At 47.6% G+C, this 72089-nt stretch overlaps 1 protein-coding gene across 1 annotated transcript; it reads right to left on the reverse strand.

The window, feature by feature from the left end:
• Window positions 1–670: 670 nt before the first annotated feature.
• On the reverse strand, window positions 671–43304 carry LOC144172788 (cytochrome P450 3A4-like). Its single transcript, XM_077701392.1, has 14 exons — window positions 43055–43304; window positions 39097–39196; window positions 38813–38865; window positions 38298–38394; window positions 24224–24349; window positions 23578–23815; window positions 22251–22381; window positions 19794–19890; window positions 8714–8777; window positions 5986–6094; window positions 2924–3015; window positions 2248–2388; window positions 1237–1399; window positions 671–792 (listed from the first exon to the last, which is right to left on the reverse strand). The coding sequence occupies exons 1-14, from the start codon at window positions 43162–43164 to the stop codon at window positions 703–705; spliced, it is 1611 nt and encodes a 536-aa protein (XP_077557518.1). The 5' UTR covers window positions 43165–43304; the 3' UTR covers window positions 671–702.
• Window positions 43305–72089: the final 28785 nt, after the last annotated feature.

Raw genomic sequence — 72089 nt, forward strand, 5'->3', positions numbered from 1 at the left:
TAATTATACTATTCGTCCAAAGCCTGCCTTTGTCTACGTTTGTGGTCCCAATATTGGCATTTTCCGAGCCGAACTGGTCGACGTGCGATATCCGCGAAGTCCGCGATATTCGCGATAACCCCTTGCTGACGACGGCTCAAGGCCTCTAGTTCCCGCGGAATGCTTAGAGGGTGTGGCCCGGCCTCTCTCTCATTAATGGCCAAGGTAGCACGCACGCGGCGAATCACATGGTCATGCGCGAATCAGCTGTGGAGAGCCCATGTGCCAAGCCGGCAGCGGTGAACGGGGCTGTTGGCGGAGCACGGCCCAGGAAGTCACGTGATGCTTATCTATGGGTACCACGCTGCTGCGGTGAAATGAAGGTCAAATTTATCGCGATGGCGAAACCGCTGGGCGATATTACCGAAGCCTGGCTTTAAAGTTTTGACTAAGTGTGCATGACCCACGGTGAAAATTAGGGAGTATGTTATGGCTGTTTGTGACCTGTAATTTATTGTGGCGTAAATTTAGTCATATGCGCTTCCTCGCAACAGCACCTGTTTATATTATTTACCTGAAAGTTTGTGGTTTTCCTTCTATGGATCACTTGTTCGCTTGAACAAGGTGATAGGTTTGAGAGGTTCTGTCCAGTGAATAGTATAACTCAGACACTCACTCACTCAATCACTCATTTGCAGGAAGAGCAATAAACAAACGACAGATTTATTTCACCGTGTTTAGCTTCTCAACTTTGATCCAGACATCGCCTTTTGGTGCCAGCACTACCGAATATGTGTATAATTCCAGATGGGGCTGCAAAAACATGAAAAATCGTATTGCCATATACAATTCGAAACCACACTTTTCTTGCACCTACTGCTTAGGTCGTCCGATGCGGACGTCCGCGGTCATTTTGTTGTAAGCATGCCAGGAGTAATTTTCGCTATTCACGAATCTTGCAAGAAAATCGCGTACAACGCCAAGCAGAAACTATGGCAAACAGTGCTCCAAGTACAAACAATTTGTGTGTAGGTTGCTCTCGCTTCGTTGACCACCACGTAGTACTTCCTCCAACTACAAAAGAAATACTTCTACATCCGTAGTATACATTCGTGGTCGATGTACAGAAATTAAAATATCCCATAGAAATAAAAATTATCAAAAACGTGGAGGGTCTTCAAATTGAAGGCCACGCACTTTTTTCCGGAAGGCCACGCACTTTCTTTGGGTTTTGTTTAGCTGAAAAGCAGTCATTACCTTCTGGCTAGGGCCCAAAGAAATCCGGAAGTGACGTAGCACATGCGTGGCCGCCGATGCGAGCTCGAGGAGAGCTAGGCGTTGACCAATGCACTCTCGGGGACCGATGCCGAAAGGCTGGTAGACGATGGGGTTAATTAGGTGCTTGTTTTCTGGACTGAACCTGTGCTTGGGAGAAGAATGATATTAAGTCTACTGGGGTAAATAAATAAATAGTACTGTGTTAAATAACTCGGAAGCAACACAAACCATATTGTGTTTCTTATTATCTAAAATGAAAACGAAAGCGTGATAATATTTCCTCTGACGGGTGAACTGGCAGGGTTCGCATCCTTAAGAGGGGTCAACTGTAGACGAGGAAATTTTAAAGCGCGTGCATTACGCAGTGTTTGTTATACTATTGCATGGTGTGTCCTAAACTGTGCCATTGAAACACACACTTACTCTTGCGATTATTATTATGATTAATACGCCAATATTTTGCTGACGGCAGTTCACTTGGTTCTGCGGGTGAGGAGAATAACTGATAGGTTTGTTGCATAGTTTTGAAGACCCCATAAACATGACGGAAGGAGTCATAGAAGGTGTCTGTAAACGCTGTATAAAAATGGGGTCGCTGAAAATCATACGAAAAACGGCACAGTAATTGGTTACTCAACAGCTTGAAAATTCCCTGTTTTCTTCGTGAACCACCTCCATTCTGATCGTGTAACAAGTTCCCTTCAAAATGGTATACGTTAATTAATTTTCTAATAGCTGCCAGTGTCAGGTTCGCTGAAGGACAATTAGAAATGAGTATCCTAGTCCTGGCGTTTTTGAAGTGTTCCCAGTTGAAGGCAAACGTCTGACTAGGCTGTTGTATTTAGACTTCTAAAGGGCCGCATTATAGCTGCGAATTGATTTTCCCTGGCTCGACAACAGACATCAATATAAGACCTATTTTTCATTACCTAGGCTAGGCACAATTTCAACTCCTGCGCCCACAATCAAAACGATGCCAAAAGCACTTGCCTATCGGGGTCAAACTTTTCTGGTTCAACCCAGTATTGTGGGTCGTGGTGCAGCTGGTACACGGGCACCATGACTGAGGTGCCTTTCTTTATGAGATACTTGCCGTACCGCCAGTCTTTCTCGGCACATCGTGTCGTGACTCTGCGGTGAGCGAAGCAGTTCGTGAGATGAAGAAAAAAATTATACGGAGATTTCTACTTGCGAAGAGTAGGTACAGTAAAGATTACAGAGCTTTGGTTTATATTCAGTGAGACGGATTGGTACTCCTTTGCCCATTTACGTAAACCAAAAGTAGCTGCAGGAGGTTTAAAGTGATGCCACCAAAAAGCTTGTTCACGCCCCGGAAGTTGACATTCATGACATGAAATTAAGCAGATACATCACAAACAAGTATTATAAAGATTTAGACAACCCTAACTATAGTTCTTTCATGGCAGCTGGAGTTTTTCTTCAGAGAAGTTTTGTTGTATGGTCTCAAACCTCGAAATTCCGTTAACATTGCGAGTGAAGGGGAATGTTTGGGTCGGTATACAATAAGACACTGCTTTTTTCATGTTAATAAACACTTTCTCTCTCTCTCTGCTTTTGAGACTTCATCACGCGCAAGTTGCACAATAAAACTGTTTTAAAACTGTTGTCATTGCTATCGTCGTAGGAAAATTATTGCATTGCTCACGTGCTGACTGGCGGATACAATCTCATGATCTCCGAAATTACTTGGTTTGTGTAAGGGAGGCTCGTCAGTGTTTCCATAGATAGGTGGTCGCCCTGTAACCAGATGAAATGTCAAAAACGTTTATTGTCGCCACAAAATAAACACATTTTAGCACCTTTTTGATTTCCATACAGCTCGGTAGGTGAATAAAAATGTCTGCACAGGGTACCGTTTATGAAAATTCTAAATATTCGTGTCTAATAAAGAGCATTTCAGAACCTATAAAGAAAAACGAGCAGTGCTAAGAGGATTTTTTTGCGTTATCTTAAGGAAGAGTTTTCAATTCTTGTACTGACTATACGGTGAAAAGTTGCCTTCAAATAAAGGAACGTTTTTCGGGAAGCACCAAAGGCCTCCAAACGAGAAAGAATACCGACAGGCGTCTTGTCTTTGGTAAAAGCAAAATGTCCTGTGAAAGCTGGATACATTTTGTCTGATAAAGGGTTTTTAAATACCTAAAATGCAGCTACGCGCTTCGATTTGTGTAGCAGTTTACTACGCTTAACTGACCGCGTACATGATTGTGGGTACGCGTTATGGCGGTCGGTGATTGTACTCATTGCTATCAGTGATTCGTTGATTCATCATTGCCTAAAGTAGGTTTACCAGCGTTTATAGCAAAGCGCGTAGCTGCAGCTTACATTGGTTTTTATAAATCTTTGTTGCAAACCCTACTGCGCGTTTCCACGAATGTGTGAGCTAGTATCACTTTTATAGTATACAAGAAACAGCATTCATGAATCCGCCGAGGCTTGGGTGCATTGTTTTTCTTTGACTATTACCATGTCTACAGCACCATAGCCTTGGGGTGTGGCGGGGTCAATGACATCTTTTTCGAATAGGTAACGGTACGTTGGAACTCAAGGGCCTAACGGCTTTCGTGTAGTCATACCACATATCAAGAAACCTGATAAGCATAGTATGTCGAACAGCAAGTACCGATGAATGAAGTTAATGCCAATGCTTGACGTTCGGTGAAAACTCCGGCCCCAGCACACCGCTGTTGTCCGGTCCCTGTACGGTGCGTCAGCCTTCGCACAACCGAGTAATAATTCGGAAACATGATTGGCTTATTCAGAGCTTCAGTTTCTACGTTTACGAATCGACCGAGGAACGGTAAAAGTAGTCACGCACAAGAGACACGAAAGGAGGGTGAAGGAAGGGTAGGAAAAAGATCCGTCTTTTTGTTTATGTTACAGACGGACGACGGGAGAAGTACTCCACAAAATAATGCTCCAGTGTATAACAGGTTTCCCAGCAATAAAAAGGAACGGAAACAATGACAGGCCTAAATATAACAGCGTCTGTTGTCAGAAACTCTTCTATAAATTATGTGGCCTTTGCAGCTCTCGAATGCTGCTTGAATTCAGAACGAAATGAAATAAGGCTAGGGTCCATTGGAAGTAACATATTATAACCGATAACCTACATTTTCTCAGCTTTATGCAGTAATACAAGCACTCGATACATTCACCGCCAGCCACCAGAACAGTTGGTCATCTTCACTGATTCGTACTTGGCGCTACAAAGCTTTTTCAGCCTGAATGAGCATTAATCCCGCGACGTCAATTATGTTCACCATCAAGCGTATGACGCCGAGCACCACGTGAAGCTGCAGGGATTCCGGCGCACTGTGGCATGACTGGCATCAAAAATGCTTACGATGCTTCCCGGTGCTGATTGCTGCTACAGAATTTGGGGAAGCGTTTTCCACGAAGCACGATGCATCAGCTGAAGCGAAAGAGCGAATTTTAGGAGAGCGCAACAATTTCTGGCCCCTCGTGAAAACCCGCACCGCTTCCTTGATGATACCGATCCTTCTTTGAAAATCAGACTGCCTGAGCGCAATGAACGTCCTTTGGAGGCTATCACCGCTTGTTGCCCGATTTAGCAGTCACCAATTCAGCCAAGCATGTGGCCGGCATGTGAAGCCGAGTGACCGGCTGACACGACGTGAGGCCGCGTCGCGTTTGCAGGACAAATAAAGATGTTTTCTCTCTCTCTCTCAGCCAAGCATGCACCACATCCTTATTGTGACAGCTATTTACCACGGGGAACAGTTCAGTGCATCTTACAGAAATGTTGTGCACACACCCAAGCAAGAAATGATCTCGCAGAGGAGGTCAAGTGCCTAAGCCGCAGTTTTGAAACACTAAAACACTTTTTGGACCGTGGCCATCTCCCCCGCCACAGTGAAAGGTGGTAGCTCCATTATTTGACAACGTACACGAAGTCGGTGTCGCTGGAACAATATAGGACTAACATATCACCACGTGGAAGCATCTAGCCTTTTTTACGGGACATGCAAACTTGCGGACTAACAATTTATTATTTTATTCATTCCATTATTTTCCCTATTCCGCATTAGTTCCTATAGTACCCTTATTCTCTGTTATCTATCCCTGCAAACTAGTATGTAGACAACAACATGCCGACAGAACTCTCCGATTTTATCTAATAAACAGCCTTCTCTCGTTCTCTTTCAACGATTACCGATCGCTCAAGACTAGAAGGGTTGTCGATTCTCGCAGCTGTAAGTACCGATCAGCAAGTTTAAATGAAGGTTTTGATGTATAAAATGCCTTTGTTGACGCGTGCTAATGAAACAAGAAAGCAGGATAATATTAATTTCCGTGTTGCTGGTTGTAATGCTTAGTAAATTATGGTTACTTAAGACATCCAGAACAGTACGTGTACGCTGCAACAAAATTTCTGTACAGTTCTAGCAACGCACAAAGATTGCGCTTCAATGTTGCCACAGCAGATGTAGTCCCCCGTGGTATTCCTTCCTTCAAAAAACGGAAAGAGAGAAAAAGTTTTTCATCTCCCGAAAAAGTTTCTGTGTCCCAGTCACAATAGATCGGAGATACGCCGACCCTCAGTGGGTAATAGGAAACACCAAATTAGAATTTATAATAGATGAATGTATATTTGAAATTATTTTAATCATGCTATCAACACATTGGGAATTCAAACGAAAAGGAAAGTTGTTTTCATTTTTATATACCATCTTGTGACCTCACCTCTACTTTGTACGCTTGCAAAACTTCCTCTCGCATTCGCTCCTGCACGTTCGGGTGTTTGCCCATCAAATAGAACCAGTACGTCAGGGCCAACTTTGTCGGTTCAAATCTGCATGTTGCAAACCATGTAACAGAAAAATATTTAGCGTATCGTATTCTGCCGTTCATACGTGCCACCATGCAATATATTTTTTAATTTTTTGAAGGATTGAAGCCAAATATTTCTTTGTAAGAATATAGGTTTGTGTTTGTATTCCAGCATCTAAGCACGTATGGTTCATGGAGGCATTACCCTGCAAAATATCCAGTGCTGCAGCCGCAACCTCCCTATATTCTTAACAATTGAAGCCTAGGTACTACTCAGAGCTTCGAATCAAGGAGCTGAGTCCGACCTGTTTTTTGTTCTACGGAGGGAATGTTCCAGACGTGAACAATTCTTGCTTCGAAGATGTTTATGAAGCGGGAAATAATCCCACCTTGTAATTCTGCCTCAGGCTACTGAAAGCGTAAAGGTTTCTACTACTGACGGGTTCGCATAAGCCTCGTTATTCTTGAAATTCTCGAATTTGGTGGGAGATACAGTGCGTGCAGAAAATTTTCAATGAAGATTGGGCGCCATAAATGCTAGGGTGTTAAGAGAGACGCTTATAAAGCAACACGATTGTAAAGTGAATTTTCAAAATGTCGCTGTTACAAATTTGTAAACAGCATATTGAAATGTTCGTTTTTTAGTTTTCATTGAACTCCTGAACATGACGTAAAGAGTACAACCTAGAGCTCAGTAGAACACTGTAATTGAAAATATTTGTAATTCAAAGACGTTCACCTGACAGAAATTTATTGTGAGGAAGCTTATTTACGTGCTGCGGTTTTTTACACACGAGCGTGAAATAGACTACGTTGATAAGTACAGAGATGTTGCGTACATACAAAAATGTACAGATAGCCCTGTTTACAAATGTCCAAAGCACTGCTAACGACAGCCTGTAAACATTACAAATAATAATTGAAAAACAGGCACACCACTCCAAAGTTGGGGTGTCATCTAGTCGAACTAATCTTTATCATGACTCTTTCATTCCACGAACAAAGCTGGGACTGGAACCACCTTCCCGCCGCAATCGCCTCCATCACGCACGTAAATAACTTCAAGGTCATCAGCCAACAAGAAGTGCTTTAATTGTATTGTTTGCGCATTTTTATTTCTTAAACACCTCTCCTTTCTGTAAGGCCCTCGGGCCCTGAAAATAAATAAATGAAATAAAATGAAATAGCCTTTTCATATTACAAAAAAGGACTTCCGGAAGCTTTGGTGCTACTAGGTCACAGAAGAACTACGCTTAAAGGAGCCATGAAGAGAAAACACAAGTTTGGTTCATTCAAAAGATTGTCTTGTTAGAGTTATACTGACACCACTTTTAACGTAAACTTCGCTCAAATAAGCTACATAACTAGGAAAAATGGCAATGGCCATGCGACCCACAAGCTCATTTCCCGCAACAGAACCTGTGATGTCATACAAGCCAGCTCTGCGATTGGCAGAGGCCGGCACAAGCAGACGCAAATTAGGCAGAGCTTATAAACTAGCCGAACGAGCGATTTGCGCCTAAATTTAGGGCACATTCTTCACAAAGCAGTAAGAATGTGGGACAAACAGTGGAAGTTACGAAAGCACATGTAAACATAGAAGTACTGATGCGTACTGCCGTTGCTGCTGCGCGCGCTATGCTTGGTTTAGCTGCACAGCACTGCGGGGCTTTGGGGTTGTCTCAGACGACACTGGCCGATTGACGCAAGCAACGGTGTCTTACGTGACCATATTTGTCGAGCGGGCACTGTTTCAGGGAACGATAATTTTCACCTTGAACAAACACAAGCCAGGTTTAAATACGGTCAAAAACAAACCAAAGGCTTGCCACGGTATGGTGGCGCCATCTAGGTTCAGGTAACGTAAAGACACGTGGGAACGCCACCGTAGGGTACCTGGAGGCCGGCACCGCCGTACAGGGTTGAGACCCCCTTTGAACAATCCCGTGCCACCGCAATTGGGTCAACGTGCTGGTTCTTTTCATTTCCCACGAGACCTAGTAACGCAAAACAGATAAGCTGATTCAAACTTCGCCAGTAGACCGCGTTGCGGCGATAATTTTAGCGCGGTTTTGACACAATGACTTGCTTCGGCAGTGAGCGAGCGACCCAAAATGGCGGCGCCGGCGTATACGCGTCTCTACCCTGTACGGCGGACGCGTGAATTAAGGAACTCTAGGCTGCAGAGCGGTCGGTTCCTGTGATGTCATTGCAGACTCCGAAAACAAACGATTCAGCGGAAAAATCAAAATTTAACTTAAATTGATTATTTCTCAGTGAATAAAGCATCGTTTGTAACCAGAAGCGCTGGAGCACTGTAAAACACAAAAACTTTCGAATAAAACAAACTTGCATTTTCTCTTCAAGGCTCCTTTAAGGAAAGGCAGCCTAAGTACCTGCCAGACAGCGAGAAGAAGAACAACATGCCGGAAGCCCACCAGTCTGCCTAGGTGGGTCTGTCCACCTGTCGTCATTGTGGAAATTAGTGCCCCACCTATGCTGTTTACTGCAAACAGGCGATGTTGTGAGTTTTGACTACCCTTACGGGCGGTCCGGCGCCGTCGCGCAACCCCCGTTACAGAACGTAAGCTCATTTCTGCTGAAAAAAGAAATTCTACAGTACACCCTGAAGGGAACTTACCCTGCGGTGAATATGGACATACAGTTGGCTGCGATTGTGTCCATTGCGGCTGGAGTTAGAGTCCCTAAATAGAAACCAAGAATAGCGAGAATGAGAAACACACACTCTACATACCCACGTAGAGCACATGTGGAAAGTGTTTTGACATCGTCCTTTTGCCTGCTTTAATTTCTAGGAGTGGCAGTAGACATCACAGACAAACTTTGAGGTAGTGGATTTGGGCCCAGCATGTAACCGAGAAAAGGACAACGCGCGGATCGTCCGGGTAAGTGAGTGTTTACACAGAGACGGGAACAGAAGTTGGGAAACACAATGACCTCGCCGTCAGGAGAAGGTAATCGTCGTGTTCCTCATGTCATATTCTTATGTGTTTTTTTTTTGCACTCGCACAATGCGCATTGCATGCGCGGTACCGCTTGAAGACAGCTAGGGCGCATCGGCGGCGTGTACGTCCACGACGCCTGCGCGGGGTTCCTGAAGTCGCGTCGAGGCTCCTGGGAGTAAGTTTTGCGCTAGCTGTGGCGTTGCTGGTTGCTAGGCGACTTGAGGTGCTGCTCGAGCTTTTCACCAGTATTTTTCGCTACAAACTTCGGGCGAGCCTGGGCAGGCCCTCACGACCACTTGGCATATCCTTAGTATCTTTAAATCGCGTGACGAGTTACACGCCGCAAACTACGACCAGCTACAACAGCTCCGCTGTGGAAAGTGAGCTTTAGTAACGCTCAGTCACTCATTATGGCTCTGAAACCTGCAATGCATGCTCAAATAGCCATTATCGATGTGTGCGTCAACATGAATAAGTCTCCGTTCCAGATGACAAGCGCTCCCGTTTCGTCGGGTACGCTGCGGAATCTTGTAGCAGATGGCGACTGCTATCTGAAACGGCGATTGGACGCGTGAAGCACGAGATGGAACTCTTTTGGGAAGGCTCTCTTGAATTTTTCGACAGCACTACTCCCCCTCCGGAACCAGAAGTAGCGGCAGCAGTGTAGGGAGATCAGTGTTGTACGGAACGGCGTTACAAGGAACGGCGTTCCTGGAACTAGTTCCTTTTAAGAGCGAATGCTCTTTATAAGCGACCCCAAACCATCCACCGCCGGCGGCGGCGGCGTCGGCGGCGTTGGCGTCCGCAGTGCTGTTTAAAGAAAAAACAGCATCCGGCGCCAGGTTTCGATCCGAGGACTTTGCGGGCCGCAGCGCGACGCGCTACCGACCAAGCCACAGACGCGACGGTGATATCAGTGTTAGACGCGCCTTATATCTTTAACGCATTCAAACTACGTCGTCAGCGGCGTGCGTTGGCGACTCAGCGGCGTTATAGCGGCTTGATAACTGCGTGGTGTACACGTGATACTACAAACCCGATGGAAGAGATGGAAGAGAAGGCGGCGAGGGGGTGGGCTGCGGGGGCCGAGCGCAAGCGCCGCAAGCGGGCCGACAACCGTGCATTCGCACTTTCACATTCTCCCCCTCGGGGAAATGCGGGGGAATTTTTGGAGGAACGGAGGAACGCCACCGTTCCATTAACGGTCGGTGGAATGGTAACGGTAACTCGTTACGTTTTTGAAGGAACGGAAAGAACAGCGTTCCTGCCGTTACATCGCTACGATTTGGCTGTTTTTGATGCCAAGGCTCGAGTACAAAAATCCACAAGTCGCTACTGCGTTTCTCTTCCTATAAGTTGGTCGATTTGCCCACCCTTCAAACGTTCGTGCGTCCTCGAAGGTCAAAGGCAGAAGGACAACCACGCAGCAGGCCGCAGCTTGGGCTTGCTTTCATGCTGGTTGAACTTACGCGGCGTTCGACTATGGCGTAGCCGCAAGAATGCTTTTCACCTTTCATCGTTTGCCTGGGGAGGCCAGGATGCGCGTCTGGCCGATAGAATTGGTCCCTGGCGGGGAAAGATTGTCTAATACGGGATCCGCACATTTCGGTGTCGGTCATTTAGGTGCAGGACGTTACGGTGCGGACATTTCTGTGCACGGACATTTTGGTGCACGACGTCTTAGCCCGGACATTTGAGTCACGGGATGCCCAGGCATTCTTTGAACATTTTAGATTTAATTTTTTTAATTTCCTGACTTGATATCATTGTATGTTCGAGGCTTATCCTTTCTCCGCCCTGCGTGGAAACGAACGCTAAACCCTGGCGAAGCATTGCCACGTGAAACCCAATTTCTGCAGCAGATGGTAAAAATTAACGTTGTTAATTTGGATCCGTTCAACCTTTTTTTTTATTTTAACATTCATGTGAACAACCCTACTACTTTAAGTGTTACCAAAGGGGTTTGCTTTCACTTCACCCAACGGTGCAAGATGCTGCTGCTTTTAGTCCCCCCCACAGCAAATCCGAAAGAAAAAAAAAACAGAAAAACGATGTAGATTAAGCGCGTGTGCATTCCGTTTTAATTATTTTCTCAATCAATCTCGTATTCGTTGCATTCGGTGTCGGTTCTACTTACAACTAACCAACCAACGATCGCACTTACGGTGGCGTTACTTAGGGGACGTGAAGGCTGAGCACCGCTGGCTACCAGCCTCCTTGGTAGAGAGAGAGGGGTGTCACGTGTGGTTCACCATTGCGTCAACTGGACTTCAAAAACTTGAAGACGACCGCTGCCGCTCTCGTCACACTAGCCTATTCAATTTTTTGCTCTTTATAATGGGAGAAAGCAATGTATGCCCTGGGTGTGAATGATATGCGCAACTTGAAGAGTTAATTCTCGTTGGGGAGACGGAAGGCGAAGACAGAGCGATTCCTGGAGCGTGGGCGCCATTGGTGTCACCGCGACTCGCGGAAGGGCGTAGCCAGCAAACGATAGTAGCCATTGTTTTCTCAGCGGCTTTTTGGGTGGCTTTTTGTTGGACATTAGAGAGGTTTCGTGAGCTCATGGTTAATTTAAAGCTTTTTCCTGTAACACTGCGGTGAGGCTTCGGAGACCATGAACTACGCCACGCCTGTAGGAGTTTCATGGGAAACAGAAAATAATATGACTCAAAAAGAAATCTGGTCGAGATTCGAGCGTGCAAGTGGGGTGGGGGGGGGGGTGGGGGGGGGGGAAGGGCAGGCCGCTAGGACAAAGAATTAAAATGTGGTGGATGTAGGCATGTAAACATAAAGCGAAGGTTGGTTTTCCCGAACAGGATGGGTGAAATTTGTATGCACAACCCGTACGCGCTTAATCGACACTTAGGACATTAGAAGCTGCGGCTGTTTTCAAAAAGGCCCGTTCTTCCTCCACGACAATATCCTAGACCAGTGTTTGCAAATTCATTTTAGCGAGGCAGCCCAGCCTACGTGATACCCTTCATAAGGTTTTCTGCATTCTGGGGGGCTAGTTAATGTTTTTTACGTTTCGGATATTGAGAGTGGGCATGTAATTTGTGTAATTTGAGGGTGTGTAATTAAAAAAAATACAAAAAAGTAGTCGGACAATCGCAAACACCGGTTAATTGTCTTAGCTATCAAAAAGCGAAATTAAATTAACAACCTGTCGTAAATAAAAAAAAACGTGTGCTGAAGAATTCAATCGGCTGCATAAGGTGTCCCCAGGAATAGGTATTAAACAAAAATATATAAGTGTAGAATTTCTAAAAATACGTGGCGAGAATCAAACATGGTCTATCAAAAAAGCAATTCACTGCTACAGATTGTTGTCCATAACCCTCGTTAAGCGGAAATAAGTATATAACGGCTGTCGCAAACAGGCAAGCACCGGATAATTTGGTCGCCGAAAAGTTCGCGCACCGAAATGTCCGTACACCGAAATGTTCGTGCACCGAAACGCCCGTACACCGATATGTCCGTACACTGAAACACCGGAGATCCTGCACGGAAATGTCCTAGAGCCGTGCGGAGTTTTTCCGGTGCTTTCTGAAAAATTCGCCTGGGAGATTTTCCTTTGATTATTTTTATCTCCAGATAATCTGCTTCCGGCGGTGTTAATATTCGTATAATATACGTAGTTAGATGTGAGTTTTAAGTTTCTCACTTAATTTCGCCCCAGGATTATCCGACACTATATTTTAATTTAAAACCCATTTGTATCAGTAATATAACGACACGTCCCAATTTTCGGAGGGGAACTGGAACGCGTTCCTTTCGCAATAAAGGAACTTGTAACGGGAACTCGTTTCTAAATTGGGAAGGAACGAGGAACGAGCTTTTGTTCGTATTTTAGAGGAACGTGTACAACACTGAGGGAGCTAGACTAGTCAGCGAAGGCAATCTCCGATAACAAAGTAATCCTGATGGAGACAACACAGCAGTAAAAACGCTAATTATTAACGCTGGGTAAACGTAAAATTGCGGGACTGGCGTGGCTTTATGCAGGTGTCATGTGCGCCTTTAGTGCAGCTTATTTATTCAAGACGGAATACGTAGCGTCTGCAAGTTTGGGGGGGGGGGGTGTACAATTTCTTGTAAAAGTAGAAATTGCTTGCCAGACGCTAATCGTTTTCTGTGGACTATGTATTCTTATTTCTATTGGCCGCGAGGCCCACCACTGGAGAGGCCGGCGCTGGGATCGTTTTGACGTCACTTGTGGGATCACGGGACCACCGTTCCTATTTTGCGGCGTAGTTGGCTGGCATCGAGTGACACCTCGCTTAGGAAGCGCGTTCTAAATGTATTTTCGTGTTAATTTCCCTTGTTTCAAGTTAATTTTGAGTGCTTCAAGCGCAGTTTGACTTCATTGGAACTTTATAACCGTATCAAATGTGGTACTTCCTCCGCAAACAACTTGAGCCTGGTGGTGTATGACGTATGCGACCGAAGCGTAAGCAGCGGCGTTTCCGCCGATAAACAATGTGGACTACGACGATAAGTTTCTAGATTTCACTTGTTTGCAAGAAATGTAAAAAGCAGGAAATCATGAAGCGTTTACTTAACGCAGAAGCATACGCGCCCGCCGCGCCTCCCCACACGGCAGACGTTGCGGCTCGAACCGACGCAGGTCGCGGGAGCAACAACTTGTCGCCGCTTTTTAAAATCACACAAGTCGTCGAAAAGAAGTTTCAGATCGGGGAAAGTGGATGTTAGTGTGATGAAAAATTGAGCTAGGTAGTGTCACCAGCTGTGGGTTTCAAAGCGATGCTCAACTATCTGCCGTGATTTACGCCGACCGGCCGCGGAGGTCGGTCCCGGCAGCGCCGGCCCGTTCACGCACGGTGTGGCGAGTGGCCGAAGGGTAGCGATACCTGCGCGCAATCATCGGCCGAGGTCGTGACAGGCGTCTTGATCATCGGTCGCTTAAGCGGAAATCACCGCGGTTACAGAGTTACATATAGGAGAAGGTGGGTGACAGTGTTGTGAAAAGTTGTGTTAGGGACAATCATTCGCTACTGTAACGATAGCGGAGATGAAATATCTGCCGCGACGCCAAGCCTAAAGTTCCCAACATTCGATTACGCGCATCCGAAGCCGGCTGCGAGCTGTTGGAGAATACCCTCCCGTCGCACGAGCGCGTGTTGCGTTTAGGTTCCCCTAACGTCTTGGGGGCCCCCCACGCTCGGTTCAAATCTCCCTGTTACCCAAATTACTAACGACGTGTTTCTCTTCGCACACAGCCTCACCTTCAGTGAGCAGTCGAGTCTCGACATTAATGCTTGAGAAAGGCCGGCTCACTGTGAACAGACAAAAGCCCACGTTGCAATTATAAATTCCCACGCCGAGCTCCTAATGAAAACTAAGTACACCGATGTCCAAACCCGCTCGAAGGCGTTGAAAACTCGCGTTCATACCGTTCATACATTGCGGACAAGTTGTCGGGAAAAGTAAACATCGGCCGCGCGGAGTACAGGTTACGGCAGTGATCGTTAATCAAATCCGGGCATAACTATAAAAAATATTGTAGAGAAATAGGCACTGATTAAGCTAAACTGCAGACCATAACAACATTTTTAATCATGTGCGGCGAAGCAATTCGATCACCGTTCTCGCGTAGTCATTCATTTACCAAGCAATGCGAGCAGTTCGCGCGGTGAGGTTACAAGTGAGCGACGCGTTTCCGTCTCTGTTAAAAGGTATTTCCTTGAACACAGTCTCGTACATGTCCCGTCACAAGTATTTCATAATGAATTTATAGCGTACTTTTCTGGGCATCAGTTGCATCGTCCTTGGCGTTAGCTGGCTACGGACGAGCTGTGGGTCGCGATAGTAGCAACCGCATAAACGCTGTCTGGTCGCCGGGAACAAGCCCGTCGTTGATTGCTTGTCCGAATTACTCGGTCTGCAGATAACGTTTTTGGTAATTTGCACCAAATCCACAAGGAGTAGGGAGATGGTGGCCGCCACACAAAAAAAAAAACACACTTCCGCACGCGCACAGGAAATGTGTTGTAGCAGACGACAACACAATCCGGCGTCCTACAAGTGACGTCACTAGTAGGTGGCGCCGCAGTATGTCCTCGAGGCCAATATGTCAAAAAATTCCAAGTTGCCCGCTCTACGCGTTCTAACAAGTGGCCGTGTATCTGCTTCTTCGTTGCAAATTTCGCACAAAGGCGATTATTATCTGTTACCGCTCCCTCTACGTAATGGCCTCCCAATCTCTCCCGCCTACTTTTCACGCTCTTCTCCTCCTGTGTCCGTCCTCCCAGTATAAACACAATGAAGGTTTGGCGAATTCACTTCGAATTTCCTGTTGTCGCACTGCTGCCGGGCCATCTCTTTGGAACTGTTGTTACATTTGCGAGCCACGAGCCCAAGGCTCCAGCGCGAGCACCTATTGTATTTTGTGGTGAAACTACCGTTTTACCGCGCTGTTTCTCGCTTGATTTCGCAAAAATCCCGCCCCCGTCTTTTTACTTTAAATAACATTGCAAGTATCAGTTATGTATTATCGTTTTGCATTCAATATACCTATTGTTTGCTTTTGGTTCAGAGTGTTGAACAGTGTGGCGCAGTGTTCTAGCTTTAGTAGTTAAAATATTGTTTTGCCAACTTTTTCGTCTCGGTCAATAGTGCTTAAACTTTTAGCCGGACGCCTGTATCAATAAGTGCACAGATATACCTACGGATCGAAATTTTGGTGTTCAAGTAGCCCAAGAAAGACTATCGTCTGTAAACTGACTTTATACTAGAATCACCATGCTAGCTGCCTTCGCCGTGAAGACATCTTTTGATATGCCAAAGTTTAAACAAAGAAAGGGATGTGTAGAACGAAATCTACTACCTTTTGGTGTTTTGCTGGTACGATTGCTGACCGCAGCAAAAAAGACGAGAAATTGTTCATCGTACAACTCGGCGTGCAGAAATTTAAATCCACGTAGTAGGTTTCTCGGTTTGGTTTTCCCATTGAACCATAATTCTAAAAAAAATACCGGCGCGTTTGATTCTCCGAGGCTTCTCCAGTGTTCAAAGGAACGCCGTATATTGCAGGCCGGCAGAGCAATTTAGACCAGCCAGGGATATTTAACGTAGCTCGAAATCTCGACCTACAGGAGTCTTCATTTTTTGTCTACGTAATAAAAAACGACAGCCGGGTGAGGGGATCGAACCCACATCCTTGTCGTCAGCAGCCACCAAGCAGGTCTTGAGGGTAGCACTTGTGAACTATTTTGCACTTTCCTGGTGTGAGACCTTTATAAGGGAAATTCAGAAATGCAACAACCGTGCAAATTTCGGGTGTTGGCCTTCACCGTTTTACAGTGCAGCAACCCTCTTAGTAAACCTGGAGGCTCACTAAGAGGGTTCAACTTAAATTGAGAACGACTCAGCGGGCAATGGAGCGGAAAATGATAGGTGTAACATTAAGGGACAAGAAGAGAGCGTAGTGGGTCAGGGAACAAACACGTGTTAAGGACATATTAGTAGAGATTAAGAAAAACAAATGGACGTGGGCAGGACATGTAATGCGAAGGCAAGATAACCGCTGGTCATTAAGGGTAACAGAGTGGATCCCTAGAGAAGGCAAGCGTTGCAGGGGGCGGCAGAAAGTTAGATGGGCAGATGAGATCAAGAAGTTTGCGGGGATAAATTGGTCACAGTTGGCACAGGACCGGGGTAATTGGACAATAAAGGGAGAGGCCTTTTCCCTGCAGTGGGCGTAGATAGGCTGGTGATGTTGATTATTATTATGATGATGAAGCCTGCTGCCCAGTTGTCCGTAAACATGTTGTCGTCACAGTCGCAGTCGCGGTGAGGGAAGGACAAAGCTAATGTTTCATATCGCCTTCAGGCTGCCGAGAGTGATATTTTGTTAGCTCAGCCATGCCCTCTGCTCGCGCCACCAGCAGTAGCATGCCACTAAAACTTTGGTGCACATACCTTTCCTCATCTTGTAGCGGCAAAGAGAGCGGAGATAGTGTTGTGACTGATATGAAGAAGAAAGTGTGTGAAAAGTTACTATGTCCGTGGAGCGTGAAAGAGAAAAGCCCCGAATGGCTTTCCCCGTGAATTACCAACAGCGGATGGTCGAACCGTTTAGTCGTGAACCAGTAACCGTTATTTCTTTTTTTTTTTTTGGTTCAGTTGCTGTTTCGGTTCAGCGTGCTCAAAAATAATGTTTCGGGTTCAAGTTCAGTTCTGTTCAGATGGATTCAGTTCTTTCTAATGCAAGGACACGTTTGGACGCTTTGAACTGGTCGATTAGTTTATTTATCAGCGATGTGAAAAAAAAATTCGTAGTTCAGGCGACCAAAAAAACAAAATAAAAAAATTTAGAATGCCGCCTTTCCCCACCTACATGGTGATATTTCAGACAACTCTACACAATCGGCACAGATATTATGGAAAACAGAAGGAGCAGTGACTATTCATCTGCCCCTTACTCCTTCAGAACTTATTGCGTCCCGGGGACTAGTTCGCAGTGTTTTCACAAAAGATAGGGCCGGAGTGAGCGGTCTATGTTTTAATGTGGGCGAGAAACGTATATGGATCTTTTGTTTCACAAGGTGGTTGATGTGTATGGTTTGTTTGAAGGGAACAAAGTTTCTCTTTCTAAAAAAAGTATCCCAAAACCGTCTTTATGAGAGGGCGTTGGACAAACCAGGGCTGAGCACATAACATATCACACTCTCTGCAGTCTGCTCGCGATAAGAAACATTCACTTTGCCCTGCTCTCGGTGCGACTGCGTATACGAGTAATCAGGTCGAAAGACTACTGACGTACGGGACGGCCAAGGCCCTCACCCGAAACTTTCATACTTGTTGCATTTTATAGTTGGCTTTAAAAAGTCGGGCACCTGGAAATATCTGGCGATTTAATTTTGATTGGAAAGACTTCCCACTGCAAACCCAAACTAACTATGTATACTCATTAAACTATGCGCACTCTCGACAGAAAAAAACATTTGCGCTGATGACTGCAATAGATTGGGTTTTGCAGAGTTTAAAATTTTGATAGCTTTAAGCTCTGCAAAGCCCAAAATATTATAGCGAGCACGAGGTCGCGGGTTCGATTCCCGGCCGCGGCGGCCGCTTTTCTGATGGAGGCGAAAAGCAAAAACGCCCGTGTGTACGAGATTTCGGCGCACGTTAAAGATCCCCAGGTGGTCAAAATTAATCCGAGCCCTCCACTACGGCGCGCCTCATCGCCTGCGTTGCGTCGGCACGTTAAACCCTACAATCAATCAATCAAAATATTATAGCTATTGCCCTAAGTTTTTTTTTCTGTCGAGAGTGCGCATAGTTTTAAATGGGTATACATATTTGTTCTGGATTTGCCAGAGGAAGTCGTTCCAATCAAAATTAAAGCACCAAGTATTTCCACGTGCCCGACCTTTTAAAGCAAATCATGAAATTCAACAAGTATGCACGTTTCGGGTGAAGGCCTTAGCCGTCGCGTACGTCAGTAGCCTTTCGACCCGATCAGTCGTATACGCATTCGCACCGAGAGCAGGGCAAAGTGAACGTTTCATATCGCGAGCAGACTGCCGAGAGTGTGATATTTCGTTTACTCGGCCTTCTGCTCGCGCTACAATAATCAGCATGCCGTTGCGGCAGTGCGCATCTATTTCCTCATGTTGCAAACGCAAAGAGAGCGTTGATAAAGTGCTGCGACTTATCTGAAGGAAGATGTCCGTGAGTGGTTAGGAAGTTGAGGCTTCTTAAAAGAGTAAACCCCTGAATAGGATTGGCACGCATTATCAACAGCGGGTGGTCGAACCGTTTCGTTTTGAACCAGGAGTAGTTATTTCTTTTTTCAAAGCGAAGCTTTTAACCTCTCGCTGATGTCAATGGAGTCCACACAAAATGAACTGCAGGAATGTCAACATCGTCTGACGATTATGATGATCGTGGAAGAAGTGAACAAAAATAACACGCTTTCAGTCGGCAGAATCGAACCTGGGTGCCTCGTATTATGAAGCAAACGCCTATCCGTTTGCGCCACGCCAGCGGCCCCACATCATACCAATTTACCATGCACATAACGTAGGAATGGCGCTACTATCACACTAATCATCTTAAATACATAGGGTTCGCTCGCTTCTTGGTTGGTACGTTCGGCGTTGTAGTTGAACTTAAAAAGCCTCCTGCCCTCCATCGTTCTCGATTCAACGAAGGGGTATTTGGTTTTGCTGTTAAGTCTCAGTAAGGTTAAGCGGGCTCAATCAAACACTAGCGGTTCTGGTTCAATTCCGGGAAAAAGGACGGATATATATATATATAATATATATATATATAACTTTGCCATAGGTCGTTCATATTTTTTTGTTGGCATTGCATTTGTCAACGACTACACCTTGAAAATGTTTGCTCATGTGCTTATCGTAGTTTGGTTCCTTTAGAAAGAAACTGTCACATCTGCAATATTTTCTATCATTTTTGCACGGAGAAGTTATTGATATCAAGCTCAAATGTTTTTGATGCAAACAATATTAATTTCGGTGAGGTGTGATCTCCACTCATGCTCAGGCCAAAAATTTTGAGAAAGGATAATGCGAGAGCAAGCGACAAAAGTTCGAATCATCGGTGCGAAAAATGAAACTGAAATTTTGCTTGGCACCAACTTGAACCATTTCACGCATTGAAAGCAAGGGATATTGAGATATAAATTCATCATGAAGAAGTACAGGGATGAAGGATGTCAAGCGAAATTCGTCCGGAAAGAATCGAGAAAAGAAATTCTCAAAGTACCTCGATCGGTTTGTTCGTTAGCTCCTCCGCGTATGGCCTCCTTACGGCGGCCAAGTTCGTTGTCCAGGAGGATTTGGGCCATGTCGGGCCGGTTGACCTGTAATTATAATTCGAAAATTTTTGTAGAAAAATACATAAAACACCCAGTTTTTTGTCGGTCTCCGGAAACACACAAAAGAATCTCTGTTACCACTTCGCAAAGTAAGCACTTTCTAAGCCCTCTTAAATATGCGGACAAGTATTGAGCACTTTCTGAACGACCCACGGGCAACTGGTACTTTTGTGGTGCTTCAGCGCAGCTGAAATTTCGCCTTGTCGTACTGCAGACGGTTCGTGGCCAGCATTCCGGCAAGGGGTTGTGTCAGCCCTGTGCTGTGTTGCTGTTGATTGTTAATGGTACAACTGTATTCACACAGATAGTTTGCCTCGTTCAAAGCGCTACAGATGTGGCGTTAGCAGCCCGGTTGGTTTCGGAGAATCATTTTTATGCCCGGCACATCATTTGATCTAGGACAGGTAATCTCACGAACACGTCGCTGAAACTGATCGTGTTGTGATGGAGTGTCACTTAAGTTAGATTTGCAAGAGTGTTCTTCTGAGACATGACAAAAGGTTAAAAGTGTCTACCGTATTACCCCGGCATCCTGGTCAGAATCCAATCGAAATTCATTGTACCGTCTCACATCGCCCGTTTACATAAGCTTGATTCCCTGAGAAAGGAAGCTGCGTGAAAAAAATAAGTTGCATTGACAACACGCATGCGCAGCAAAACGTTCATAAATTAGGCTCTCACGCTCCTAAAATAAACTGGTAGATGATAGTTATTGTGTTCACATTTGAACCATGGTCGGAAACATTCCCGGACTGAATTTTACACTATGTAGCAAAAACTATTGTTTGCACTGTTTCGAAATTACAACAGTAACTTAGTGTTATCGTTATGCCTACTGTAGGCCAGAACAATAAAGCAGTTCGGACCAAGGTAATCTGTTGACCAGTAAACTTCATGTTCATTCAAAAACCCGCGTATGCCAGGCGCCATTGCCGTTATTCTTAATCTGCGTAAAATGTATCGGCGCGTAGGTATGTGTTATCAACAAATTTTTTATGTGTCAAAGGGGCTATGAAGACAAATAATAACCTTGTTTAAGTTCGGAGAAACAGCCTTTGGTAAATCAGTCTACTTCATTGGAGCTACGAAAGACGTGCCTTAACCGAAACAACTCTAGAAATATCGAAAAAGCACACGCACCTATCGGGCTACACGACATCAGCAGTGACGCAGTAAAGGGAACAGGGACGGAATAGAGGGAACGCTAAAAGCACTCGTATATGTGTTTTACCTGCACGTTAGCATACACGTCACACGATCAAAGCAAACTCGAGGCCGTACTGGAATCACGGTATTGTTTCTCGGTGGTGGCGTTCGTCAGTGGCTCCCACTCGCACAATCGTGTGACGCCGTAGCGACATTGCCAAAAATGGCAAAGGAGCCCCCACTGCCTTATCCGTTTTCCTTACATCTACTGTACCTCTTTGAAGATTGGTGATAGCATTTTAAATGGGAAAAATTAGTTTTCCAGAGAAAGGAACTTCTATTTGGTCGCCATGGTCCCTTTGAGCTTCGCCACGCAAAACATTCGCCGCGTATCTGCTCTTCTCGTCGTAAATGTCGACAAAAAACGATAGTCTTTGTCGACATTTGCCAAGTAAATGCCTCCCTTCGCTTTTCCGCTCACTCCCATGTTGTCCCTCTTCAGTCGCGCTCCTCCCAAGGTAAACACGCTACCGGTTTTCTCAAGTTAATTTGAATTTACCGCGTTCCACTGCTACAGGCCGGGTTCCTCGATGCCAGCGCTGCCGTACGGCGGAGACGCATGTGAGTCGAGGCGCCCTACTTCAACGTTTATAGAACCGCGTTGCCCTAGTCAACGTGAGTTCCAAGCAGAACGTGAAACCTATCTAGCGGAACCTTTCGTAACTGTTGCCACTTGAATTCTTAAAATGCCGCCAAAAGCTGTAGTATCGCGGGCGACAGGAGGAGACAGTGATAATTTTTTTTCTGCAGTAGATGTAGTAATTTATTTCGCAAAAATCAAGCAGCTATGCATTATTCTATAAAGTAACGCTTCAAATACCCCTTGTGGGTTGATTTTCTTTCTTATAACTGCGTAATGTCTTGTCTTTGTTCAACAATCTTAACAAGTGTGAAAATTGTTAACGGACGTAGACGTTTCAATTTCGCTGTGAGTATATCAGACTATTGCGAAGATTTTGTTTCACTTTGGCCGGGTGGCTGAATCGAGTCACAGACAGACAGACAGACAGCCAGGCAGATATACAGACAGTTTAAAATTTCTGCGTTTAAGTAGCCCAAGAAAGACAATCATCCTTAAAAGTGTACTTCTATCTAATTCCTAAACGAACTAGCAACGTTCGAAGCATATAGCAGCTTACCTCTGGATTCTGTTTCCGGAATTCGATTACGGCCTTCGCTTTGCTGGTCATTTCAGCGAGGGGGTTCGGAATACAAAGATTGATGAGGTTTAGAGGCGTCTTGATTAACCATGGCCAGTGGTACAGGTTCTCTGAAAAAGTGATGTGAGACCACAGTTTTCAAGTAATTGAACAGCTGCTTTGTAGGCATACATCTAAGTGTTTATGAACAATTAGTTTATTTACATTCCACTGTATTTCTTGAAACATGGTGAGGGCCGGGAGACCAAAGGGCGGGATAGAAAAAAGGATACACATTGTTCCCCGATACCTCATCTCGCCAAGTTCATGCAGCGCTGTTTCGAACCACTAGCTGTGCAGCCTAGATTACGTGAAGACTAGAATAGTAGATTGCTAGATTACAAAATAGAATACAAATAGAATTACAAATACAATACTAGAATACTAGATTACGTGAATGTATTGCAGCCCACAATACGTGAAAGAAACCAGTAAAGGGATGCAGTACTGGGCGCACATATTGAAGGGGAGTTTAGGCGCTGAAATTCAGAAACATTCGTACAGTAATTTTTGTCTTTGCTATGCTGACTCTACAAGAACGAATATTTTATGACGCTCTTGCCTCATGTAAAAAGGCTGTTTGAGTTGATACAGTAGAACACGGATATATTGAACACGGATACATAGAACATAGGGTCTATGCTAAACCGCCTGAACATTTCCTCGGAAATCCCATGCAAAACTTTAGCGCTGTTGTACGCGTGTATTGACATCCCGATCACGGGCACATTCCATATGTGGAACGCTACGCCGCAACTGCCCCTGCAAGTGCGCTTCTCCTGATGGCGGCAAATGCGAGGATGATGATTACTTCTCGCGGGCGCTGCCGTGCTCGGTGAGAGGCATGCGTCGCCGCATGGCTTCAATGGTCTTCAACACCTGCTGCTCAGCAGAGTTCGGGTTTGGGGTAGTTGGTGGCGGTAATCCATGACTTCGTGTAGGCCAGTCTACGGACAAGGACGAAGGGAGGCGACGGGTGCAAGCGCTAACTTCAAACTGAGCTTTATTAAGAAATGCGGGAATTTAACGACTGATGTGAATCATCATTGTAAAAACCCTTGTTTGCTTACGATAATGTTTGCGCTACAAGAAATCATGGATTACCTACTGCTCGCACACTACCATAGGACAAGAGCCGTAATTTAAGCCGGGAATCTCTGTGACTCACCGAGACAAATTTGAATATGATTGACATTCCGGTAATTTGAGATTAACATTTGTGAGTACGTAGTCACATACGGTCACATGTCGTCACTGGGCCACTTACGGCTAAGGTGGTACAGGAATCCGTCCATGAAGTTAGGAAAAACCGCACGTGCAACCTGGAAGAGAGTGTTGTGTGGTTTGCGCTGAACATCTGTGTCGATGCCGAAGGCCGTCTTTGAAATGACGTCGAAAGTGAATCGCTCGCAGTAGCTCGTGATCTCCAATTCAGCACCACTTTCAGCGCTGACAGCGAGGTTCTCGATGAACTGGCGCTGGGCGTCCATTAGAGATGGCATCACCTGCGAGAAAGCTGAGTTGACATTGTTGGAAATTGTGAGTTTGTTAGGCATCGCAACAAAACTGAAAGGAATAACAGTTTTCAACTCAGTTGAGTGAAGGCCATTGTTTGGGGAAGGAAACCTCTGACGAAATGAGAACAATTTGTCTACAGTGCATTAAGCTAGGAGCAGAGGTTGCCGTGCAAGATTTAATTTACTCAACATAGGTATTTCTGCGATGTTTTTATATATCTGTGGCCTAGTGGACACTTGCCAACCCCCTGGTTAGAAAAGTTATGATACTCGCCCTCCATCTTATAGAAGTTTGTCAAACAAGTGTCTATGCTGAGAGTCCTTTTAACTCTGGCACGAACGAACCGGAGGTGGAGATGGTGCTTTGTCCCTATACTGTTGAAGGATACCCCATACCATTTTAAGTTTGGCTGGGGTGAAGAATTGGCCCATGCATGTCCTGGTGTCCCTCCATTCTTGTCCCTTGCAGAATAACAGTTGTTTAAAAAACAGGGGCTGTAGCTCGTACATGCGGAGGATGTGCTGAAAAAAATGCAACAAAGAGAGCTTAGTCGATACGGCCATCAAAATTGACAAATGTTTTTAGAGTGCTCAAAAAATTTCAGCAAAAAGAAGTCATTAAACGTATTTGAGGGGAAATAAATGCATAATAATAATAATAATATTAGCATCGTTATTTTTATTAAAAAAGGACGTAGGCGTAGCCTTGGCGATACCAAGTAAAACTGAACGTCTCAGTGTATTTTAAAACAAACAAAAATCCCTCGCGCTTTATCTCGTGGCCCGAACACCAAACCCAAGCGTAACATAAGGTCACAACAGGTTTGGTGCCAGACGTGTGAACGCGGATAAATGAAAGTAAATTCTCACAATATCTACTATGGTTATTATGTGAGGACCAAGACAGGAAGAAAACAACGCGAGAAGTGCGCAGGGGAGATAGGTGAGGGGGCTAGGTGCTAGCGGAGGTAGACTATCGTCTTTGGGCGACAATTTCAGGATAGCAAGCAGGTAGGCTTTAATTTTAAAGCTAAGCATTTTTTGGCTTTGTATCCAGGTTTGGAGTAGGCCACTGCTGATTACTCGCAGCTTACGCTGCTTCGTTTTATCTTACAGCCGGCAATTCTAGCTAGCCTAAGCTTATCGCCCCCGCGACGCTACGTAAGCGACTCGAGGGGGGGGGGGGCAGTGGCTTGGGTAGTTTTACGAGATAAGGCTCGCTTCTGCAGACCGGTCCAGAAGGGTCGGCGGGGGCAGCGACTTGCGGGGGAAGGGCGCCTACAAAAACCCCAGTTTCTGCGTGTACCACGTCTTTTGCGCTTCGAACTGGTGGCGTTTTCACCGAGAACATTGCAACTTGGAGCGTTTCTCCTTACTTCTTGCATTTCTCGATGCAGTCGCCATGGCTCACCACTATAAATAATTGGAAACTGCGCCAAGCCCATTAACTCTCTAAAAAGTGTCACGCGCCAGACCATTTGAAGCCTAGTACATCACAATGGAACCTTCGCCTTCCGTTTATTCCTACCTCTGTATGGGCCCGCCATTTTTTTACTCTCTGGCTATTCAACTGGAGTGTAGTCAGCGACATCTTTGCTTCTCAGCAGAGTTCATTACCTCACATTACTGAGTTTATAGCGAAAGCCATAGGGAAAAGCTGGCGTCTGGCGTCCGTAGCAAAAAACTCAGCTCAGTTAGACCCAATGTGCACTCTGCTGAAACTGGAAGGTCTTGGATGTCTTTACGAGAATTCCATTTAGCGTCGGCTTCTTTCTTCAGTTTGGAAAAGCAGTTGCTACTGTCGATGATATACACTGCTCGGATTGACGGATAGAAATAACACGAGGGGAAAGAACACACTCTTTTACGAACAAGAAAAAAGGAATTGGCGTTGAAAAGTCTGCACTAGAAAGCAAATTTCAGCTAGTTGGTTCGGATTGATGTTTAAAGCGCGCATAGACGATACACAAGAATAGGACAAGACAAGCGCGTTCTATCAACTGTTTATTCAATAAAAACGCCCCCACACATTTATAGTCGATGGTTCATTCACAACACAGGCGCAAAGAACATGAAGTTAAATTTTTGGATGCAACGATTGAGGGTCATGGGGGATGATATAACGAATAAAAACAAAAGTTTACTTCATTCTCCTGTAGTGTTATCGACGGCAGGGCGACGCACGTATCTCCCGATTTCTGTATTTGGTAAGCTTCAACGATGAGTCGGCACATCTCATATTTGTGCGCGTATTCAGCGGTCGAACTCCTAGAAGCTGGTTGGCACCGTTAGCAGGCTTTACAATGTAGTGCAAGATTCGAGTTCGGCGTTTCTTTTCTGGAATCCTCATGCTCGCGCAGTCTCACATTTAAGCAGCCACCCGTTTGGCCGATATAGTGCTTTCCGAAGTCCAACGGAACCTTGGGCACAACACCTTTCTCGCACACTACATACGGGTCCCGGTGATTGACGACGCATTCTTCAGTATCTTTGCACTATCCACCTAATCTACTGGCAACGCTTCCGCAAATCCTCGCAAGCTTGTTCCGAGCCGTAAACACAACGTCGACGCCATAGCCCGCAGCGAAGTTTCTCAGGCGATGCGAAATGTTGCGTATGTGGGGCACCACCGCCATCTTCCTTCTACCCTCCTGCTCCTCCCTGCAGGGCAGCCCCTTACCAGATCGCTTCAATTGCCCTAACAGACATTCTGATATTGAAGCAAACAAGGTCACACGAAAACCCACTAGTGTCAGCCTCCCGACTTCCAATTTGAAGCTTGCTTGCATCATGTGCAAACACGACTTGTTCGTTGAGGCCTTTAGGCACGACATGGCTAAGCCTTGTTTATATAACTTCGAATGGATGGAAGCGAAGCTCAGCAACGGCTTTCTGATCTTTTCTGATCGGCTCTTCTGATCGACTTTTCTGATCGACGTCCTTCTAAGGGACAATCCAGAAATTCTGCGGGACGTCGAAGTGTTCGGCAAGTTTTGGAACAGCGATTATAGGAAGGTTAGGTCAACAAAAGAATGAATCCTATATGGAGAAGAAAAAAACGAGCGAACGACAAAAAAAATGGGTGAGTCAGAGTCAGGATGCCGGAATTCAAAATATCTCTTCAATGGAAACACGCGCTCCTAAGCGAGGAGAACGAGGGTAGTGCATTCTGGGCAATGCACCACCTCACTACGGTGACCTCAGGATCAGCAGCAGCTGTGGGAGAATCAGGGCGGGGGGGGGGGGGGGGGGAACTGGGAAACTCAGAAAACGAAGGAAATAATTGTAGAAACACGAAAGAAAACGAAGGGAATAATTGCGATATGTTTGAACATGAAAGCGTCTAGTACGGGCTATAATCGAATTAGCAGATTTTAAATTGATGAAGACAAGAAACAAGCTATATTCGCAGGTGCAACGTGGTAATGATCAAGAAAACGCAGGAAATATAAACAAGCTGAAGGTAACTAACAGGAAGCTAGTCATTAGCAGACAGAATATATGCACTCAGACGAGCAGGGCAAGATCACGGGCAGCATGGACAAGATGATCAAAGTACCAGAAGGATTTTATACCAGGCTATACGCTAGCGACGTTAGACCAAGGAAAGCCGCTCAGCGTACAAGCTTAGCTTGCGGTGTCCAACTAGTAACTAACGAGGAAGTTGAAAAGGCTTTCTAAGGCACGGAAAGAGGAAAACCTACCGGGGCGGCGGCACGACCGGGCATCTCTTTAACTTGAGGGGAAGATATTGCACTTGAAAAGCTTGCCGCACTATTTTTAGAAAGCCTAGAAGTGCCTATAGCCTGGTGAGGCGCCAACATACTTCTGGTTCACAAGAAGGCAGATACCAAATACCTTAAGAATTACAGACCGATCAGCCTACCCTCAGTTGTGCACAAGCTGTTTTCTAATAGTAAACTGCTGAAATGTCAGCCTATATTCCCAACAACCCAGCGAAAAGGCCGAATTTGCGAAAAAATATCTAACCATGGATACCCTTCTCGTCAATCAAGTAACAGAAAAATCTTCGGAGCAAAATTAAGCCCCTTTACATGACATTTATAGGCTATCAAAAAGTATTCAATTCAGTACACGACGCAGCTGTGCTTGAAGCATTAATGAAGCAGGGGATAGATGAGACGTACATAAGACTCCTAGACAAATAAATATAAGGGATGTACGAGCAGAATAACCCTTAACAAGCAATGCGAAAAACTCTCGATCTGAAACGGAGGACGAGTGGGAGATTCCATCTCGCCAAAAATGGTCACATCATGTCTGGAGGGGTATTCAGAAAGTTTGATTGGGCAAACACTGGTTTCCGGGTAAACGGAGATTACGTGACCACTTGAGGTCTGCAGACGACATATTCTTACTAAGTGAGACTGCAGAATACTTTTAAAAAATGCCTGAGGAACTACAATCAGAAAGCGTGCTAGCGGGCTAAAAGTATATGAAAGATCAGAAGTGATGAGGAATAAACATGTAGCGTTTTGTTGCGTATGTCCAAGAGCATACGTAACGAAATGCTACAAGAGGAAGAATATAACATCCTCGGACAGGTTGTCCGTCCTGACCCCAACCAGGAGAGATAAATCCGGCACAGAATTGGCATGGCTGCGGCGCACTCGGCAAGCACCGCCAAATAATGACTACTATTGACTAGCTACCTCTTTCACTCAAAAGAACAATATTCAAATAATGCATACTCCCAGTGATGACCTGGGGGAGGAAGCTTGGCTCCTTACTAAACAACTGGAAGGGAAAGTTAAGTCGGCTTAACGGGACATGGAACGGAGACTAAGAGGTCTAACACTTAGGTTCAGAATACAAGCTTTCTTGATCAGGAAACTAACTACGGTAGATGATATCACAGCTCAAAGAACAAAAATGAAGGTGGGCTGGCCATTTAGTGAGACGAAGGGACAAGCGGTGGACGACCAGGTTAACCGGCAGATACCACGGCAAAAGAAATATTTGAGGAGGGCAATCTGCCGAGCTGGGACAGCGCGGGCGGGCGGGAGGCGCGTTAATGTCACTGTCTGGCGAGGAGGAAATGCAGCTTGCGGTGCAGAACAACAGATGGCGCCTCAAGCACATTCCTATACGCCTCGAGATTCGCGATCGCTGCGCCGCCTGCCGCCGCTTCTCCGCGGCGTTTGCGGGATTAGCGCTGCGTGGCTGATAGGTGGTCATGCAGTGTTTTGGTTTTCTTTCGCTTCTCTTTGCCTTTTCGCGCTCTAAACAACTTGTTATGGTGACGTCTGTAAGGTAACTGCACGTTTAGGGCACTTAAAAAAAAACAGCTGCGTCTTGGTAGAGCGCTCTAACGCCAACAAGAGCTACCCGGGGAGGCGGTTCTGCGCGCTTCTTGGCCGCTCTTGCGGGCGTCGGCGATGGCAGCAGCATATCACCGCTGTCACCTTCGAACACGTCGGCACAAGTGAATTCTATTTATTGTCGCCTCGTTTAGACCTGATATTGGCACTGTAAAAGGTTGGTTCGTTTTGCAGCGCGGACAACAAATGCGGCTTTGCTTCGAATACGTACGTCGTAGAAAAATATATTTCGGGGATGTGATAACCCAATAGCTGACAAAAACTGACAAAAACAAAAACGAGTGCAGCTTCTGAAATGCTAAAGACGTTTGTTTGAGCAAGGTAGTATTCACCAGACCAACTAGATGCGAAATGCACTGATATTTCGCTAGACATGGGCGGGTGGGGGGGTGGGGGGGGGGGGGGGATGAGGAGGAGGACGCTCAACTATCGTTGTTTACAAATGCGGAGCGAAATCAACGAATGAACGTTTTAGTAATCACACACACAAGCTGCGTGTTCACTTTTCGTTTGTTTTTCGCCTTGAAAAACGGCTGATCACTCGGCGGACTCATTTTTTGAAGAATACTACTGGGTAGGCAGTTCACAATCGATACGAGGTGTCGTTGGAAGAGTTGATTGCAGGGTTTAACGCGCCGACGCAACGGAGACGATGAGGCACGCCGTAGTGGAGGGCTCCGGATTAGTTTTGACCACCTAGAGCCTAGTTAACGCGCGCCGAAATCTCGTACACACGGGCTCGTTGGAAGAGTGTCGTATCTGATGAGGGTCTCCGATTTCGGTTTATGCTAGCTTCTGCAGTCTCCCTGTGTCATGACTCATATGACGGTGTTTCGAAGAAGAGTTTGGTCACGGACGCGGATTACTCTTTAAACCCATCTTCGCGCTTCTCGTGGAGGATAAATGTAACAGATGAATCTTTGCGAGCGCTCACCTCGCTCGGGACAAGACGACCCAGCAATAAATTTGTCGTCGTGTGCTGACTCCGGAGTGTAATTTTGCATTATCCATCGTACTTCTTTGGTACAATGTTTGTGAAATTTATGCCGCATTAGCTTGTTCATGGTACTGATCAATATCTGATATGTGATATTGGCAGGCGTAACTTGCGTGCTGTCAGGTATGAGTGCTCCGCTAGATTTTGTAAGTGCACAAAGTCGATTTACATCATAGTGTGTATGGCCGCAACATGACCATCGGAGGAAAGACTGCTTACGGAGACACAGTCACTAAATTTCAGGGCAGCGGAATTGCAATCAGCTGCATGCAAATGCTGGCTGGGACGCCGGCCTGTGACACACGCCTGGCGCTCATATAGATCTCACTAATATCGCGTCATAAACGTTTATACTCTCGTGAACATACCACGCTTGCAAACAGAGTGCCTGCTCCACGTTATTCGGTATTTCGAACGCGGACAAACGGTAAATCGCTGTCTTGAACGAGCCCCAAAAGCAACGGCGACAGGGGGGAGCGGGCCGGGGACTCCCGCGCCTGCTTTCGAAACGGGCCGCTAGGGGGATTTCAGTGGCGCCCCTACAGGCCGCGCTCGAGGCGTATAGTTTACATATTCTTCTGCGGACGCGACGCACACAAATCGTATTATGATCGAATATATTGGGAAAATTGCCAGGTTTGTTTCTGTAAAATAAATAAATAGAAGTGCTGGGCATTTTATCAGCAGCTATTGCTAAATACTGCCTTAGTTACAAGCCGTACCGTGCTTGAAAAGAAGCACTAAAAGGAATCCCGGAGCATACGACATCTGCCGCCGCCGCTTCCCGCCACGAGTGGTTCACTGTCGCAGCTCTCGCGGGAGGGTTCTCAGATCTGCGCGCGCTTTTTATGTTGCACAGGCAGAGCGGCGAAGTTACGGCAGTGTGAATATTAAATAATGGCATAGAGCATAAGAAGCATCATTCATTGGAACTACTCATACCTAGATTCCCAGCCACATGTTTTGTTGTACGTTTCGCGTTCTAGAAAAATGAAAGCCCCTTCGTCTTACGACAAGGATGCTTGAGACGCGAAGATTTCTTCCACCGCAAACCGACTCCGATGAAAGTTCAGTCGCGCGAGGGATTCCTCAGTGTCGTCTGCCCAAGACGGCAGCCGGCTATGCACTGGCTGACCTAGAACCGGCGCGCCTTTTCCCTTTGGCGCCTCGCGACAGAAGGTGCGTCGGTGCGGTGCCCGGCGCCGTGACTTTATCGCGCCTCCGGGGCAAGCCCTCCTGCGACTCCTCAATATTTCTTGGTCCGTGGTATACACCAAGAGACGGGTCTGGAAGAGGAAGAAGATTAGCTACTTGGAGGAATGAAATCAAGAAGTTAGGAGGCGAAGAATGGACTCATGCAGTGCAGGGCGGGAGCGATTGGAATCCAGTGAAGCGGGAAGTGTTTGTGCAATAGACCTAAGTTGGCTGTTGATGAAGGAATGAATCAATTCTTTCTTTTGAATTTCCGGTTAGCTTGCAGTACTTTCGCTATCCATTCTGCCACTTGCTCCCGTGCCTGGGTTTGTCTTCCGCTCCTTGTCGCTGGGCCTCCGGTGCTTTTTTCGGCAGCTCAGGATTTGCTTGCATTACCCGTGGTTTTGATTTGACTGCTTTCTTCTGTAACTCCTGGTTAGCTCCCCATCACTGTCGTTTCTCTGCGGGTTCTTTCACTCGCACTGTCTAACTTGCTCTCCAACGACGTTGACGTTCTCGTGCAAGCGTGGGTTGACGTTCTAGTCGAGCCGTCCATGGCGTAACAGGACGCGTCACTGCTCGCCCCTGCGTGGCCGTTGTTCCATCTGTGGGTGGGTCTAGGACCCGGTTTTTGCGCGGCGGAGAAACCTGCTCCGGAGATAGCGTGACACGATACCAGCACAGACTGTTGCGCGGTCCAGCCCTAGAACAGCGGCGCTGTGAAAATATTTGGCCGCGTATCTGCTCACGTCAATGCAAAGTCGTCGAAAGACAATAGTCTCCCGCAAAAGTGCCTTTTCTCTATTATGTGCCTATCTCCCAAGATGTTACCCCTGTCTTGGTCTTCTAGTGACAAATGCAGAAAACTTTTGCTGCAGTTAATTCAATTTCCTCCTGTTCACAGTGCTGGCGTGGCATCTGTTGGGACCTTTTTTTTACTTTTTCGCTGAACCTTCTATTCCTGATGGCCACTCTTCACCGCAAGCTCTTCTGTATTGTGGAGTAAACTGTTATTTCCAACACTTTTGTTTGTCTTTGCTACAGAACAACATACGCCAAATTAATTTTGAATGAAATAACTCTTATCGTATGAATGGTTTGCTTGAATGCCAAACATATTTATGGTTTACTTCAATGCCTAGCGTTCATTTTTACTTTTTACTTAGCTATGCGGACAACTAAAAGAACTGCCATATTTACCAGTTCGAAAATATTTTGCCTATGGAAACACCTTTTTCAGCAATTCCTGTTAACGTTCGGCATATGTGGCTGAATCAAGAGACAAACGCGCGGACGAACGGACGTTGGGACCGACGGACTGACTGATAGACTGACAAATTGACTGACTGACCGACCGACTGACTGACTGACGGACGGACGTTCGAATAGACAGACAGACAGATAGACAGACCGACAGACAGACAGACTGGCCCACGGACGGACGGATGGACAGACAGACAGAGAGACAGACAGAAAAAACTAAATTTTTGGCATTAGGAAGACCAAAATGACTATTGCATTTCAAAATGCTTTTTCACGAAGCGTTCCGCAAACCCAGATGTCGCAGAGGACGTGGCGTTTACCGCGCGAGCTTGACTAAAAACGCCGGGATCCCGAGGTGGCCAAAATAACTTCGGCGATGTTCGGGAAATTGGGCCGTACTGTTGTCCACCCTCAACCATTCTGTTATGATTGTTTCTCGTTAAGTACGGCAATTTGAGTAGGCACTTCAAGTAGCAATTTCCTGCAATTACTTTTTCGTCCTCGAAGTGGGTCCTTTCTTTTCTAAAAGCTCTGAGGAGCAGCCGCCTATATGTCAGCCTACTTTTCGTGTAAATGCCCTCGTGAATTCGAGACCTGAAGTTTATCAGCGCATGAACACTGTAAACGCAAACTAGCCGGAAATGGAGTTTTAATCAAGTAATGTGCCTTGAAAAGTACCTATAGCAAAAAATGTACTCCCTAGGCATGATCTAAAGAAGTGGACGAACCTCCACGGTAGTACCGTTGCCCATCCGGGTAGCAAAAGGGAGGATTTAGAACGACTTAACACCATTTGTGAGATGGCGTTCGGTTCCTTGTATACTACCACGTCCACAATAAACGCCCCATCTGAGGTAATCATCTCAAGCGGGCGGTCGCCATGTTAGTCTTCTGTTGTCTCCGTGCACCAGCACTTCAACCGTGGCCTAATGCTAATTAGAACGAGTAAGCAGGACGCAACGGTTGCACGCAGCTACAAAACCAATACCGTACGTATACCCGTATAGATGCTTCAACCAGCGCGATCACAGGCAGAGAGCGCGGCCGTGTTGTCTCAATCTGTTTATTTTGGCGATAGGTGGTGTCAAACTCTGCTGCTAACGAAGAGGCAGTTCTCGCCGTTGCAAACAATTGCAACGTTCATCTGCTTCGCTTGCTTGCGCATACATAGACGATTTAAATTCCCGTGCCAGCGCGCCAACGCACTCGACTGCAGCGACTCAACTTGCCCTGGCGGCACGACTGGCTGCCCGGATGTATACAACCTCTGTGCTGTGAACGCAGCGCGGCCGGTGACTCGGCGCGGCCGGAGCTTCAAGCCTCGCCTTGGGCCGTCGTTTCTTCTTATTTGTGAAGGACTAGTAGTGCCATTTGGTGGAAAGATTTTCATGTGCCCCTGTCACACGAGGAACGGCCGCAAACAGCATTTGGATACGGCGGCAGGTGTGGACAGCTCGCTGGTAAGTGGTCTTTCATCAGTCGATGCGTTTGTCAAACGTTTGGATAGGGTTAACAGCGAAGTACCCGGGTACCCGTGCAGCTCACCGCTCGTACGCGCACGGGCAAAGAAAAAAGCGCACACTCGTATTATTTTACTTGTTTGTGGGTTTTGGGGTATGCGTTCGCATTCTTTTGTAGGCTGGTTTGTAACAGGGCATTCGAGGTAAAATCGTTCGTCGCGCGCGGCGTCGTTTCAAAGCAACGTGACGGTTACTTCGTGCTGGCGAAAATCAGCGCAGTCAGACGGAAGCGGTAAGGAAGGTAGAGAGGTCGGTGAAGAGGGCGCTAATATATAAAAGAAAGCGTAATGCAAGACGAGAAATATAACACAACCCGCCTGCATTTCTCCGAACTTCAGGACAGAGTCGCACACGGGTACGTTGTCACAAACTCGAGCGTACGACGTCTAAAAGTACCATATATATATATTTTTTTCATTTTTCAACGTGACCTGAGCCACTTATCTTCTCATTGCCGCGCATGCAGACCTGATTGTGTCCCTGTGTTTGAGCGCACAGCCATCCTTTTGCGACATGAGAACCAGCAAACGCGAGAAATTGTAGAAGCCAGCCACATCAGAAAAGCTGGTTCCGAATGTGTCAGTCATCCCTCTATCGCCCTGCTTAATCGAGAAGTCGCATATTTAGACGCACATTGAGCGCTATTTCGGTGCTTCTGGGAATGCGTGTTGGGGGTGGGAGGGGGGTCTTAATCCATGTATGATGCGGTTATCTTTGCTGATTTTTCGCCTTTCGTACGCCTCAAAGTTCGTTTTGTGGTTTTGTTGTTACGGTTTTTTAGTATTTTCGGCTGAGTGCGCCGAGAACTGTGACGCATTGGGGGCGCGGCAATTGGGCGCTTGGGCATATAAAGCTTTGAATTGTGCAATAATAAACTAGTTGCGAGTGTGCGCTTGTGCCGTCTTCATGTGTTCTTGTCCTCGTTAATTTGCGCGCAGTTTATTTTTCGCAATGCATAATTACCAACTCGCCCAACTCGCAACCCTTTTACAGATCCTATACTCCGTAAAAATGAGTTGCCTGTCCTTTTAGGTACGGCAAAATCTCGCGCAGCGCATCATTCTGCCAGGGGGCCATATCCTAATGTCAATGCACACACTATGAAAGCAGCTTGCACTTAATGCGTCACATTGTCTGCTGGTAAGCATTTTAGATTCGCCCCTCTCATCATCATTCACTTCGTGGAGATGGCGGGATTTTCTTTCATAGCTTGTTGTCACTGCAGTAATTATTAGCAGAATCAGTCCTACAAATCACAGAAACGGTTCGTTTCACGTTACACACTAACACACTTTGCACCACACGGAGGAACAATCGGTTGCAGTGATGAGGCATAAGGGTAACTTGTTGTTAAAGGGTCATTGAAGACAACCAGCAAGTTGATTTCAAACGGAAGTCGGAACTCCGCATAGCCATTTCAGCATTGATTTAGTGCCAAGATGCCTTAAGTGCTGAGAAATCGCTGTTCAACTGCTCATCAAGCGTGACGCAAACACGACTGCAGTCGCTGTTTGCATCAGGATAAACCGGAAGCAAGTGAAGCAGCGGTGATTAATAGCAGTATACAAGCAACTGAATACAACATTACCACGTACCAAGCAGTTTGGTCAGTTCCGGTCAAATCGCTCATGCTTCCCCAAACTCCCCTGTCATTTGCCGTTCGAGACCACTAAGCAAAATGTTTCTCCATTGGACCTGTGATCAGTATTTACGCTTCACTGAAGAAGAACATTGGCCTTTTGAGGCCTCGCAAGTTTTGGCGTCGAACAATTTTCTCATGCGTAGCTGGCATGCTCCCTTGGAAAGCGGTACTGCCACCCCAAGTATGGACGAGTAGCACCATCCAGCGGCAGCCAAGAAAGAAGTTTTGCGCGTCAGGCCACTTAAGCCCTTCCGGTGAAAACGTGTTTTTGCTAGTTTCAACCTTATTTTTAAAAAAATGCCAGGTGTAAGAGGGGTATAATAGTGTTCCCCGTGAGCTAATCTATCAACCTAGAGAGACTTGCATTTTAACTTCACTGTCATTTAAAGTTGTGCTCGAGTATATTGTGCGGAAGTAATATCTTTTTTATTGCTGCAAAAGCCACGATGGTTAATGTACTGTCACTTGGTTTTATGAAGCCTTTGCATTCCTAATTTAAGTACTGAAATTCGCAGGGAACCTGGCATAACTATTTTATTACGGTGCCGAATTAAGTTCGTTTAACCATAGTGTCTGTTTTGAATTTTACATGTGGGGCATTTTTTTTTTCTTTTTTGCTTTTTCAGGTAGATGTTCCTTTGACTCCCTGCCTGCATTCCACGAAAGGGGAAGTTAGCCTCCGCATCGATGGCCAGAGTGTCTTGACTGCATCATCTTTACTGGGAGGACTGTGTAGTCTGTTTGCATCGTTCTGGGTTTTCAACATTCAATATCCCAAGAAGGCACACAGAGCTCTAACGTTTGTGGAACATGCCTTTTTGGACCTTGCCAGCACCAAACCACGTGTGAAGGATTTAGAACTAATTAGCTTTTATCGCATCAATATCCCTCACCAATATTTTATTTGTTTTCAATCCTGTAATCATTGGATAGTAGTTTAAAGAATTTCGTATTATGTTTCTGACGTTTTTTTTTTTTTTTTTACTGAACAGGGGATATTTGATGGGCCCTTCTGTATGCTGATAATACAGCTATCTTTTATAGAAGCAATAATATTAACCAACTAATATAACTTGAAACAATTATCTAAATAATGTTGGCAACTGGTGCCAAATGAATCAACTCAAAATTATCGCAAAAACACGAATTACATGGCTTTTTCTTCTCACTCTGAAGAAGCTGTCGCGATACCACCCATTCTGTTCTGTGTCCTTGCAATTAACCCCTCAGACTGGGTCACTTTTCTTGGCGCATTTGTGTCTTTATCAAAACGCACTATGTATTTTCCGCAGCATTTTTCTCGTTCTTTATATTACTCATTTATCAATAGCCATCTCATTGCTGTCTGTCTCCTACATCATTTATCTCTTGTGCCTTTACCATCTACAAAATGCTCGTTACCTTTCAATATCAAATCGTTACACAGCTCTCGCACATTTTACCACCAATTGAAAAAAAAATTGTTGTTGTAAACCACTGCAATCATTTTTTTCACTTTGTGTACTGAGTACTGATGCGTACTGATAAGTACTCACGCGTTCTCAATCCTCTAGTATTATATAATGATGTCACTTACCATGCCGTTGTGTTTGTGCCTATATGTTTTTCGCGTATTTCCAGTTCTTGTAGTAATATTGTTTCTACAGTTTGTTAACAAGCACACAGATCGCTCATTTCACCACCAACTGAAATTTTTTTGTTGTAAACCACTGCAACAATTTTTTTCACTTTGTGTACTGAGTGCTGATGCGTTCTGATAAGTTCTGATAAGTACTGACGCGTTCTTGATCCGCTATTATTATATAGTGATGTGTTTTTAGAAATTTACCATTTTTGCTTTCTTATAGGAGGTCGCCCTAAGTTTTTATTTCGGAGCCTCCTTGTGTACACCATGTACCATGTAAACTTGTATGCGAAAGTTCGTTTGAAATAAACCTGAAACCGAGCAAAACCGTGTGAAATCAGTACTCCCGCAGGGAACTAGAAACTCTCCCTTGTGGCCTTGAAAAAACTCCTTTCGGAAGGCCTACAAAACCGTCCCAGCTTTGCAAAACTCCATTCAAAAGAAATATATGCTTCCCTTGAACCTCCTAAAAACTCCCCTCGCGAGTCCTACAAAACGTAAAACTCCATGCAAAAGAACTAAATGCTTCCCTTGAGCCTCCTCAAAACGCCCCTAAAATAACATAAGTACTTCCCAAGAGAGCCATAATAAGCTCCTATTCAACCGCCTAAAAAGTCCATAAAAATCACTTAAAAACGCCTTGAGGAAGTAAAGAATACTCCATTTTGAACTCCTTAAATTCTCCCTAACATTTCTTAACACTCCCTAACTACCTCCTTTCTATCACCTAAAAACACCCTGTTTTGAGGAGGTAAACAAAACCTCCCTGTTCCATGTAGTAAAAAAACTCCTACAAGGAGGATCACTAGAGGACAGGCGAAAAAGAACCTCTAGGGAGTATATGGGTGGAAAAAAAGTTTAGAGTGAACTGTGATAAATTGTACTTACTCCACGCCCATTAAAGTTGCTAAAGCCCTTGACGAAAATTTCCTTGATCATGTCCAGGTCCTTCACGACAACAATGGGAGTGTCCCCCAAAAAGAACCTGGAAAAATATTAAGAGAGAACAAAGACCAAAGTGACGGCCATGTGCCAACAATAATAGCGAGATAAGAACAGAGGAACATGTGCCAAGGTTATAAAGATAAAGGTGAAGCAAAAGGTTGCTAGATTAAGTGCGTCCTAAATATACCGTGGAGGCTTTAGCTCTATCTTGAGAGATGATGCACGCTCCTGCTTGGTCGACAAAAGTTGCTATTGCATGTTATTATGAACGCGCGTGTGTCGCAGCTGGCATGTAGTTTTCAGACAATGAAGATAAGCTTTCACGGTGACCCATTTCATGATAACACTTGCATATCAAAACAAGGTCATTTTACTTCATGGAACGTGTAGATAGGCTCAGGAAATAGGCTCAAACAGGAACTCTAATATGAATGTTTGGCCAGAAAAAGATCGCTCACCCAAAAACGTCCCCGTATTCTTTCTGCCATCGCTCCAGGCTTTCGATCTGTGTCTAGAATAATGGTGAGATAAGAATCAGCATCGCTACAAATGAAAGCAAAGTTCTTATTCTAGACAAAAAATGGCCCTTCATACTTTCACCTTTCACGCAGGCGCAAAACAAAAATGTTTGGGTTTTTATTGGTGTTTACAACAATATTATCTATTCGCCTCAGTACCGTACGTAAAATAATTGCTGATATGCAAACCCAGTTCGAGATCAATTGAGCATCAGTTGGCATACCGGTTTCCAATATTCGCTTGCATTTCCATTGATGAGGCTTCGAATTGGCGGTCCAGGAACACCGGTGTCCTTGAAGGCATCGAAGCACTTGCGTCGCACTCTGCACGACAAAGATAAAAAAAATTGGCCGCGTACCTGCTGACTCAGCTGGAAATGTCGTTGAAAGATTATAGCCTTTTTGAGCAACCTCTGCCACGTAACTGCCTCTCCCTTTCTTCTCTCCCAACTCTCGCGCCACTCGCCTCCTGCCTTTCTTCTCCCAGCACAAACACGGTAAATTTAATTAAAATGTTTGCTGAATTTCATTCAATTGTTCGTCCATTTGCAACGCTATCTCACCTTCTGTTTTAATTTTCTGATGGCCGCTCGAGCAAGGTTACCAGGGTTAGAGTCGCGAGCTGAAGGCTTCTGTGCAAGGCCTTTTTTGTATTCTCTGGCTAAAATATGGTTTTGAACAGTTATTTGTCTGTTTGCTACAACAAAATAGCTCCCACGTCTATCTTGACATAACAGAACACTGTATGTACCAGCTGTGTATTTATGTATCGCTGCGAATGCCCTATATGTATTCTTTTTCCTGAGCAATGCCAAAAACTTTGAAGTATCCTTCCGATTTATTTGTTCGGGAATGTGTTGACGATATAAATCCCCAGATCAACAGCAGTTTTAACGCTTGGCCACGCGGCTGAATCGATGGATAGGGAGACGGACCTACATATACACAGACGGAAAAGATTTTTTTTTGCGATTAAGTACCCAAGCAAAGACTACCGTATTTAAAACTGAACAGCTTTATCTAACAGAAGTAATACGTGACAGTATCGACAAATCTAGAGTAGTATAAACATATCTAAAAGGTATTCTTGTTCCGCCCATGTAACATTATTTCTTAATGGTGTAGTAGGCCTATAGTAACGTTCATTTTAACATGTAAATCCCAGAGATCAACGTTTACTTGCGAAGAAAAGTAATCAAGCAGAAGTTTATCTGGAGCAGTCAATGCAACAATTGGAGTGGCTGAGTTCTACAGACTGGAGACGTCTTGCGAGCAGGGAGATTTCCAGAGAAAAAACTCCCACCTCCCCTCGCGGGAACCCCTGTGTAGATGCGACGAATAGGCGGAGCGGCGAAGGGACCGCGTTTTATAGCGCGCATAACGTTGAGGGGACTGCGTAAGCCGGTCCCAGTCGATGACGACGTTGGCGTACTTGTAAAGCGGCGTGGACTCTAGGTGTTTGAGCCAAGCGTGGATGTTGCTTCGCCGGAGAACGGCACACCGGTTATATGCGCAGCGCGCCCGAAGGAGAGGAAACTGCGGAAGAGAGAGTACTGCACATGCGCCGGCCCCAGCGCGTCTGCCGCGGCTATGACGCAACACAATCTAACACAATCCACTTTAATCCAATCCAATCCAAATCCAATCCAAATCCAAGCCAAGCCAAGCCAAGCCAAGCCAAGCCAAGCCAAGCCAATCAAATCAAATCAAATCCAAGCCAGTCCAATCGAATCCAATCCAATGCCCCTCGCGAGAGAGTGTTCGCTATCGGAGAGGAGATGGGTGAGCGGCGGAGAGCGCAGCTGGCGCGGCGTGGAGAATGGGGGAGGGGCGGACAACGCCGACGACCCCGGAGGGACAAGGGGAGTGAATGAGATGCTCTGAATCTAAAATGGCGCTTTCTTCTTGCGAGTCATCTGTGCCGAAGCACGGGAGGATATTGCGGCTCGTTATGTTGCCCTGTGAAACGAGTTTTGGCGCCCTCCTCGGAGTCGCATCGAAGAAACTCCGAAAACCGCGTACACGTTTTTAAACCAAAGGTTTACACGCCCCAAGAGTTAGAAAGCCCTTCCTTGTTGCCAGTCTGCAGCAGATGGAATACAAAGTGGGACGAGACCTAAGCACTTCTTGCGGGTTGTAACAGCGAAAGCGTGAATGTCGACTTGTGTGAGACGCTTCGCTTCCTTCCGCGTTGTCTACGGGTTTTGTAATACAGACACTTGTAACGATTTTGATGGCTTGCTTATTCAGCCGTCGCATATGGGCGTTGATGAGAATGAGGATGTTTATGCTCGTCGGTATGGGAGTGCCTTTGGCTGCGTTCTACAGGCGACCTCAAGCCGGCGGCCTCCACGCTTTCCAAACACCGGTCACTCAATTAATTTTTTGTCTCTTTCCCTTCAGCTGTCCTCTTCTGCGGTCATCTTGCGTGGACGACTAGCTCTTCTTTCTGCCGAGTACACCGTTGTTTCACGGATACCATGTGCATAAAACGCCTCCCAAGACGGTGCATTGCTCTCCCAGACGCTGGGTGCTAACGCCAACGGGTACTTTTTTATATACGGTAGTCGTTTTTACCCTACCTAAATGAGAATGTTATAGTCAGTCCACCCGTCCGTCCGTCCGTCCGTCCGTCCGTCCGTCAGTCAGTCTGTCTGTCTGTCTGTCTGTCTGTCTGTCTGTCTGTCTGTCTGTCCGTCCGTCCGTCCGTCCGTCAACCCGTCTGTCTGTCTGTCTGTCTGTCTGTCTGTCTGTCTGCCCTTCTGTCTGTCTGTCTGCCATCTGTTTGTCTGTCCGTCCGTATATTTCCCTGTCTGTCCGTGTGTCAGTTTGTCCGCCCGTCTATCCCTCCATTTAGTCTGCCGGCCAAACGTTAACTAGTTGCTCGCAAATCATTATAGGCAGAGCCGTTCAAAACTACTAAATATACTGGCGTAAGTCAACCTGGGCCATTACTTAGCCAAGGAAACCTGAGGCAATTTTAGACAAAATGCACGTTCTTATCCAATAGTCCCGGAATTTGTCTAGTTTACAATACACGTTCGTGTGGTTTTTAATATAGCGAACAAAAAAATCTTCGAGGCACTGAGCTCTGCTTTTCAATGGTCAAACGATCCATAATAAACCCGCAATTAGCGCACCGAAACTGCTTGCACTGCCCTGAGATTTTTTTATGGCACACAGGTTTGCGCAAATGCCGCAGAAATATCCAGTTTAGTACAGTTATGTTACAAAATAATTTCCTGTTTTGAATAATGTGGCATGTTGTGTAGAAAGAAACCCTTCATAGTTAAATTTATTCAGGTATACTTTGCAGACTATGCTCTTCTATCTCTAATTGATTGATTGTTTTAGGTTTTAATGCGCCGACGCAACGCAGGCGATGAGGCGCAACAGAGTGGAGGGCTTCGGATTATTTTTGGCCCCTTGGGGATCTTTAACGTGCGCCCAAATCTTCAACACACGGGTGTTTTTATAAAAACTATTAGCCTCGATTAGAAAAGCAGCCGCCGCAAGGCCGAGAATCAAACCCGCGTCTTTCTGCTCAGCAGTACAACGATTTAGCCCCTGATACACCGCGGCGAGCGCAGTTTCAACTCTACAAATTATTTGCGCGTCGCAAGAAAGCGTCAAGTCTTGGTGATGCCACCGCACTGATCGAAGCTTGATAGCTTTTTAATGCAACTCAACTGGGAAGAAAACTGGGCACCACGCCAATATTGCATCTGTACCGCATAAATGTGTTTCTCGAGACCGCACCGCAGCTAAACGGTGAAAACACTGCGCTACATAGGTTTACAAGAAGAAAGGCCAGAGGGAACTGTCGACACGCGCACACACAGAGTAGCATCTTTTTACTTCAAATTTTCGTTTTTTCGTTTAACCTTTGCGGCGCAGTGGTTTTACATTTAAGATGCAACAAAAAGCCAACGAAGAAGCACCCTTTGACCGTACATGTTTTTATGGCTGAAACGTGTGCACGTTTGTTGCTGTATGCAAGCTTTGAATTCACAGCGCACAGAAACGCGACGAGAAATTTCACGCGTTAGCGCTGTGTTATGTATTCTAATCGTTGATTTTCGTGTGCACGGTATGCTACAGTGCAGACTCTTCTCGAATCACTCGGCAAGGTGTGATTCAGGATAGGGCATTGTCTCTACTGGCTTCAAAATACCGGCTTACCTGATTACCCACCGGCCTAGGGTGTATAAGACACAGGCGATCAGAGCCACAACCCATGGCCAGGAGAAAATGACCGGCATCTCGAGCAGCGCCGCAAGCGAATCTGTCATCTTGCTTGCTTGGGACGGACGCGACTAACAGCACGTAGTCTGCCCGAAAGCAAACTGGAGAGATCAGGTTACGTGGACGCGTGACGGAGAAGAACGGTTATGGTGCGCGTATCGGATGAGCAGGAAAGCGCTGATAGCAAGACTGTCGGGCTGTGCTCATTTTTTTACTTTAGGAGTGCGTCTGGCGATGCGTACTGCCAGCCACGAACGCTTTTGTTTTAGCGACGACTAAGAATGCTAGACAGGCGTGTTTTCCCGCGATAAACTCTGGAGTGATAACGACTCAAGTGGCCCGCGGAGCTACAAGGACGGCGAATAAGAATTGGAAACATAAACAATTTTTTCCCCTCTCAGCGACAGAGTTCAATGGCCTCATAAAAAGGTACGAACGTATAGAGAATTGTTTGCTGATATTTAAGTATTTTTGATCACATACTCCACTTGCCTTCAATGGAGTTACATTCTCTTGTTTGCCTTGAAGGAACACGTCAATGCGTGCAGCGTCTGTTTCTTTGTTTTTGAATGAATCGCGTGAGGTTGCTGGATAAGATGAAGAGTTTGATCTCTTGAGTTTATTTGCAGTCTTTTATGCCTTCCTGCACACTCTTAACTCACCAAGAACACCTCGTCTGCTGACGACTCTAAACGAATACAAGTTACAACGGCATCAGCTTGTCCCACAACGTCCACAGCATATGCGCCAAGAACGGCCCTTACGGCCATACCCTAGTCACTGCCCAGATCTCGTATTCTGCAGTCCACTACACGCCTTGACGACTCCCATACGTACTCCCGAGAAAGTCGGAGTCACGCTGGCCAAGCCGTACATGTCACAGCAGCTAAATCTCCAGCGGCCATCCGAGCAGCAACCACACGCCGCTACCTGCACTAAAGAGCCACCGATCTGCTTTACACGTACGAGAAATGAAGTTAATTCCTTCTCCTCACACAGTTATCTTCCTTTAAGTGCTTAAGCTATTGTGTATGTGAGCTGGATTGGATACCCCCTTTCGATTTCAGAACTGGTGGTTGATTTTTAAGCCTTTCCATTCCTATAAATGCTCAGTTGCCTGCTCCTTTGTGTCTAGGTGTTTTGTTTTGTGTGTGTGTTACGTGGATAAGGGCGCAATGGCCCATGTTTAGGTAGGTATTTGCGATGGCGTTACGTCACCTTCTTCTGTTTTATACTTTGTATATCAGTTCTATTTTTCGGAAATCGGTAATATCAGCCAGCTTGGCCGTCACTAGTGAAGGTGGGTGACTTCATTTGCTTTCGGCATGCCTATATCGCATAATGTCTTCCTGTTATAGTTGTTTTTCCGAAGGTTCTACATTGATATATTTATAAAGAATGATGGGCGTAACTTCGCCGCAACGCCGTTTGTGTACGCTGGAGTCCCGCTCAGGACTTTGTACGGAATAAAAAAAAAACGAATCTCGTGAGTACGGCAAAGGACAGCCGCGGAACGCCCCATTCAAGCTAGCGGCTCCCGAATTCAGGATTTAGGATAGATTTGTTATTCCAAACTCCTGCATTTTATTCCGCGTACCTGGCTTTAACCCTTAACAGCAGGACTTTGCTGAAGACCAAAACAGCTTGGCTCAAACGTCGCCGGTTATTCAATCACCCGTACGACGAAAATAGGAACCACCGACCACTCCTCCTAAAGCAGAGACCGGCAAACGAACATCATGTATCAGTTTTCGTCGCCGCAGCAGGACGTCGCTGCTGGTAATCTATCTGTACCGAGGGTGGAACCCTTGGAATTGCGAATGGGGTGGGAGAAATGCCCAGCGGACTAATTAATGCGGGCAGCGTAACATTTCACAGGGACGTGGAGATGCGCCAATCCACCGGTGGCGTTCGCTTTGGCATGACAAAACTTCAAATCAAAGGAACTGTGCTGCATTGCGAATAAAAGCCCTCACTTTTTTCTTCGCATCTGAAAGCAGTGAGAAAGCAACAGTTTTGGTAGCACGGAGCGGGACTGCGTGATTTGCTCGTCGCAGAAGATACGCCTACAGTTCCCGCTTTTCTTTTGTGGGATTTTGCTAGTGGCTACGAAATGCCTTTATTACTGCAACTCAATGAAAGTTGGCCCAAATCCACTTCACCCTTGTAGCCACGTTGCTCTAGCCTGGAAGAACGCCAAGATTGGGTAAGAAAGAAAAATGTTTTGAACAAGTTTTTAAGTTCTCTGATAAGCATATATCGGTAATTTTTAGCTGATGTGCTCTTTGACCCCTTATTCAAAGCACTGAGTGTGTTTGTTGAGTACGTTCTTAAAAATTTTGGAATACATAAAAAAGCCAGAAAATATGTTGCAGGCTCCCTTTAACGTTTTTCTCGCCAATAATACATCTGAGGTACTGGTATTCGCGTACGGGGGGCTACGAAAGCGTTTTCCCTTCGTTCAAATCTATCACAAGCGACGAAGTGTGTAGACTTGGACATATTTTCTACCGCAGGCATTCAGTGTCCCGTTCTGCCAAAGACCGTAAAGGCTATGGCAGAAGTTGTTGTTGCCCGACCAGGAAGTGGCTGATGCAGTAAAGTGTAAATAAAAGAAAATGCTTTGATGGTTGCTCCGCTGTCAAACGTACAAATGCATTGAAGTGTCGGCAGTATTCCCATTGCAAGATGTCGTTAGGCGAACTCCATTTTCCACGGTTTATTCCTATACTCACTTTGAAAAATCGTATAAATGGAATTAAAAAAGTAAAATTAAATTAAAAAATAAGTTAAGTAGAGCTCCTCCCTAAGCAAAATGTAAAAAATGGGCTCGTGCACTCCGTGCTTGGCGAGCCACGATCTAACGTGCGCCCTGTGTTTACCCGCGGGTTACCCCTTATGGTTCATTATTATCTTTCTTGTACGTTACGTGTTTACAGAGACTGCAGTGAGCGGTAATTTATTTTAATCAAGCATATTCTATCAGGAACATTTTCTGGGAGAGCGGGGGAGGGGCACAGGCGAGCGCATTGTTGTTATTGCACTTACACGTCACTTTCTTTGCCCAACGGCTCCGGTTAAGACAGGCGGTGTTGCTTTGCCACACGAGTCAGTAATGTCACGTAGACAAGCACGTTCCCTTCCTGCTGGCGGCGTCGCGGATTGTAAGCTGCCTGCTCCTCGAAAGTACGTATGACACGTGGCCTACACATTTCGAGGTAACGGGTTGCCAGTGGGTGCCATAACTACGTTGACTCTGCACCGACCGCATGGCCTTCCAGACTGCAAGCCAACCCAGCGTTGTGGCTCCGCGGCTATGGCATTTTGCTCCTAAGCACAAGGACGCGGGTTCGATTCCCGGTCGCGGGCGGCCGCTTTCCTGATGGAGGCGAAAAGCAAAAACGCAGGTGTGTTCCAGATTTCGGCGCACGTTAAATATCACCAGGTTTTCAATATTAAACAGGAGCCTTCCATTACGGCGTGCCTCATCGCCTGTGTAGCATCGACGCGTTAAACCATGCAATCAGTCAATTGAACTCCAAGCTGGATGGCTGTTGACGCACGGAGTTCTCACGTCGCGAGGCGGTGGCGGCCGCTGCTGCTGCTGGTGATGGAGGCGGCGAGGACACGGAGGGGAAGAGAGGTGTGCGCCGCGCGCGGAAGTACACGTTGAAATAATTTTTGTACAGCAACAAAAATACATGAACCCGATCCCTACCGACTGTCCAGAGCTCGCTTCCCAAAACCCGACCCCATTTTATTACAAATTACGAACAAGGAGCAGTGGGACGCCGCGCTCCTTAGCAGAGACCCCATGATCCAGGTCTCACTAGTGAAGGTGGCCGAATACGCCGCAGAGCTCTACCTGAATCCTGCTGTCGCCGGAAAGACACTGAAGTCGACCTAAAAACGGTACCACCCGTGGCAACAATAAAATTCAATCTTATCTGGTCTGATCTTCAGGTTTGTAGTGATATTGTGACAAACTAAAGGAGCAACTACTTCTGTCGGTGTATAAGCATTGTTCACATGACAGTGATATTTAAACAAAATTCAGTCATGTAGTGAACGCGCACTGTATATTTCTGCGAAGAAAAACTGCTGCTGCAGAACACCATTCTCAGTCAGTTTACAAATAAGCCGGGATGGGAGTAAATGGCTTGTCGCATAACTCAGTACGAATTCGGAGTTTTCAAAACTTCTTCCAATGGGAGTTTCGCCTTTAGTTTTTTTTAGTAGCATATGGGAGTTTCATTTTACTGCCACTACAATGTGATTTTTCAGGGGTACCATTGGGAGTGTATTGTTTCCTCCAACTGGGAGTTTTCAGGGGGCGCATTGGGAGCAGTGTTGACCTGCATTCGAGTTTTTTTTTTGTGCGTTTGATATAAACGCTGTACAGAAATTTATTGCTGTATTTGGGAGTTCTTACTCATGCGCACCAGCTGCATTTTCATTTAGGATTACGTAATTTCTAGTCTTTTTCCGCTTCAAACATTGAATGGCGAAACGTGAAAAGTTTGTTTTCTGCACACAGCCAATTTATTGGATAAAAATTACATAAATACGATATACGTGTGAACACGTTAACAACACAATAAAAACACTGAATCAACCAAACACCTACATCGAGAACACAAGGTATCTTGTTAAGAACTTTGTCTACTACAACACTCAACGAAAAAAAAAAGTAAGCCATTTGGAAACAATGAGGTCAACATGTCGTCGGTGCGCTGTTCGCTTGCACTTGCCTCCGAAACGCTGACGTTGCCTTGCCTCCTGGCAAGTTCATCTGGAAGCCACAGTAGCACATGCATTACAGGGATAACGAAACGCTTTAAATCTAGGGCAACAAATACAGAAGCATTATGGGCATCTGACCTGGAAAAAAACAACAAAAAAACGGCATTGTAATGACGCCGCACTCGTCACTCTTGTATTCAACTTTCCGTAAAGTGTGAATGTTTATTTAAAGCTACGCAAAATGGCACTTCCGTCCGAGACACCTGCGCTCACTAGTTGGTCAGAACGAAGTGCTGTTCGAAAGGGAGCGCGACCCTTGTGGCGACCAACTTCACAAAATGCCTCCTTTCCCTTTTTTCCTCGCGTGTAGTGTTCTGGAAGCGAGCTTCAGGTTTTACCACCCGTGCTGCCCCTCTCTCCCCTCAGCCAAAGTTAAGGAAAAATTTTGGTCGGTGTGACGCCTGCCCCCCCCCCCCCCCCCCCCCCCTTCGAAAAACAAATAAATGAAATAAGCAGTCGTCTGTCGACTCTACAGAATGCTCCCTGGAATGGTGTTTGCTGGTTATAGTTACACGCGCCTAGTGTACGGAGAGAGCTCTCACGGGGCCCCGACCTCCTCCTTTTCCAGTGAAAGCAATTAATCGCCGGCGGCACGCGGCAGTCACCCTCCTACTAGCAGGCGCGGCGGGCACCACACGTATACTTCTCAAGAAATGCGGCCGCCGTGCGACGTTTGACCGGCCAACTTCACCCTCGCCTGCCAGTAAGCCACACACACACAAAAAAAAAGACAGTCTAAGAAAAACACCTAACAGCCGTTCAAAGTTCTGACAGTTTTCATTCTGCTCGCGAGTGGGAATGAGGGAGTGTTCTGCTCGAGACCCGCGCAAATACGCATTGCTTTCACACCGTTCGCCCTCCCCAATGGCGTTCCGGGCATGGCGCCGTCTTTCACGCACAACGCTCACCTCCAGTGGCGGAGAATCGCCAGTGCAGTGGCGCGGGAAACACGCTGAGTTTATTTGACACTAGAAGGGGCACAAGTCTCCCAAAATGTTGGTTACAAAAAAAAAAACGTGCAAATCGTACCTTCAACCACCTCGCAGAGGCACAACCGCGCAGTTTTTAACGAGGCACTCTTTGTTAGCGATCACTGCCTTTAGGCCTCGCGTCGGGTTGCTGGCGTACTCCGTCGGCTCGATGGTCGGTGACTCGGAGGCAACGTTAAAATGCGTCGCACGGTAGTCTAAGCTGGTTCCACTATGTTCGCAACGAGCTTCTGCTGTAGGGAAGCACTTCACATCCATTCGTGCGGCCGCAAGTTCATAACGACTAAATTTTTGGGGACGCTAGAGCTCACACAACACACGACACCAACTGGCAGCCATTTTGTAAGGAGGCGTAAAGGAGGAAGGGGTGAAGGAGGAAAAGAAGGGGGCATGGGAGTTTTGACTCCCATTAGGACAAACGTAGTATTCGCAGCTAGATACTGCATTTTGTGAAGAGGTACAATCGTGGTAATTGCGCCTATTTACTACGGCTTGTGGCCACCGGTGTAGACTGGCAGTTTTCCCTCCATCCTACTACCACACGTGGGAGCAGGCCGCCTGTCGTGAGACGTACTTCAGCTAAAAAACTCCCATTCAGGCTAACTTGTGTTCTTTGTTTACCAGCACACATGGGTGCGCTCGCATGCACGCTCTGCAATGGTTGCGGGGTCTTCCTTGCTGCTGTTTCATTTTAATGGTGAATATCGAACGTGCTGTCACGGTATATGAAACTCAAAGCAAATCCTTGTTCTTGAAGTCGCCTGCCGAATAATGGTTGCATCCCTCAGTGCCGTTGAAGTTACGACTCCACACGTGAAACCTGCATGTTTTCGGATTTCCCCAAGACGAGAACTACGCACGAAACGTGTGCGCGCAATTTCACAAGAGAACCTACGTTCGAAGCAGTATTATACGGTGAGTTTTCCCGCTGAATTTTTTTCGTGCTTGCGGGCGCAGTTAAAACTGCGCAACAAGCCCTCAGAAAGCGAAAATTGGAAGTCGACGTAGCGCGTACCCGAAAAGGGTTGGTTGGAACGAGGACTCGTTTCTTTAAAGGTCTGCGAGCTACAATTCCGGCCCGAAGATGTAATTAACGACTTTACAGGTTGCTCGGCAAAACTGGATGCCACTCACTCACACTCACTCAAAGAAGTATATGTATCCTAACGCACTCACTCGTTTCAGGCTCGCCACTCCGCCCTCACCACTCGCACTCACTCGCACTCACGCTCACCACTCCGCTCTCACAACTCGCACTCTCTCGCCCTTACGCTCGCCACTCGGGCCTCATTACACGCACTCACTCCCGCTCACGCTCACAACTCGTCATCACCACTCGCACTCACTCGAACTCACGCTCGCCACTCCGCCCTCACCACTCGCACTCACTCGCGCTCACGCTCACCACTCCGCTCTCACCACTCGCACTCTCTCCCTCACGCTCGCCACTCGGGCCTCATTACACGCACTCACTTCCGCTCACGCTCACCACTCGTCGTCACCACTCGCACTCACGCTCGCCACTCCGCCCTCACCACTCGCACTCATTCGCACTCACGCTCACCACTCCGCTCTCACCACTCGCACTCGCTCGCCCTCACGCTTGCCACTCGGGCCTCATTACACGCGCTCACTCCCGCTCACGCTCACCACTCGTCCTCACCACTCGCACTCACTCGCACTCACGCTCGCCACTCCACCCTCACCACTCGTACTCACTTGCGCTCACGCTCACCACTCGTCGTCACCACTCGCACTCACTCGCGCTCACGCTCACCACTCGCATTCGCCGCTTACACTCCCTTGCACTCGCACTCACCACTTCCAATTGCCGCTCACACCCACTCGGACTCACCACTCGCTTTCTCCACTCACCCGCACTCGCCACTCTCACTTCCCACTCAGGCTTACTAATAACCACCACTACTTCACAATCCCAATCCCTTTGTTTCTTTACAGCATGGGAGTCTCAACTTCGCTTTGTTTGTAAACCACTTGAATCGTGTGATTTTGTAGAGACCTTCAATGCGGCCCTATTGACACCGACAGCACAATGATATCGCTTAGTGAAGCGAGAAAAAATTCGGTGTTTTAAGAGATAAGCTTCACATTGGCTATGAGGCATGCCCCAAAACAATCCTTAACTCCAAGCAAATTGATCCAACTGACAAAAAAACACATTTGTTCAAGAATTAAAAGGGGAGCTTTCTCCCGTGCAACCTGCGACAAAGTCAGAGTTTAAAATCCAAACTGATTCAACAGTGTCGGAATGGCGCAATCGAATAGACGTCGGCACCATATCGCGGGAAACTCAGGTTCAGTTCAAACCAAGGGAAAGGTTTTTTTTCTTGAGGCGCTTGATATGCCTTCGCTTACATCATCATCATGGTTTTTGGAAACCCACTGTGTAAAGTTGGCTTTCCTGCAGTGCTTTTTACACAGAAGTCGACGCCATCAGTGAGTAATTGCAAGTTTCACATAAAAAATGGCGAAGATTGCACTAAGTCGCGCAAGGCTTGAACCACAATGAAGCTGGATGAGCTCTTTCCGTGTAAGAACTTTCTTTTTATGTAAGCGCCGCCACGCATAGCATTAGGTTTGAAATTGTTTATTTAAATGTTGTATCATCGTTTTTCACTGTGGTAGCAGTAGTCATTGTCATATCCATCTATATCATAGTCATCTTCATGCGTGACTGGTGGGCCCAGGCTGTTTTGTCCACAGGTGGCAACCGACTTCACGAACTGCGCGTCTGAACGACGAGCTGTCTTGTGCTACCCCTTGAGGCGCGCACGGACGTGAACTGTTTTCTTGGTATTTTTTGCGGGTGCCACGCGCATTCCTGGACGACGCCGGACACTCTCCGTAAGGCACACGCTTACGTTCGTGGTACACAGCGGGAGTAACGATGACGCAGTTTATTCCAGGCAGTGGCGTCTGCTACTTTGCTAGGCCGATTATTGCGCCCTCTATACATACAAATGAATTTAACCTCCGTTTTGTAGACGGCACTTCAGGTTACTTGGTACAAAGTCTAGGACACACGAAGTGGACAGTGCGAGCGCAACTTTAAGTTGATTTATTATAGGTGCAATAATTCCTTGGAAACCAAAGACGACGGAAGAGTTACAAGATACAAATAGAAGTGGGAGGAGCAAGTGTGGGAAAACTTTTCACTATAACTCGCAGGTGATAGGCGGCAAAGCATCGGTAGCTGGTAAAAGGCACTCTCTGCAGGGCGCTTTGGATTTATAATGTGGTTTAGCATGCCGAAACTACACATGTTATAAGTCGCGCCGTAGTGGATGGCTCTAGATTAATTTTGACCACTTGGGCATCTTTAGCGTGTGCCTAAATCTGAAAAAAAAACAGGCATTTTGCTTTTAGCCTAACCAGAAAAGCGGCCGTCGTGGCCGGGAATCGAACCCACGTACTTGGCACTTTTTTTTTACTTTTTTCGACTTTCTCTAATCTGATTTTTATTAAGTCTATTTCAGGCGTGGTCAGCATAACTGAGCATGAGCTCGCGCATGCGCTCAGCTCGCTTGATAGACTTCTGAAGTTTAGCGCGTGGCTGATCTGTTATTTTGGCAAAACTGAAGTATTTTGAGACAGTGGCCTGCACTCTTAATAATGCCGTGCAGCGACAGGTTGCCTGAGGGGGCTGTTTGCTGGCACGCCTAGCGGTGTTTTTGGCGCTTATAATTGAGGCATCTTGCTGTCCCCCATGATGCCCATGCAAATATTGCACTTGTATTAAATAAGCTGATAGCTGCGTTTTGTGCTGTCCCCTTGGTTCGTGAGTTTTCTCTAATTTTCTGTACCGTGTGACCTAAAACGCAGCCCACAATAATGCGGACCCGACTAGTCTTCTACTCCTCGCCACTGCTGACGCCGCTTTCACAACTGTTATTCCCCTCCCCCACCACCGATTCCTCTTTCTCAAGCTGCGCAAGCAGCTGATAATGGCGGTAGCGCCCTCATCAGGCGTTACCAGAGCAACTTGCCGGCTTCGAACACCGACGTGAGCCGATACTAGATACGAAGCAGCTAATGGTCGAGCCTGTTTCCTAAGCCGTTGTGTGGGCGCAGTTGTGCGGCGTCCACACCTCCACTGCGCATGCCTGGCCAGGCACCGCTGATGATAATTGTGGCAGGATGCCCCTAGTGATTGGCCAACCAAAGAATCCATCACGAGATATCTTCGCGTTCAACCACCGTCGTCATCTTCTCGTTGGGAAACCCTGGGTAGTATGCGAGGCATTCCTCCTCTCCTCACCGACGCTCCTCTTCGCTCAGACATCTCTCCTCTCCTCTCCGAAGCTCCTCTCCTCTCCGGGATTGCGCAACAAATGGCAACACCTGCGGCTCCGCGAGCGATATTGCGAAGCAGCCAAGGGTTAAAGACGCGACTGTAGCCGCTGCATACTCCGCTGGGGGCGCCACTGTAGCTCCACGGTATAAATGACGCGTGCGCGCGCTCCGCTCCCCTCGTTTTCCTCCCGCAATGCCGCGATCGTACTGAAAACTAATGGGAACTTGAGTCGACCTCATGTCTGCTTCGCATACTACTCAGGGTTTTCCTACGGGAAGATGGTTGAATTTTTTTTTCATCATTAAAGTCACGGAGTGGTGTCCAGCCAAACACCACCATGAAAAGATAGAAAACGGCAAGCAAGGTGGAGGAAGGCTAATGGAGGGCTTGGCCTTGAGTGCTTGGCAGAGGCAAGGCGAGGGATACAGGCGGCCCCGTGCGGTAGCGCCAGCACGGCGCCGCGTGACTTTAGCGCCAGCGTCCTCATAGAGACGAGATCGCTGGTACCCACCTCCCTCCACTTCTCCCACTTCCCCCTCCGGAAACGGCGTCAGCCTGCCACAGAGCAAAGCCGCAGCTTGATCCTAAACGGCACCTTCATGCGCCCGCACGAGGCGCCGAAAAGCGTTCACGTCGAAAGTTGATACGAAATAACGGGGAGAGTGGGGGTCATCGGACACACACATGCACACGTCCGCACCGGAACACGCACGCACACGGACACACACGCGCGCACACGCACGCAACGCACACAAACATACATGCACGCGCACACATACGAACAAGCGCGCGCACGCACACACAAACAAACTTGTTCGCGCGCACACACTTGAACACGCACGCGTGCACTCATTCACTCGCTCACCCACTCACTCACAAATTACGCTTTCTGATTGCCTAAAAAGCGTACTATGCCTCACACTACGCAGTGGTCGCAGTACCTCTCCCCCAGACTACGCTATCGGCATGCGCATGACGATTTACATACGGGGCCAAAATATGAGGAACACTAGACTGCGAAGCCTTTTTCAGCGAATTACTGGCAGCAAGCATGACGGGGAGCACAGTCTTCGGGGTATAAGCACAACGCGAAATACGAAATGAAGCAGCAGAAGGATTTTCCCCTTTTTAACTAGCTGGTTGGCGACTGTGAACGTACAGAATGACAAAAGCAAACTGCGGGAGCCTAGGTCCCAATTTCAAGTTGGGCAGGCAAATTCACGAGCGTAATAAAAAATGACCGTCGATCACAATATAGCAGCGCAAACAGCGCGTATTTTACCTTTGGCAATCTGAAGATATGAAATATATATTTCACAAAGTGCACACAACAGTAACGATTCGAGCTCCACGATTCGGTAAGGCGAATGAGGAGTCAGACATATTGTACCATTCTTGTGGATAAGTACTAACGGAATCGCAAACATTAGTATGTTGAATAACCCTAGTTTCATTCATTCATTCAAACTTCAGCGGGAGACAGGGAAATAAACAGGGAAGGGGTGCGGTCGGCGAGTCAATGACAAATACTATATCAGGTCTTAGTGAAGGCGAGCTACTTCGTTTGCTGCACGTTGCGAAAGGTACGCAAATCGGCGCATACGAACCAATGCAACGTTCACGCAACATAACAAAACGTAAACATTTTAGCGAATTTTGCAATAAAACCGCAGGGGTGAAGTTTTCCGGTGTGTCAAACGGAGACCGCAGCAAATCACATGCCTCAAGGCAAGCACCCTAGCTGCCGTAGAAGATGTGTGACGCCAGCTCCACGTGAAAGCGAAGTATCATAACAGAGTACGCTGAATACGCCAACGCCTCTAAAATAGCTAACTTCTTCCACAACACGCAACCCACCCGTCCAAAAAGTGTCGCCATCCTAATACACGAATCCGTGAAAATCTGCGGCACCTTTTCAAACGAGTACGGGCACTCACAATTTGCGCTTCAGAACAGCCTATACAGTGACAGATGTAAAAAGCCAGACAATTATGAACACGAACTACTACGGCACTAGACCACGTTGCTTCCTAATGCTTCCATCGCAGCGCTCAGCGGTAGTAAAGTGCATTTGCTTTGTTGCGACGACGTTACTGACACCAATTCCAATACAAAACGCTGCGAGCCAGAAACATCATTCTGCGCGAGGGACCGCAACAGCCCCTAAATGAGTCATGACAGTCAAGAGTATCAATGCATTAAGGCGTCAGACGTCCATCGAAATCGTATTCGTAAATCAACACGTCACCGGAGAGTTGGTTCCACGGTGCCGCATAATGAGGGGAGTGGCGGCATATTCCCAAAGCTAAAGGCAATGGCTCCATTAACTAGTGGCTGTGCGTAAGAGTGGATATCGCGAGGATCAATTCCCACATCAAGCGGCTCCTGCCGACGAATGCAAATATCGAGTGATGCTCACCGCGGTAACCCCCGCACATCGCGCAAAAGCTCGAGTGGCGCTTGCACTCGCGAGTGTCGAGTGTGGCTCGGCGCGAGTGGAACTCGGGCTGTCCCGAGTGGTGAGTGGTGCTCACCGCGAGTGGAACTCGCCCTCGCAAGCGGTGAGCGAGGCTCACCGTGAGTGGAACTCGCACTCACGAGTGGTGAGTAGGGCTCACTGCGTGTGGCATTCGCACTCGCGAGTGCTGAGCTGCACTGGCCGTGAGTGGAACTCACACCCGCGAGTGCTGAGATGGGCTCGCAGCGAATGGCACTCGCACTCGCGAGTGCTGAGCATGGCTTCTCGCAGGGTGGAACTGGCACTCGCGAGTAGTGAGTGGAGCTCACCGCGAGTGGCGCTCGCACTCACTCGCATTCGCACTTACCAGGCCAAAACGATGGTGAGGCTCACTCACCACGCACTCGTGAGTGGTGAGTGGGCGGTGTGTGAGGGCACTCATGAGTGAGTGTGCCGACCTATGAATTCAACAAACAAGTTGACGTGTGAGAAGTGCAGAGAACCACCGACACTGAATAGGGCGGTTTCAGTGTCAGTACAGAAAAGCATTATGTCTAATGAGAGCGACTGATCAAGGAGACCTTGTGAATCCAGCAATATCTACAGTAAATGATGCAGCCCATAATGATATTATCCCATCTTGAAGCAATTATCACAGGATGAAGTGTTCTTGAAGCTATAAAACCAGCTCTAAGTGGTCAGAGACCTCACCACGAAGCCTCTGCCCAACAATGAGTCGTCAGAGTGTTACACATACGACGAAGTACACAAAAGCGAGCTCATTTTCGAGTGCCTGTTGGGGTGTATCACGAATGTTTTTTAGATGCGACAGCATCTCATTCACCCGCCTTGTCCCTGCATCTGGCGGCGGCGTTGTTGTCGGCGTCCGCCCCTCCCCTATTCTCCTCGCCGCGTGAGCTGCGGTCTCCGCCGCTCACCCCGTCTCCTCTCCGATAGCGCACACTCTCTCGCGAGGGGCATTGGATTGGATTCGAATGGATTGGGTTGGCTTGGCCTGGCTTATTTTGAATTGGATTGGATTGGATTTGGATTGGAGTGGATTCAAGTGGATTGTGTTGGATTGTGTCGCGTCATAGCCGCGGCAGACGCAGTGGCGCCGGCGCGTCCCCTCACCGTTATGCGCGCTATAAAACGCGGTGCCTGCGTCGCTCCGCTCCATCGTTCCAGCGCCGTTCATCCGCTGTCCAACGCTGCAACGTGAACCTCCGATGCGTCGCATCTACACAGGTGTTCCCGCGAGGGGAGGTGGGAGTTTTTGAGGAACGTTTGTAGAATAATGAGTGATAAAATTCTGAAAGCTCGTTCGCACTCAAAAAAAAAGAAAAGAATGTTGCAAACGCCACGCAAAACGTAGTCCTGAAAGTGCCATTATTTGCGATGTAAAAACAATTGTTTAGAAAACATCTCTCGGTCTTTGGATCTCGTTGATAAGACACGCACAATGTCTCACGACCTATATATACCATTTGACTATGGCACGTTTACTACTCGCGCATACAGACCCGATTGCTGGCAATCGCAACTAACAAAGGATAATGTTTGACAAATGCGCACTGTCGCCCTAAGAAAGTCAACCTTTAATATTTGCTAAATATCGAACGTTAACGTGCTTCTACGGGTCGTCGTTTCTCTTCATCTTCGCATTCCTGAAAGTTAATGTGCGCAACTCTTTCAGAAATGCGACTGACTGTGGATTTAAAATGTCTTAGTTCCATGCGTTAATTAGGCCGAAATTTCTGTTAACTATTTGATACATAACTAAGAATCAATAAAAAAATATGAGCTCCGAAAATCACGTACCTCTTCCTGTTTACTACCGCACTGGAAATGTGCTGGGTGCTCGACGAACAACGTTTTTAAGCGCTTGCCATTCTTTTTGAGCAAGCATTTTTTGCGGCTAGAAAGAACGAAAATGGAAGGTGTCAAATCTACTCGTCGTTTCATATTTCCAGCCGTATAGCTTCCTTCTTAGCTACGGGGGTAACCTGTTAATTATTTTTGTATGTCGCTGAATACGCAGTCCTGCAGCCAACAGAAAGCAATAAGCTAAACACGCTAATCTGGAAGGCGCTCAGGCGACCGCTCGCTCTACCGATGAGCACGTCCACCGGTAAGGTACTAGCGCTAGGACTCTGCAATTTTGTGGATGGGCTCATCGAGGCTGATTTCCCAGCTGAACAACAAGGCCTCGCCACCACCCCAACCGGTCGGAAATTGCTCATTCGTGTTGGTTAGTTGATCCCGCAACAGTCAAGATCTTAGATAGGAGACATGCCGCGCAACATCCGAGACAATATACGAGTGGCCCTCTTACCCTTTAACATGCACCCATCTGTATCCCGAGGGAAGAAGAGGATCCCGAACCCATGCAAGCGCTACAAGGAATTTTATCCAACCCTGAAAACGCCCTAGCGAGTCTGACACTCCTATACACGACAACGTTGGAATAAGAAGAAACGGCAATAGCACCGGTCATTGCGCACACCAAAGCAACTACCATCCTAAGATATTTCTAAGGTGCGTCCACATCCTACATCATTAGAAGAGCGCAGTGAAGCTGCTCCGGCGATGGCCACCCAAGCGAACAGTCACCATCGTTTCGAAACCCGATCACCCCGGTCTCCGTGGGAACGTCGTGATACATACAAGTGTTAGCTGGCCGGGCTGGTATTCCCAAACCATATCCCGTAGGGGACCAGGCCGACCACACACTTTAAGCAGGGGCGCAGCCAATGAGGTTAAAAAAATCTGCAATTTTTTAACCTCATTGGACGCAGCACCGTGACGTCTATACCTATATGTGCGCGACTTCATGCGAGGTGGATTTTTTCTTTTTTCCCCTCCCCTCGTTTCGGCTGCTTTGCGAGCAGCCGATGGTTTCGCTCCGTGGGCGGGGCTGGCCTGCGGTGCTTGGGAAGCTGGTGCACATGTGATAGAAGTTAACCTTTTGTACCTGAGCCCCTGATCTCTCCGCGCTCTCTTCTTGCGCACCTGCAAGTTGACGCTGACCTCCGATCGTGTTCCTAGATAAACGCTCGACTCGGTGCTCGAAGTGCGAGAGCGCGGATAGACGCTTTCACGCTCATGTGGCAATTATACACGTTCCGGAAAGCAAACACCCTCATGGAAAGCTCATCCTAAAGCACACAGAAGGGTATACAATTGAGTTGGGTGCTCTTTCACTATATGCACACCTCAAAACACGATTCGGTGCTGCAGGTAAGGATTACAGGAAAGGCAGCCAGTTACCCATGACTACATTTACAAACTGTCCTACTCTTGCGAAATATTTCAGCTGCATGAGCTGCTACATTTTGGCACTTTCATAAGCACTATTACATTGAATTTTGTTAACATTAACTTCATTGCATTATTCTTTATCAGGAACAGTGCCACTAAGGAAAGCATTGACCTTTTGTTAACAGCAATGGAAGGTGTGAATCGTTCTTGCAAGGGTGATACGTTGATAAGAAAGACACCAGCTCAAACGTACACGTTTTACACTCGGTCATAAATTCTGCAGAATGTGCACTGCTGGTCATAACAATTTAGGGAAACAATATCGAAAATATATACCAACCAAGGGAAAAGTAATAGTTGGATTCTACAGCTACTGAAGTACTCGAGGAGTTTGATGTATGTCTTCTGTACAGGGCTATTGACCACAGTCTCTTCACTGAAGCCATCAGGCCGAGTTTGATATCAGTAATCATGCGTGCTACCCCTAACACTGTTCCCAATGTCGATTAGTTATTTTTAAGAATTTCTGCTTCATGCACACAGAGATTTTGCTGCATAAGATACGTTATTTATAAATAGACAGCTCCAGCAGGATCCGAATGGCGCTGATGCCCCCCCTGTAATCGGGAAGGCACACCAAATCGTTACCACTTAATTTGGCTCTTTCCATTATTCGACCGTAATCGCCACCAGCTTTTAACTCTAGGTCCCACCCCTGCGACTGAACAGGAACATGTTAGTCGGGTCCGTGACGATGCCACCGCACTAGAAGCAATTACCGAGTACGCCGTTGAAAACAGACTCTACAAATTGGTGTAGCAGCTCACCGATTTCCCCGCTCGGTCTACAATGTGAACTGTCTGCAGCGTGCACTGTTTTCAGTGTGAACCGCATTGTCTACAGTGTGAACTGTACATTTAAGTGTGAACTGTGCGTTTTGCTGCCACTGACTGACTTTAATGTGTTCATTTTGCGATTAGGGCCCCAAGACTGCAACTGTGTTCATTGTGCGAGTTGTGACCTTCCCCTTTTCCCCTCATCCTTGCTCCCCCAGGGCCCATGGCCTCTCATTTAATACAGTGTTACACTCACTCAGATACGTATATTCTTTTCGCTGGGACTAATGAGTAGTTGCCCGTGAGCTTGAAGTCCCGGTAGTCGCAGCAGAGATCAAACTAAGTAAAAAAGTTATCTCCTTGGCGCACTATTTTTGCGATAGTGATCTCGGAGTCGAAATAGCGGCAAAAAATTGTCACTTTTAGAGATCCACTGATGGGTATAAATGAGCAGGTTTTGTCTGTTTCCTGCGACGCAGTTTTAGCGACCACATATATAGATGATTTCTGTAGTGTCTGGCCTTTTAATTCACCAGCATTGTGTCACAGCTCGCGCCTCAACTGTAAGCCACACACGCGAAAAAACGTATAGAAATGTATAAACAAGAAATAGCAGGAATAAAAATATTGTCGCGGCCCTCTTGACATTTCACATGGCAATGCACTGGATCACCTGGTGGTATCCATCGTACATTTCATCTATGGGTACGTGCCGCATCAGTGGGTCGGGCAAGGCAAGCCGAAGCGAAGACGAAGAGGTCGCGCAGAGACAGACTGGCTCGAGCTACGCTGGTATCCTCGGCTTCGGACTATACGCCTCATTGTTTGAAAATAGATCGCTTTTAAGCACAGCGTGTAAATATCCCGAATCTGCCTCGTAACATCTTTTTGGTGGAGGTTGCGGTTCCCGTCCCTGTGCCTGTCAATAGCGGAGCAACACCACACCACGGATCTTCGAAGTGGGCGACACATTCGTCGACGCACGATGCCTCCGGCCAACGAGACCGCACCCGTTGCGCCCCTCATCATCGTTTCTCAGCCCCGTGACCCAGGCTTTTTCACCGGTGAGGACGACACCGATGTGGAAGAATGGATTCGCATGTTCGAACGTGCAAGCGCCAATAACAGGTGGGATGGTACAATAATGCTGGCTAACCTACCTTACCATCTACGAAACACAGCCAAATCCTGGTATGACACCAACGAGCACGCGTTGACCAGCTGGGACGTTTGCAAAGAAAAGATGCGGATAATATATGGCAGCCCCCTGGGTTGCCAGCTCGCCGCACGTCAACAGCTCGCTTCGTGCCCCCAGTCCGCCACTGAATCGTATATCAAGTATATACACGATGTTTTGGCCCTCTGCGCAAAGGTTGATCCCGAAATGTCGGAAGCCGACAAGGTAGGCCACGTCTTTAAAGGCATTGCAGATGACGCCTTCCATCTGCTGATGTGTAAGGATGCCGCTACAATCGACGCCATTCTTAACGAATGCCGACGCTTCCAGGAGGCCAAATGCCGCCGCATTGCCCACCAGTTTACTCGGCTGCCTCACACGGCGGCAACGTCGTCGTGTCAAGATGTGTCGGTGCCACCACGCACAACGCTGACGCCTAGCACGGAGGCCCAGACTCAGAGCCTGACGAAAATAGTACGCCGTGAGATCGAGGCTATGGCTCCAATCGCTCAGCACTGCGCGCACGACCGGAACGGCCCCACGATTTCTCTCATCCAAGCCGTCGTTAGAGACGAGATCACGTCCCTGGGCCTTCACTCAGTTTGTGCCTTGGGACGCCAGGATCCCTGCGACGGCTTCCGTACCCCTTCGCCCCGTACTGATGTCCCGCCGCGCTACGATGTTCTACCGCGCTACCGACGACGCAGGCCTGGTGAATGGAGAACAGCCGATGACCGCCCCATCTGTTTCAACTGCCATCGCGTTGGACACGTCGCCCGTTATTGCCGCAGCAGCTGGTCGCCATTTAGCCGTCAACGGTTTCCCGAGAACAGCTACTCCGACGACTACCCTCGACGTTTTCCGCCACGTCCTCAGCAGTCCTTCGCACCCGACAACACACGACGCAACCTATCTAGCCGCTCGCCGTCACCTCAGCGTCGCCAGTCGCGTTCGCCGAAGCCCCGCCGCCAGACTCCGCCGCCCACTTTCTCGGCCTCCCTCTCGGAAAACTAGCCAGTGCAGCTCCCGGAGGTGATGCTGCATTAACGACCCGGCCTGCAAATCCTCTGTTGACTTCTGTTTCAAGACCCAATTTGATAGATGTTCACGTTGACGGGGTTCGTGTTAGTGCTTTAGTCGACACAGGAGCCAATATTTCAGTCATGAGTTCGAACCTTCGCCGCACTCTTCGGAAAGTTATGACGCCCGCGATATGCCGTGCTGTACGAGTCGCCAACGGAGGAACAACCACCGTAGCCGGAATGTGTACCGCCCGCGTCGCAATTGCCGGACACGACATCCCTGTCTTGTTCACCGTCTTTGACACATGTCCTTGCGACATAATATTCGGACTCGACTTTGTTACAGAACACGCCGCCCTCATTGACTGCGCCGCCGGGGTTTTACGTCTTGAGCTGCCCACAACACCCCTTGATGACATCACGCCCACTTACCGGCTTTGCGGCGCCGAACATGCTCGATTAGCTCCCAAGGCCATGACCTACGTGCGTTTATCGTCGGGCCCGCCAGTTCCAGATGGTGACTACCTTGTCTCGCCTGTCACCGATATACTCCTTGAACGCAACGTGACCCTTCCTTATACAGTCGTGACTGCCGCGAAGAACGAAATTGGCCTCCCATTTTTGAACTTCGGTTTCTCCACCCAAGTCCTTCCCCGTGGAATGTCGCTTGCTACACTGATCCCCTTGGCTGAATGCGGAGTTTCCGTGGTGACAACTGACGACTCTGAATCCTCTACGGATAGCCAACGGGACATTTCACGAACTACCGCTGATTTTATGGACATGATAGCGTCGGACCTTCCACCTCCGGAAGCCCATCAGCTCCGTTGTCTCCTAGCGTCATATCGGGACATTTTCGACTTGGACAACCGTCCGTTGGGCCAGACTTCCCATGTGACACATCGCATAAACACTGGTGATGCGACCCCTATCCGCCGACGTCCATATCGTGTCTCCCACGCCGAACGTACCGTCGTTCAGCAGGAAGTCGAGAAGATGTTGCGGAAAGATGTTATTGAGCAGTCTTCTAGTCCATGGGCGTCTCCAGTCGTGCTGGTCAAAAAGAAATACGGCTCATGGCGATTCTGTGTTGATTACAGACATTTAAACAAAATAACCAAGAAGGACGTTTATCCACTTCCTCGAATTGACGTCGCCCTCGACTGCTTGCATGGCGCGTCGTATTTCTCGTCCATTGACCTGAGATCAGGGTACTGGCAAATTGCAGTCGACGCCATGGACCGCGAAAAGACCGCTTTTGTAACACCAGACGGACTGTACCAATTTAAGGTCATGTCGTTCGGGCTCTGCAATGCGCCAGCCACATTCGAAAGGATGATGGACTCTCTTCTCCAGGGATTTAAATGGACGACATGCTTATGCTACCTGGATGGCGTTATCGTCTTTTCTCCCACGTTTGAGACACACTTGCATCGCCTTTCCGACATCCTGGCAGTTTTTCGCAGAGCTGGACTTCAGCTAAATTCGTCAAAGTGCCACTTCGGTTGTCGCCAAATAAAGATCCTTGGGCACCTCGTCGACGCTACCGGAGTCCAACCTGATCCAGACAAAATACGAGCCGTAAAAGACTTCCCTGCTCCTCGATCGGTGAAAGAAGTTCGAAGCTTTGTGGGGCTCTGCTCCTACTTTCGGCGCTTCGTCAAGAACTTCGCTGAAATCGCCAGGCCCCTCACGGATCTGCTTCGGCACGATAACCCGTTTTCCTGGGGCCCTGAGCAAGCTTCCGCTTTTAAATGCAGAGCATTTCAGTAACTCACGATGTCACCCGCTTTGGCGTCCGTAGTCCGCATCGCTCCCCCTACACTATATAAAGAAATAATACTTACCGGCGCCAGGTTTCGATCCCACGACTCTGCGGGCGGAACGCAAGGTGCACGTCGCTCTAACCAATGCGCCACAAAGCCGACACAGAGTAGAAGGTTACGAACGCGCCTTATATCATTGACTCATTCCACCGTCGGCCACAGGTGCGCCCTCTCCCCCGCGTCCTCCTCACCTTCTCTGCGCTCGCAACACCCTCTCTCGCCGCGTTCGGTTCGCGCGCAAGAACAGGTGGGGGCCCTCGCATCGCGCTCTCTCGCCGCGGTCGGTTCGCGCTTAAACCCTTAAACCATATCTGTCGTTCGTGCGCTCTCCGGTCGCTAACATCTGTGGCGTGATCGTGACGTCAACATCACGCGTTCGTGTGGTGGCGCGATTTCGGCGCTACAACACTCTCTCGCGAGGGGCATTGGATTGGATTCGATTGGATTGGCTTGGATTGGCTTGGCTTGGATTGGTTTGGATTTGGATTGGATTAAAGTGGATTGTGTTGGATTGTGTTGCGTCATAGCCGCTCCACGTTGCGTCATAGCCGCGGCAGGGGGTTCACGGCACGTTTCACGTTTCACCATCGACTTCATCGACAATGTCTATGCTGGAAGACAACAATTACAACAACAACAACAACCAATACGTAATCCATACGACTTGCAGGCGCGCACCCCGCGGAAATGCTCTGCATTTGATCGTGCCCCTCGCGAGGGAGATGTTTGCATAATGCGTCGACGCGGGCGACGACTGGATGGGAAACTTTCTTACAGCACAACCCGTGCTAATCAAGCACTCCGCCAGCACCCGGTCGACGCATACGCTATCGGCGCGCGTTGGCGATCGAGTACGGCAATTTTTCAACACTCGTCAATCATCTCACTAATCCACCTATTCTGGCGCACTTTGACCCTTCCGCTCCGACCGAAGTCCACACGGACGCGAGTGGACACGGCATAGGTGCTGTACTGGTTCAGAAACACGCCGGTCTCAAACGAGTGATAGCGTATGCCAGTCGCCTTTTGTCACCTTCCGAGAGGAACTACTCGATCACCGAGCGCGAATGCCTGCCTCTTGTATGGGCTGTGAACAAATTCCGCCCATATTTATACGGAAGGCCTTTTTCTGCGGTAACTGACCACCATGCCCTATGCTGGCTTGCTTCCTTGAAAGATCCCACTGGTCGTCGTGGTCGCTGGGCTTTACGCCTTCAGGAGTTTGACTACTCCGTGGCCTACAAGTCTGGTAGGCTCCACAGCGACGCCGACTGCCTGTCGCGTCAACCGGTCGACCAACCTGATACAGCTGACAACGACCTTGATTCTTGTGTCCTTGCACTAACTGACTTTCTCAACATCGCCGACCACCAGCGTCGGGACCAATCATTGCAGTCGATCATTGCACGTCTCACCACCATGCCGTCAGACCCTGCATTGAACACGTTTTTGCTCCGCGACGGCGTGCTGTTCCGCCGGAACTTTCGCGCAGACGGACCTGACGAGATTCTCGTTGTTCCTGAACACCTCCGATCTGACGTCCTCCATCAGCTGCACGACGAGCCCACGGCTGGCCACCTTGGCGTCGCACGAACTTACGACCGTGTACGTAAGCGATTTTACTGGCCCCCCGGACTCTACCGATCAGTCCGCCGCTACGTAATGGCATGTGACCTGTGCCAGCGTCGGAAAACCCCTTCTTTGGGCCCAGCCGGACTGCTCCAACCGATAGAGATTCCTTCCGAACCTTTCTTTCGGGTCGGTTTGGACCTGCTCGGCCCTTTTCCTCTCTCTCGTTCGGGAAATCGCTGGATCGCTGTTGCGACCGATTACGCGACCCGCTACGCTATTACGCGTGCTCTCCCCACCAGTTGTGCCACCGATGTTGCTGATTTCTTGCTTCACAACGTCATCCTACAACACGGTGCTCCCCGTAAGCTCCTTACCGACCGTGGCCGGTACTTCCTGTCTCGGGTTGTTGACGACCTCCTCCGCTCTTGCCACACGAAGCACAAGCTGACCACCGCCTACCATCCCCAGACTAATGGCTTGACGGAAAGGCTTAACAAGACCATCACCGACATGCTCGCGATGTACGTTTCCGCGGACCATCTGGATTGGGACGTCACTTTGCCGTATGTTACATTCGCATACAACTCATCCCGCCATGACACCGCCGGTTATTCACCGTTCTTTCTTCTCTACGGCCGTGAACCCTCTCTTCTCTTAGATACCCTACTTCCTGATGCGACACCTCTGGCTACCGAATATGCCCGCGATGCTGTCGCTCACGCTGATGTCGCCCGCCAGGTTGCCCGTGCCAAGCTCGCGGCTTCCCAGTCTTCCCAGAAACACCGCTATGACGAGCAACACCGCACCGCCCACTTTACGCCCGGCTCCTTGGTTCTTGTCAGCACCCCTTGCCGCCGCATTGGTCTCTCCTAGAAACTGCTGCCTCGCTTCAAAGGCCCCTATCGGATTAAGCGTATGGTCACACCTGTGACGTACGAAATTGTTCCCGCCGCTCCTTCCTCACCGTCACTGGACCCATCAGCTCAACTCGTCCACGTCGGCCGCCTCAAGGCGTATTACTCAGCGGCCCCTCCTGTTCCCTGACCCTCGATTTCAATAAGCACCCAGACGGCGCTTCTCCGCCGGAGGGGGGTCATGTCGCGGCCCTCTTGACATTTCACATGGCAATGCACTGGATCACCTGGTGGTCAATCCATCGTACATTTCATCTATGGGTACGTGCAGCATCAGTGGGTCGCGCAAGGCAAGCCGAAGCGAAGACGAAGAGGTCGCGCAGAGACAGACTGCCTCGAGCTACGCTGGTATCCTCGGCTTCGGACTATACGCCTCATTCTTTGAAAATAGATCGCTTTTAAGCACAGCGTGTAAATAGCCCGCATCTGCCTCGTAACAATATAAATAGTGCAACACAAGTTGCAAAACGCCGCCTCGCGTACTACAACATACCTTTCGCCCCGTTTCTGGACTTTTGGACAATCCAGGTTGTGTTGGTGCACCCGCTCTACGTGTCCATGAAGGCGTTGACTGCTACTTCGTCAGACAGGTTCGCGCGGAACACAGAATCATGATTTGTTGACACGAAGTCATCTCTGACGACCTCGAGCGGCTGCTCGTGCTTATTCATGAAGCAGAAATTATAAGCTTCGCGACCATCACGTGAATGCGCGGGGGACGCGCGTGGCGCACACAATTATGAGAACGGACCCTGTGATGGGCAGTTCTGCGCGAGTGCGAGGCACAGACGAGTGTGGCGAATAACACGCTGGCTTATGTTCGTAGCAGACGAGCGACCGACGTGCGCGTGTGCTTCCGACCGAATGAGAGCAAACGTACTGCGCTTTGGTAGGGAGTCCTAAGGACCACCCAAGACAAAAAAAAACATTTTTGCCGTCACTGTATTGGGAGTGCTTGCCTTCCGGAACGTAAACAATAACTACATATGTACGTGCAAAAGCATCCATCCGCGCGCGCACTTTGAGCAACGCGCCGAGCGCTAGCTTAACTAGGAACAGCATGGGAGACTAGCGACTGACGGCGCACAAGAGACCGCGGAGAGCGAGCTTCATCTTCCCTGCGCGTACGCTAGGCTTGTGCTAGGAGCGAAACCATCGGCCGCCGCGAAGCAGCGCGATCACAAAAGATCAAAACAAATTTTTGTTTTCGTTTTGATGAGAGTGTTTACTTTCCGGGACTTGTATAATTGCCACATGTACGTGAAAGCGTCCATCCGCGCGCGCGCACTTCGAACACCAAGCCGAGCGCTTATCTAGGAACACGATCGGACGTCAGCGTCACCTTGCAGGCGCGCAAGAAGAGCGAGGAGAGATCAGGGGCTCAGGTACAAAAGGTTAACTTCTATCACATGTGCACCAGCTTCCCAAGCACCGCAGGCCAGCCCCGCCCACGGAGCGAAACCATCGGCTGCTCGCAAAGCAGCCGAAACGAGGGGAGAGGGAAAAAAGAAAAAATCCACTTCGCATGAAGTCGCGCACATATTGGTAGAGGCGTCACGGTGCTGCGTCCAAGGAGGTTAAAAAATTGCCATTTTTTTACGTCAGTGGCTGCGCCCCTGCTTAGGAGGTGTGGTAGGCCTGGGCCCCTACGTGATATGGTTTGGGAATACGCGGCCGGGCCCCACGGGACAATCAGCAGGGGGTGGACCAACCGCCACGTACACATCAGGCAATACGCCAACTGTACAGACTCTACCGCAAGGTGTACCTATCAGGCCACCATTTCCTCACGAAAGAGCAAGGGACCATGCCAAGGCAGATACAGAGAAACACGTCTCCTCCTCCCACCCGCTCACATGCCGTTTTTCCTGCTCTCTAAACGTTCACGTGCCCTCACCGTGTAGAGCCTTCCCCACTTTACCACACTGTGTGGCCCCGCCAACGGAACAAAGCAACTGAAACTATCCCCAACCCCAGGTACGAGGAAACGGAGAGAGAGCTGCCCAGCTCTCGCCAAGAAGACCATCTATGGTTGGTCCATCGGGCGACGATGGCAGCCAGACGGTAGCGCGCAATGCTGCTAAAGTAAAAGTACAGTCCCCCTTTACTACGCCTGCTCCTCCTCAGAAGTTGGCGTTTCTCGAAAGAAGAAAAAGGTAACAAGGTTTTCCTGTAAGCACTTTCGTACATCAAGCTGCGATGATGGCAACCAAAATGCGTTGCAAAATGGTCAGCACACACATATGGCTTCTTGTTTGTTACTTGAGGCTTTTCTTTGGCGACCGTTGGACTAAAAGCGTTTGCGTAATTAAACCCAGCCATGATCACATCACCTGCTGTTCCTTGAGAGCGCTTAGATAGGTGCAAGTAGTTTACGGGTGAGGTCTTCTACGACGTCATGCTCATGATATGTAAAGGCGCTTAGTCGACTCATTTGTAAGAGGTGCCAAATCTTGTCTTACTCGAAACGAATTCGCTATCAGCTCATCTCAGGCCTGTTCAGAAGGGCATAATAACACGATAGAACCAAAAAAGAATCCAGTCCGGAAGGGGTGAGATGCGTTTCAGCAAGGACATATGCAAAGAGCTATAAGAGGGGACAGTCATTCCTCGCATTGCGTCAGATATAAGGGCCTGAGGTCTCACAAGCCTTACCGGAAGCATTGCGAAACACAACTGGTTTTGGTAACAGTTTGGTTATAAATGCCGACAAGCTAGGCACGCTCAGGCTCCAATTCGTCCGGGAAAAGAAGACGACAGATCGCCTTGAAACGCTGTCAAGATGGCGGACACTGGCTACTGGGCCTGGGTAGTAGGCTTAGTTACTGGTGTCTTCTGCAGAATAAGCTGGTGGGCAATCAGGTAAGAGTATAATTGGCGTTTCGTAACAGCAAAACGTAATCCTTTTTGACGCACATACGAAGTGGAGATCTTGCATTGTAGTGTTCCCACGTGTCCATGGATGTCGCCAGGACATGAGTCACAACGATGCGGAAACTCACTTTGGCGTGCTACTTCTGTCCGCCGTTTTGTCGACATCACGTCTATTTCAAGGATCTCAAAAAGCTGACCCAGCCTTGGTCACGGAGCGGGGAAAGTCGGGGTTAACATTTTTTGCATGGTACACGTGAACGAGGCAAAATTAATGCACCCCTCAAGTGGCAGGCTTGAGCTGTCGTCGCGTTTCACGTAGATTTGACTTCCGTTCATTTTGGTAAGGAATGGATGTTTGAGCTGTTTGAAAATGTGGTTCTGAAATTTGCGAAGTAAATCACGGAGGTGTAAACATAAAGTGGCATATCCTGACATTGCCCCGCCTTTTAGCTTTCCCCTTTGTTATTAACAATAAATATCATATACCAGTTCATATTTACTCGCTAGATTTCGTACAACTGTAGGACAACTCCTAGGTGAAGTTACAGGGGATGATTGACTAGCTTCAAGAAAGATATACAAGGGGGCTCCTCGCCGAGCTCTACATACCGTACAGAACTCAATTTTCTTAGAAAATCTTTTCATCCCAGTATTTCACCCTACCAAAGTGCACTAAAGAAAGTAAGAACTGACATTTCCTGTTTCACCTAATTGGCCTATAAAGACTAAGAAGTACTTTTTTTCGGTAGAAAAAAAAAAACGTGTTGTTCATTTTAGCAGCGGTTATTTTTATCTTGACTTCTATCCTTGCGAATCTTTAGGTATCATCATCGGTGAAATGGATAAGGGGAAATGTTAGGCAAAGAAGCGTGAAGGAAAGTTATGAGTAGGCTTGGAGACCACTAGGAGAGTGCGCGCCTCAACAAAAAAAATGCAATTAGGAAGGCCCCAGGAATCGAACCATGGACCTTTACGCCATGAAACCGGCCAAGTGATCCCTCACCCACCCCAAAAGGCTCACAGGGTACGGGGTTGGCCGCGGCGGGAAACTATATCATGTGCAGCAAATTGGAAAGGAAAAAAAGGGTTGGCACGCAAGGCGCAACACCCACAGGGAAAATGCCCAGATAGGAATACACAGAGTATTACAGCCAAATGTGGTAATTTCGAAGCGTAAAAAATAAATAAACATAGCAGGCTAATTTAGGCGCTCCCAGCGTGCATAAGCTGTTGCATATTTCCATACGAAGCCTCCTTATTACAAGGGCGAGAAGGAAAATGCACCCATAGGTTTGGGAGGTCGAAAGTAATAATAAAAGAGCCAAAAAGCGGCTACCTATTCCCCCGAATTCAGCCCAACAGAAAACATTTACAACACCGCCGCTGTAAGAAATAAAAAAAGAGAAAAAACTGGCTCCAATTCACGCTGTGAAGGTGACTGGAAAGCAAAGCTTTTAACGACACCGAGAACAACTGCCAATGCGACGTCTTTTGTATTCACCCACCTGGCTCTAAAAATAGTGAAATGAGAGATTCTGCCAGCCGTTACTTGGAAATCGCGGGGGCGGCGTCCGGAACGCGACAGCGTCGGCGACGGCCGTGCTAGAGAGGCGGACGCCACTGATGTAGCTCGGGCGTTCACGGCAGAAAGAATATGTAGAAGAGCATTTTTAGAATTCAGGGTGAGACAGAGTAACCTAGCCATCCTGATGGTTACACCACCGCGCGACCATCCGGGCTACACCACCGCGCGACAAAAGCGCAGACACCGAAACAATTCGGCATGTGAGCTAATTAGTGATTCCAATTTATGCCGATTAAAAGCGGTAAAGTTTAGAAATTTGGAGAATTGCGAGAAAGTTGAGGGAAGTTTTGTAATCGCTATTTATCAGAATTAGTTCCTCCTTTCGCCCTTTGTAATACCTCTTAAACACAACCGGTTTCGTATTTACCAATTTAGAAAACAGAGTCACATTCGTGGCAAAAAGCAGTGCGCAAAAGTACCGTTTCTCCAGCGGTCAGGTGCGTTTTTATAGTCTCTACATTTTGTCTTTCCACTCTGCAAATCAATCCTTAAATTATCTTTGCCGTGCGACCACATAATTTCGCCGGGTCCAGTTTGCCCAGCAGGTGCTGTCGAAAGGTTAATCAAGCTGTGTGAAGGAAGCGAGCAATGGACGCGATGCTGCGCCAAAACAGGCACAAAACAACCGTCGCTAAAGCAGACGACAAAGGCTTGCCGCCGATGCGCATGCCGGTGAGCAGGCAGCTCTGCGCGGGGAACGCTGGGTAAATTCGCCGCGCCATCTACAGTATGCTCCGTGAGCGAAACCCTCCGTCCACGCTCCGCACCCCACACCACCGCCTCCGCGGAGTTGGGAGTTTATTGTCCCGCACGCCGCGAAGGAACCGGTGCCTGGTAGAGGTAGAAAGCTTTGCTTTAAAAACGCTTCCCGTGGTACGAATCAAAACTGGGCCCCTCACGTTATGAAACCAGAATATCTGTGACTGCGATATCAATTTTTTTCCTTTTCTTGAATAGCATTTATGAAAAATATAGAGAAGAATATATTCAAGTACTGTTTACAAGTCGTGGCGCTTCATATTCACGTTGAGACGGTAATCCGAAATTCGGCGAACAAAACATTGATAACAATAAAGCTAGTACGGAGCAGAGATATACACCGGTGGAAAATGGGGTACCAATAAGGTCAATAAAATAAGGTCATTTTGATCATAGTACCCGTTAAGCGTAACTATCATTTGACTAAAGTGCACATGGGCGATACCATCTGCTCAGCGTTTCTGTCGGACATGCACGTTTTTCATAAGCTGTGCGGAGTCAAAAAAAAACACTGGTAACAAGACGCATGATCGTAGAAAGCTACAAGATACCGTACACTGTGCGGTGTTAATTCAGAAAAT

The sequence above is a fragment of the Haemaphysalis longicornis genome, unplaced genomic scaffold, assembly GCF_048455015.1.
Source record: "Haemaphysalis longicornis isolate Haplotype H1 unplaced genomic scaffold, Haemaphysalis longicornis Haplotype H1 scaffold_26, whole genome shotgun sequence".
Taxonomy (NCBI): Eukaryota; Metazoa; Arthropoda; class Arachnida; order Ixodida; family Ixodidae; genus Haemaphysalis; species Haemaphysalis longicornis.

Coding starts and splice junctions, on each gene's coding strand:
- LOC144172788 (XM_077701392.1), bottom strand. CDS start 43,164: ATGACAGATTCGCTTGCGGCGCTGCTCGAGATGCCGGTCATTTTCTCC. Junction 38,866..39,096: donor CAAGCGAATATTGGAAACCG/GTATGCCAACTG, acceptor CCATTATTCTAG/ACACAGATCGAAAGCCTGGA. Junction 23,816..24,223: donor CCCCAGCCAAACTTAAAATG/GTATGGGGTATC, acceptor GCTTTCTCGCAG/GTGATGCCATCTCTAATGGA.